The sequence below is a fragment of the Phalacrocorax aristotelis genome, chromosome 3, assembly GCF_949628215.1.
Source record: "Phalacrocorax aristotelis chromosome 3, bGulAri2.1, whole genome shotgun sequence".
Taxonomy (NCBI): Eukaryota; Metazoa; Chordata; class Aves; order Suliformes; family Phalacrocoracidae; genus Phalacrocorax; species Phalacrocorax aristotelis.
Genome location: NC_134278.1, coordinates 18,528,555 through 18,600,643, shown reverse-complemented (window position 1 = coordinate 18,600,643; position 72,089 = coordinate 18,528,555).

The following is a 72,089-nucleotide window of genomic DNA, read 5'->3' as shown; positions in this document are numbered from 1 at the left end:
GTGTCAGGAAGTTATCTTCCACACTCCAGGAACCTTCTACACTGTTTCCTCTCTGATATTTTGCATTTCCAGCTTACATCCAGTAGATTGAAGCCCCCATGAGAACAAGGGCTAGCGATTATGAGACTTCTCCCAGCTTCTCATAGAATATGTCATCTGCATCTTCATCCTGATTGGGTGCTCTATAACAGACTTCCACCATGATACCTGCCTTGCTGGCCTTTCCCCCTTATTCTTACCCATAAACACTCCACCCTATCATCACCTTCATTAAGCTCTAGACAGTCAAGACACTCCCTAACATACAGGCTACCCCACTGCTTTTCCTTCTTTGCGTATCACTTCTGAAGACTGTTATAGCCATCCATTGCAGCACTCCAGTTGCGCGAGCCATCCCACCATGTTTCCGTGATTGCAACTATATCACAGTTTTCCAGCTGCACAATGGCTTCCAGCTCCTCCTGTTTGTTGCCCATGCTGCGTGCATTGGTGTAGATCCTGCCACCTTTTTTGGGGGAGAAACCCTAATTCCTATGTGACCATTCTCAGGCACTTCCATGGTTTCTAACACATCCATAACTCTTGCATCTCTGCTGCCCCATGGATCTCCATCCCCTATCTCCACTGACACAGCAGACGGAAGGACCTTGCTAGCACACCATCCCTCAAACATTGGCATGTCACCCCCAGGCTTATCTCTAGTGAGCCTGGTTTTATTCTTTCCCCCTTCAAATCTAGTTTAAAGCTCTTTCAATGAGCCCTGCTAACTGTAAAGGTCCTCTTCCCCCTTTGAGACAGGTGTACCCCATCTATCGCCAGCAGACCTGCTGTAGTGTGGACTGACCCATGATCAAAACCTCCAAAATTCTGCCTGTGACACCAGGCTCAGAGCCAGGTACTGATCTGCTGGCTCTTTCTGTTTCTTCACTCATTATTCCCTGCAACTGGAAGGGTAAAGGAGAACACTACTTGTGCTCTTGATCCCTTAACCAGTTGTCCCAAGGCCCTGAAATCTCTGTTGATGCCCTTGGACTTCTTGTAGCTTCATCTCTGCCCACCTGAAAAATCTGAAATGACAGTAAGCTGAGGGCTTTACTAGGGTAAAAAGCTTTCTCTTCACATCTTTAACCTGGGCACCAGGGAAGCAGAAGACTTGCTTAAGAAGTGGTTCTGATCTGCGTATTGGGCCTTGTGTTCCTTCAGAAGGGAGTCTCCTATAACAATGACCCATCTTTTTTTCTTTATGGAAGGGGTTTCAACACAGGGCATAGGCCAACTTAACATTGGCAACATCTCCAACCTAGATGAACCATCATTCTCGTTATTGTTTGTTTCCACTTGCAGACCCTCATACCTATTTTGCAAGGGCACCTAGGAAGGTGGGGTCATCATGATAACAATCAAAAGGAGAAATGGTTTCTATGAACTTAAGCAATTCTATACACAGTTTATAATTTCCTCCTTTAGCATTTTTATAGAGCTTTTTTCCTCTCCACATTTGAAAGAACTGTTGCTCTAATCTTGTTCCTGTTTTTCACAGCAGGCCTACACAATCTCTCCTGCTGTCTGTGAAGAGTTACCAAATTGGACCTATTACATTGTTCCCATATGCAGAATGACATGCAATCAGTAAAAACTCCTTTTGTTTATACTGTTAATAACAGATGTTGCTCTGCTACATCACACATGCTGTTTAATATTATCAAAACAATTATTCATTTATTCATATTTGTGCAGCGTGTGCAAGCTGGCATTAGAGATCTCGCAGACATGGTCTTCATGAATGCATAAACAGAAATGCATGTCATATATAATAAATCACCCCCTGTTCCCATCACCATTTTTAATCTTATATGTAAAAATTTGATGATAACTTTTTTGCTTACACATTGACAAGGGGGTGACAGATAAATCTCTGGGCATGTGGAAAAGCTACTGAAATAGCAGAAGGCCCCTTCCTATGGGGAGCTGTTGTATATGCATGAAAGGCAGCAAGCTTTGCTTTGTCAGGGTCCAGGGACAAGCACTCTGGTGTTAGTTCATGTTTCTTTCCTTTATCCCCTTAGTTCTCCTCCAAAAGAAAAACACATGGAAGGAAAACAGTTCAAGAGTTGGTTTGATTCCTTTTGATTGAATTAACAAGGGTTCATTTTAATTGAATTAACTAGTGGGATAACAGCATGACTGAATTTTAAAGTATAATTAAAGGATTCATCTTGTACTTAATGACAATGGGATAGAGAATTACCTCAGAACAGACGCTACACAAGTTGTCTGTTTTCCCATTATAGATGTGCATTTTCAGGTAACATGGCCATTAAACCTTCTTCTATAAATGACACAGGGTTTGAAACAAGACTTATCAGTTTAAAAGAAAACAGGTTTTGTTTCTGTAACCTTAAAATGTTTACATTGTTTATGATGATGTGTCATTATTTACTCTGGTTAGGATATAGGATCTCTTGGTTTCTTAATTGAAACAACTAAGTTATTAAGATATTTTCTTCAAATAAAACCAGTCTTTTTTTGCACATACAAACGTAACCTTCCTGAAGCAGTGTGTTTATGCTCCTGATAGTATGTTAGTATTCTAACAAAGTATGATGTTTTCTTCATTGGTTTGGCAGAAATCAGATTATCATACTAAGGAGGAAAACCAGTATTTTCCATTCACTCCTGTTTCAGCATCACCTTCATTGGAAAAATGAGACAAACTTATCCTTACAGGCTTATAGTAGTTAAACAAATCTTAAGGAAGAAATTTATCCATGAAGAAAACGGTTTGAAGTGAACAGAATTTGCCCCCTCAGGCCTGAAGGTAATAGCTTTTCCTAGTATATTCAGAAAATAATTATCAGGTACCTGATACAATCTTGTAGACTTGCAAGACAGCAGTCAGTACATTTATCATTAACCTTCACAGCTAGATGACCTAGTGCAAGGAGGATAGAGGTGACTAAGGGGAGGACTGAATGATTTCTATCTTCCTGTTTCTTTTCAGTTTGGCTTGCAGAATCTGGGTTCTCTGTTGAGTATATTATTGAAAATAATGCTTTGGTTACAAGTTGGTTTTCAGTCATTTTCTTTTTGGTTTTCCTTATGAATGTTTTTTTCTTCACTGAGTCGTTGTTCAATCCTGTTGGGAATGCTCAGCAGAAACACGGGATCTTTCACATTAAATTAGACCTGTGGCTGCTGCAGATCAGGTTTGTTCCTCTGATGATGACAAGCTTTAAGGTCTGTATTTGTTTTATGAAACATAAGTGTCTAGGGTCATCTGAGACACCATACTGTACCCAAGACATATTCATGAGGCCAATATGACATAGTATATCCTGGGGTATCTCAAATTGCACTACAGTTGTATGTATGCTTAGACCTAGATGACGGAAAGAAAATCCAAATATCACAGAAAAAAAGGAAACCTGAAATGTGAGAGTGAATAGTTCCCAGGACTATTATGCAATTCATCACCTGTTCATCCAAACACTTCCAAGCCTTCTGAGTTTCAAGCGTCAAAGACATACTCTGGCAATAAATTCCACAATATAATCATAAGCTGGGTAGAAATGATGTTTATTGCTTTTGAAACATTTACTTTTAGTGTGTTGAAGGGCTATTTCCTATAAAGTCTACTTTCTCAATTAATTCTTATTATTCCATGCACTTTTATCATGTTCCCCTTTAATCATTTAACATAATAATCTTTTTGCCTTTTGTGAAGTAGAGATTTTTTCCCATACCAATATCTTGTTCTTATCTATCTTCACTGAACCTGTTTATTTTTGCAGTATGTTTTCTCTGATAAGAAACTAGTCTAAAGCAAGAAGTATTAGAGGCTACATCAGTGACAATATAAAGGACATTTTCTGTATTACTTCATCCCATTGTTCATGCACCTCAGGAATTTATTTGCTTTCTTTCAGCACAGCTGTACATGGAGCAGAAGTTCATCGCGAACAGTCAGTACATTTCCCTGCTCCTTTCCATGAGATCTGTATTTTAACATTATGTAGTGCTAGCATAGAATACCTATTATCCCATTGTTAAAGGTAAATTCATACATGTAACATTATTTGCATAGCTATATTTTCTTCAAGTGGATCTCCAGTTACCAACAGGGACATTGTCTGCCATTGTGTTGTCCATTTTTCCAACTTGATTCAGTCCTGCTGAAGTTCTGCACAGGCCTTTCTAGATTTAACCAAATGTAATGATGGTTTGGGTTCTTTACATATCTTTTTAATATCATTATTCACTTTGGGGTTTGTAGATCATTAAAAATATGTTAAACCTTTAGAAACCCATCTGTGAACTTTTTACTATGATGAATACCTACTGTGAATTCACTGTTGCTATCTTCTGGTTGTTTTTTGGTGCATGAATGAAGCACTAAATTCTTGTAAGTTTAGGTGATTTCACACAGGCATACATAAAGTTTGTATCATGTACCAAGTGATAGCAGGTAGTTCAGATATGAAGTAGTGGGCAGCCTTGTAAAAATGTTGCAAAACTTATTTGCACAAAATGAAGTGCTTAAACTACCTCTTATCAAGGCACTCAGGAAATGATCTGTGTACAGATGGTGTTTTGGGGAAAGAACCAGGTAGGTATCTACTGATGCGTACAATTACATTGTAGTGTATCATTGAAAATATAAAATATTTATAACTAACAGTGACTTCAAAACTGCTGTAAGCTTCTGGATGAATGTTCTGTCAACTAGCTTCCCAGAACCTTAGGCTGCTTCTTGCATATCTGCCATTATCTGAGGCAAAAAATTCAGTGGTAGCACTGACTGCAGAAGAGAGACATGACGTTGCATTGCAAAGCTACTGAGCTGCCCAGTAAGCTGCCAACAATTATCTTCATTCATGAACACTGCAAAATTACTGATGCTTAAAGTTTACTTGTGGCTTCACTGAATCTTTGGCAAATATCTTCATAAGGTATGCATAGGATATATATACATATATCAGCATATCTTAGAATCCAGCTGTGCTTCACCTGACACCTATAATTAAGACCATATTGACTGTGTTGGGTGCAGCTTATCGTATCATATCATAACTGAGAAAAAATATCTGCTTGATTACAGGCCAAGAAACTGAGCTTTTCCAAAGAGTATGAAAGACCTTCCACCTCATAGTGCTACTGCTGCATGTGAATTTGCTAACAGATGTATGAAAGAAAAGGTAGCTGCATTTTAGTTCTGTCATCTTCAGGACATTTAGCTAAGATTCTGATATTTTATTTATTTTCAATTAATATTGTGTGTGAAATTTGCAAAATTTGTAATACTGTTCCCAAACTCAGCATTCAGTCTACCTCTGACCTAAGCCTGATGGGCTTGGCTTTTGGGTGCTAAATACGTTCCTATTGATGCAGAACATCCTCAGTGCTCTCTTCCATAATGAGAGCAGAAAGAACTTGAAATCCCTTAAGGTTAATTCCTGTGCTTTTCCACTTTGTCAAATGTAGCTCTTTGACTACACTTACACTCTTTACAACTTTTATACGTAACGTATCTTTTTACAATACATTGAGATAGCATATGTCACACGTTTATTGACAATGATGTATTAGCAAAAAAAATCATTGTGATGTGTGAGATGAGAACAAAAATCAAGCTAGTATTTCAAGCACCAATAAGTTATAGAAGTCCACAGACATATAAATTTTAAATAAAGAAATATCTGGTTAGGCAAATATCTTCAAATGATGTGGCTGCTTCAGGAAACAGGTTAAATAAAACACATATGTCCACAAAAGATAGCACAGATGAGTGGGTTATCAGATTTCCACCTCTGAAAAATAGCTATAATAATAGTGGTAGTATTCCACATGCCCCAGAGATCTGTATGCACAATAGTCTTTAAAGGTGAGAAAGTATTATTGTAGCCATACTAAAGTGAGGGAAATTGAGTCATAAAAAGGTTAAATAAATGTTGCTCAAGATTAAGCATGAAGTCAGTACAGAGCTTCAAACAAAGAAGAAACTCCCTGGATCATTCACCGAGGTGAACACCAAGTTTAAGCACACCAACTGCTGAACCGTTGCCAGTCTGTTCATGTAGCTGGCTGCTACCTCTCCCTTCAGGTGTGAGGAGTTCACTCTGTGGTTGGGAAGAGTGGGGCTCAAGGTGTTTGCACAGAAGCAGCATGCTTGGCCCTTGCAATTCCCCAGCGTCTGTAAACATGCTCAGACCCTTCCAAGCACTGGAAGCTTTGGTGCTCATGGTAAGTCAAGGCACTATGTAGGCATCTACAGTGTGCTGCCTGCACTGACACCACCAGGCTCTTGAGAACCAACACAACACAACAGCTATCAGGTAGGCACACTGTTTGCATTCATCCTGTCCTAGGACAGGATAGAACAAGAAGCACTTGTTTTTCTGAGGGAATAACCTTTTTGCATTTAAATTTTCATCAAATAATGATGTGTTACAAACTTTCTGACCTGAAGGATTGTCCCACTTTTCCCTGACTTCTGCCAGAACTACCGCAAGCTAAAAATATTTGACTTGGCCCCACTAGGCTTGTGTTGCTGTATTCCCTATCTCTTCCAGAAAGTTTAATTCCATTAGTACCTCACTGCCAGCAAACTATAAAGCTTCTACTTTCAATAAAATGAACACTTCACAATAAACAATCTCTTAATGCCTACCTCCATCATAGTACTTCTGTTAAACACAGGTACATATTAAAAATGTACCCAACCTAAACTTCAGCTTAGAAAGAATTATGAGATGCAAAGTTTAGATCAAGGCATGTATATGAACTTAAAATCTGCCTCATTATGAAGTTTTAGTTTGAATTCTCTTCCAATTTAAATGTTAGTGACACCTTATTAAATGACACATTGTATCCCTGTTTGCATAAAAGTCTGTCCTGCTTAGAGGGAAGAAGTTATTAATTTAATTTTGGTATTACCAAGTTTTTTTATCCTGGGACCATGCAGATAGGAGCACAAGGTCAGACCAACTCTAAAACTCTAGCTGCTGTATTTAATTCTGCCTTGACTTGTTGACAGCAGCTGCTGATATGGATCTTTCACAAAGCTGACCCTTGTTTGCTGCCACTGCTGGGACGTTTCTATTGTAAGGGGACCCTTAGAGCCTAAACCAAAGGTCACAGTTGTTCAGTGCACTGCATCCAGTTCCCATAATTAAAAACATTTGTTAAACTCCTTGGTTAATATGCCTGTGTTTTTATTTGAGAACTCTTTAACTATTATACACATCAAAAGACAACTTTAGACCTGCAGGGGAACAGCCTCACTATGTAGACGTGTGGGAATCAGATGTAAAATGAAAGAAAATAATGAATAATTGTTCTCCAGGAATGAGATTTGTATAGTCAAGGCCCTGGCAATGACAGAAGAACTCACCAAAGCCAGAAAGTTAACAATTGCTTAGTCTGTTCTATCTTCGGGGCATAATTTCTTAGTTGAGTTTTCCATATCTGGACAATAGACAGCAACAATTTGTTCATCTGCACCCTTAAATTGCAAAACATGAGATCTTTCTGAACAATGAAAATATAGTGACACAGCCTGCTGGTGAAATGGTCTAAATCCTTACACACAGACATACAGGCCTGCAAAAGCAGATGTAGGTTGCAGTGTTTGTGAATGACCAAAGCATTTTCTCTAAAGAGAAACTGGAGCTGTCCCTTCGCTGTACCATTTCAAAGTAACCTGAGATCCACTAATATGGGGAAGTGAAAGACGAAACCACACATACAAGTTAAGCAGCTGAAGAAGGAGCTGAGCTGGGGATCCAACGTGTTACAGGAATGCTCATGGGCATGATGATACTGTTCTCTTTGGAGACCTGTTGAAATACCATGATCCAAGGATGGGTTGTTACTTCTGATAGCTGAGTAAGCAAATAAAGCACCTTTTTTCCTCTGTTCCTGTCAAATAACAGGTTTTAGTCCCACCTGTGTCCTCAACCCTTTCAATTAATTACTGTAAACAGCAGCTTCTCCATGTTGTGGCTTCCATAAATCCCATTACTGGTACTTAATTGTTTCCTCTCTATGGAAAAATTCAGAAGAAACTTTTCCTCCTTTTATTTTAAATTAACCATTAAACTCATGACGGATGCTGAATAATTGCTTTGCTGGAGTGTTCCAAGCATGGACTTGGGAATGTTTTGTTCTGATTATTAACATTTCAGTAAGATCAAAAACAGAAGATGCTACCTGTGATTAGTGGGCCTGTGGTACACAAAAATATTTTACATGGTAACATTTCCTATTTATTCAAAAACATACATGAAAGACTTCTGCCCATTGTGGCTAGAGAACTCCATATGCAATAGGAGCAGAGAGGTTCGTAATTAAAATTATTTCATGTTTCTATTTTTTTTTTTTTCAACGGCTTTGCCAATATAAACCACTGAGACAGCCAGACTGAGTACATGGAACATAGCAATGGAGAATCTAAAGGAGATGTAAATTCTCTTTAGTCAGTATCCTGTCTCTGGTAGTACATAACAAACACTTAATGTGGTCTTTAAAGATGTCTTGACCTTGAGATTGCATTATTCAGGAATTTCCTAAGATTCAGTGTTCACTTTTGAACTTTTCACCATTTTGATTTATCTGGGATATAATTTTTACCAGACTAAAAATGTGCAGAAAATGTAACCAGAAGCCAGATATGAAACATTCTGATATACTTCTGGTAAGTACCCTGCATGAACATTTGTACAAGCAGAGTTTTATTGAATGTGAAATTTCTTTGGAAAAGTTAATTTAGGGGCAGTAGCTGAAATTTATTTTCTGATTAACTGTAAATCCTTTTAGGCAGAAAGCAATATGTTTCCTGCTTATTCAGCTCAATCTGTCCATAAAAAGCTGACCTTTCTGTGAAGCAGATCCCAGAATTCACCAGTGAGAAAAAAATTCCAAGTTGAGATGTTGAAGTTATCTCTTGGTGACCATGTCAGGATTGTTTCTTGGCAGGTGCTCTTGGCTTGGACACATTCTGTGGGCAGGTCCTTTCTTCATTCTGTGGCTCCTCATTTGTGTATTGTCTACACTGCTGACAAGCAGGGAAAAAAATTCCTGCTGTGAATGCAACAAAAGTCAAGGCCCACTGAAATTTGTATGCTTTTTCTTTCTGCATGGAAATGAGCTACCAAGATGGTGAGGGGACTGGAGCATTCCCCTTATGAGGAAAGACTGTAAGACCTGGGTCTGTTCAACCTGGAGAAGAGAAGACTGAGGGGGGATCTTGTCAATACTTATAAATATCTGAAGGGTGGGTGTCAAGAGGATGGGACCAGACTCTTTTCAGTGGTGCCCAATGACAGGAGAAGGGGCAATGGGCACGAGTTGGAGCACAGGATGTTCCACCTAAACATGAGAAAAAAATTCTTTCCTGTGCTTTATAATAGTTACAAAAGCATGAGCTGGAGTAGTCAGGAAGATAAATGGGTATGAATCGTTTATTAATGAAAAAGGGCTACTGGCAGAACTGGAAGTAGAGTCATCAGAAAAGAAGGTCCTGCAGAGAAAGCTGAAGGAATAATTACTGGTAACAATAGCTGATGAGGAGTGAAAGTTACAGAGAATAAAAGTATTGGATAGGCATAATTTTGATCAGTAGTCCAAACAGATAAGAAACTTTTCAATATTACTTTTAGTTGAGCAAAGATTCATTTGTATTTTTTTTATTTCTGCATGGAAATGATCTCACATTCCATTTAAACATAGCCTACTTTTCTAGGCTATGTTTAAAGAAAATATCAAAAAGAACAGCTATTGTGAATTAGTGACAAAGAATACTCATCAGCTTCTCAGTTATAAGCTTATATAGATCAACTTTGATACTGATGGCACTTACCATTTACTAGTGGCAAAGGAGATATTAGTCCACTGTATTTTATATGTGACATTTGTAAAATGACATCACAGAAAAATGTAATCACAAAAGCTACCCTCTCTGGAGAAGTCAAAAATTAATTTCTCAGTAAGAATTGTGAATCATGCCTGGATAATAGGGTCATCAGCTCTTTTCAATACACAGCAGATATCATACTGAGGCTTGAGGAAACTCTGCAGTTAGACCAGGGAAAACCTACAGGAAAACGAAAATCAGAGCTAATCATTGTGCTGCGTAATATCCAGCACCAAAGACATTTCTGTACTCTCCCACTCTTTCTCTCCTCAGACCTCAACATTTATTGTCTCTCTTTCACATTTGTGCATTCTCTCTCTTCCCTTATTTCCTTCATCCCACAATTCTGCCCTGTGATATACACTGGTGATTGTGATTTATGTGAATTAATTTCTTAAATAACTTCCCTCATAACTGCTGTTTGGCCTCCCAATGGTTCCTCTTGACAGGTGGGTTTGTGTATCCAGGATAACAAATAATTCCACTTGGATTCTACTGGAGCTGAAACCTTACCTGTTCTAAACTTTTCTTCTGTGGAGGAATCTGGAAAGGCATTTGGCATTTACAAAACAAACAAACAAAGATCTCCAAAATCAGAAGAAAATTGGTCTAACTTTTCTTAGTAGGAAAACCATTTATGGTGATATTGTGGAAATGTGCTTGTAAATCAAGCTTGTTAAAAAATTGCGGAAGTAATTCCTGTTTATTAGTTCCTTTGAAGAAATCCAGTTGCATAGAAGTGACTATTCTAAAGGGTTATGAAAAGTCCAACTTCCATGTGAGGTTTTAAAGCCCCTTAGCTTGCCAGTGGAAGAAAAATTATTTTTCAGTCACATAAACTAGTCCAATTGAATAGACTCTACAAAGATAACAACATGTATGTGACATACACATGTATTTCCAGTATAATTTACTTTCTATCACATATTAAAGACAAAAAAAAAAGAGAGAGCATGATTTTGATTTTGTAACAAGAGATGCTAATTACCAGTATCTTCCGTCTTCTTTCCCTTGTCCTGTTTCCTTCACCAAAGCATAAATAAGCTACAATAAGTCAGGTATATGTTTGTGTGTATAAGTATATTTGTGTGCATGCCTGAACACACAGTCATCTGGTCACACAAAAATTGTAGCTGTGATTTCTGCTGCTGCTAACAGAAATTGGTACAGATGACTCCTAAAACGCTTCAAATGTATTTTAAGTACCTTTGAAAATAAACTAAAGGAGGAAGAGTACAGGGGAATAGGAGAAGCAGAGACAAAGAAAATAATCCTGTTGGCATGAAAAAAAAATCTTGAAAGAAGGCAGAGGTGCTTTAAAGACAAGAATTGTTGATACAGAAAATACAGCATAAAGAAGTGCCTATGTCCAATGTGCTACCTCTTGACTCTGTACTCATAGACCATCCATTAATGGTGATGCTCAGTTCCAGGCTCACTGCCATGGCTAGGATCCAATTTCAAGAACCATTAGCACTCCTTACCTCTTGAAGCTTCTTTAGATCAGCCACTGTTCATGATAAGGAAATTACACATTAATTTGCTCAATGGAATTTAAAATGAGACACACCAAGAATGCCCTTGGCAACAGTCATGAACTGATCGACATTAACTGTTCCCTAATTTCATTTATTGTTCCATGTTGTTCCACTTTGTCTTGCAATCCATGGTATTCATAACTAAAAATAACAGAAAATCACAGCCTCTCAAGCATTTCTAATATAAACAAACCTCTAGGGTGTAATGGATCTACAAGCTAATTTAGAAGTTAACTTGTTGCAAAGCAGCTTATAGGAGAAGATTCACAGCTGATGTTTAAGTAACTAGGGTGATGTGGGCAAATCACTGTCACTGTTTCACATCTGTTTAGCAGATATGACCGAATGGCTGACCCATGTACTCAAAGGAGTTTATATATTCAGTGTTGACACTGAATACTCTAACTTGTGGTGTGGGCAGTTTGGCTTTATTTAACGAACTACCACTGTGAGTAGCTTAGATAAAAATAAGTCTGTAATGTTATGTTCCAGGAAGACACAGAGGTAATGTGCTGGTATGTAAGAACAATGTTCTTCCTCAGACCTGGTAGCCTCCTGACATCTCCTTCTACTCAAGGTAAAAACATCAAGCAAATCCCTACAAGAAACCTGAAGCCTCACATACCTGTACTCCCTGTTGCCTTAAAACTCTCCTGAGTCATTTTCTGTGGCATCTGGTGGCCATCTCTCATGAAGAGAGATGACAAAGCCTTTCCACAAGTAGCTACTGGCATTTGAAAAGGCATTTTGTGCTCTACCTGCCAGCTACAAAGTACATCTGGGGCTAAGGACTTCAAATCTCATACCATTCTCCTCTTGACAATAGCAGTGTTACCACTAATTACAGATAATTTTAAAAATCTTTTCAGGCAGCCATGGCTAGTTGGCGAGGTTTAATGGCCTGTGCTCTTACCCTTTTTTTGCCCTGCTCCATTTAAATGTCTTGTGTTCCGCACCCCCCATGCTGGTGATGCCCAAGGTGCAATGCACAGAGGCACAGATCTAACATGCTGCCAGCAAGGCCCAGAAGAGGAGCTGTCAAGCTTGCTTCTAAAAATAAAGGGTGATGGGACATAGGTTCATGGATGATTTTTTGTAGAATAAGACAGTTCATTCTCTTTCTCAATGAATCGTGGACAGCTATTAAACTGCAGTATATTGGTCTTTAATTAGCAGGAAGAAGAACATGTTTAGAGTGTAGGAAGGAATGGAACAGAACAAAAAAGTCTAAGTATTTCTAAATAACTTTTTCCCCTTAAAAAGTCCCCGGAAGGATCATGGTTCTAATTTAAATATCTAGTACATTCTGGCTGGTGTCCCCTGTGAAAGAAAGTTGCTTTTAGAAAGCTTTGTTTTTATATTTTCCATTTTAAAAACTGTACTTCTGTGTTAGTAATAAAACCATCTTTTTTTTTTTTAATGCCTAAGATAATTTTGGAAAGCATCCCTGCTGAGTCCCTTGCAGGCTGCCTACTCCTCTCATGTATAAAGTTCATACCTTTTGTGAACACAGTTTTAAATTCTGACAGACTGGCCTCCAAGCTGGCGCTCTGAACACTGGTGACCAACAAGGGAACTAGCACTTTCCCAGCCTTCTGTGCAGAGCTGGTCTGAGCAGCTCCTGCTGGGACACACCAGCCGTGTTTCCAGACATCTTGTTGGAGTGCCACCTTTCCGGATGCCTAGGGACCATGTGGCTGCTCCACACCAGGAGGACTTTGTTCAGAATAAAAATTACAACAATGCACTCTTTCCCACCTGGAGCTGCACATAGCAGTGATCATGCCATTTCCTACTCAGGCAAGCTCCGTTAGGACTTTTTAATAAAATTAAACATTTAAAATGTTTGAACTGGATGTGATTTGTCTTTTGGCCATCTGGAACCACAACTTGTCCAGATTCAATGCATGTTTCCAGAGCATTCTTACTCCTGCCATTGGCTCTGTGCCGCCTTGCTGATCTCAGTGAGATTTACCATACACATGGGCTGTTGTTTTTGTGGTTTTTTTTATCCACACCCTTCCTTTCTGCACAACTGTCTATGACTGAACCTTATAGACTGTGCCATTTGTTCTTACTTTTGACATACTGTATAACTGCTCCCCAGTCTCCTGTTCCTGCCTTCAAAACATTGCTGTTTCAGCTGCATTGACCTATGTATTTGTGTGCTTGCCTTCAATATTTCTGCCACTATTATTTAAGTATCTTTACAGTCTATGCAATTCTGTGGCAGCTATGCTTTCTGATGGAACTAATGCCTTCAATGCAGTTTCTGAGCCTTAGCTATACGTGGAAGAGCTGGATTCCAAATGGACAAGCAAGTTTGCAAATAGTGAGGTGAACAATGCATGGCTTTTGATGTAGAAATCTATGTGGATTGTCCAATGCCTGTTAAAGAGTAACTTGTCTATTTGTGCCTTCTGTGTGGCATCAAAGTCTCCTAGGATTTACCTAAATTTTCATTTTCACAAAACCAGGATACATTGCTTTACACTCTGAAACCACCAGCATTTTGTCAAATTTGGTTGAAACTGTCCCCCAAAACATAAAATTGGTATGGGACTTATACTGGCCTTCTCAGGTTAAGGTCTTCCCTTGAGCTTAACAGTTTAGTAGTCAGATATATGTCAAAATCATTGCCAGTTCTGTATTATCCAACAAAAAACCCCACATTGTTTTGTTTTGCAGAATTTAATAAATCATTCATCTGCAGGCCAGAAGATGAGTAGAAGCAGGAATCCAACTTTTGAGATGATAAGGAGACAGTTCTCAGTGGTCAACCTCTTCAAAAAGGTAAATACTGACACTCAGGTCCCCTTTGCTTTACCCATTTTAAAGTTTAACGTGTTTGTTAATATTGCTCCTTCCATGAATCTTTCGTTCTTCTCTAATGTTCAAAAAAATAAACTTAATCCCACAAATGTTACATTCAGCATAGAGTAGCTATGAACAGTTTTTCCTTAGATTTCACAATATATCACTGAGGTTGTCTTTGAAACTTACCTCCAAATGAACTCTGTCATGGGGTTTTGTAGCAATAACAAAAAATTTACCTGAAACTATCCTTCAAATGCCCTTGAATTTTTATTTCTCCAGAAAACCTTGTACTGGTGAGTTAGTAGAAGCTACCACTTTTAACCAATAATATTCTGTGAGGGCTTGTTTGTCGTTGGTTTGTTTGGGGTTTTTGGTTTTGTTTTGGTTTTTTTTTTAACACAAAATGTAGCAGCATCAAGAGCTAAGTGCAGACCACCCTACACATTTAATCTGAAGCTTCTGTAGACCGTATTTCTAGATGGTGTGTGTTTCTTCTACAGAAATAGCAGTATGTACTATGCTGCCAATGTTCCCATTAAAGATCTGCTGGCATTTGGCAATAGCTACATTAAAAAACTGCTGGAAGGGTCTCCAGGAGACAGTCCATCCCTGAAGACAAGATTAACTATACATGTTATCATTGCTGACAGATGGATGTGTAGCATATTCCTGAAGACCTCAGTAACGGAGAGTTTCAAAACAAAGTATTCAATGCTCTGTTTTTCTTAACTTTTCATAGTTTAGATTTTTAACTGCATTCTTTCTTGCCACAATTTATTCTATGGACATAGAACATACTTTCTCACCTTTCTACAGTAACCTTTCATACTTGAAGATTTTTATCATGCCCTCCCTAACTCTTCTAAGGTGAAATTTCAGCACTCTGAATCATTCTTCATAGATCATATTTTCTAAACCTCTGGTCATTTGCATTGCTTTCCTTTAGGGTGCCCACTTCTCACCATGCTGTACTCACACCTGGGCACCAGGCTCCAGCTCAGGTCTTCTCTTCTGCGAGTCAGAGCAGGAGTCCGTTCACATGTCTCGCCAGGTATACTTCTGTGTGATGATTACCTTCTTCACAATGTCAATATAGCTGGCTTGTGGTTCAGTGCAGCTCTCTTTCACCCCTTGCCTGTAGATTCTTTTCTAAGGGACTGATGTTCCTCATATTTTTCTTCAACTGATGGTTTTCACTTAAGCACAGCTCCTTTCACTTGTCTGTAGTCAATTGCATCCTATTATTTTTTCCAGAATGCAATCATGACACTTTTCAATCCTAATCCTGTTCTCCAACCAACATGAAGTCCTTCCCACCTGGGTAGGACCTGTAAATTTCTAATAATCATGTTTTTTATTCCATTGACCAGATTGTTAGCGAAAATATTGAACAAAACTGAGCCAAGAACAACCGCCTTCATTCAAAGCAATCTTCCATTTTTGTGCTGAATCAGTTGCAAGTTCTTTCTGAGCATGGTTGTTCACCCCCTCTGTGACAGTCTGTCCCGGAGCAGCATGGACCAGTGAGTCCCTCAGGGGCCAGAGCTGAGGGTGACCCAGTGCTGACAGTGCCCTCACCCATGGAGCACAGTCCCACATGGCTGGTAACGGGGTCCACCAACAGACCCCCAACATAGCAAGTGATGAACCAGGGCCAGGGGGTCCAGCCAGGAGTAAAAGAAGGCAGGGGCAGAAACAGGGCTGGAGACTGGCACTGGTGCAGTATTGCTGGGGCAGTAACTGATGGCCCTGGGGGGACAGAAATGGGGCCCTGAGCCATCAGCAATGGAGGGAGGGATAATCCCAAGGAGCTGAAATGGGGTCCTGGACTGTAGGCAGGGTGGGGACTTCTTGGTGTATTGGTGCCCACAAGGCCCGCATGCTTATAACCGTCTCACGAGAATGTCAAAAGTTTTACCAGAGCTGTGGTGTTTGACACATACTGTGTTTTTCTTGCTTTCCCAAGACCTCTTATTGAAGGCAGTTTGTTTGGTTTTTTCCATATGACTATTGGCAGCATTTCTTTTCTTCTGCAAACAACACAGGAACTTAGCCCTGCTCTGAAGTTAAGTAGGGACCTCATGTGCCTTTTGGTGCCTCTTTCTTTTCAGACACCCACTCCTATTTCTTTTTCCTTTGTACAATGCCATTAATACTGACAATATTAAAAGCCTATGAGCAAAACGGATTATAGACTTAATAGTCTTTAGCTAGCTTTCACTAGAGGAAGTGACCACAGCTTATACTTCAGGTGAAAGGGAAACTGAAGAGTGGCCAACAAATTTTATATTATTTTCTAATGTACCCAACGCATTACTGGTTAGTTAGTTACTATGGCAATCCCACCCATGTGATATTTAGTTTTGACTCACAGCTGCTGGAGTCTCTGGCATTGTTCTGGAACATTTTTTTTTACTATAATAAAAATGCTCAGACTATAAGCATCCTGCTTGAGGCATAAGCAGCAGCTTGATAAGAAAAAGGTGCCTGCTGCTTAAGCAATATATTTTACTTTTAGGGTTGGTTTTTTTTAAGGGAAATGAACTAAGTGGCATCTGCCTCATCCTACAATTTTCAACTTAGATTGCACAAAGTACATTTAAAAAAATTCTAAGCTGCTGCAGTAAAAGTGTATTTGTTTTTTCTTAGATTACAGACTTTGAGGGTCTTCACGCAAATGCTTCTTCAATCAGAATAAATTGAGCAAGCCTATGTTTGAGCACAGAGAGCCATTCTGTTCTGTGTGTGGAGCTCCTAAGGCGATGGGAATTCTGTACCGAAATAGGCTCAAAACAATCCTATCACCTGCAGTCTGCAGAGTCCACAAAGCTCTTCTGTTATTTTTCAAAGCTCCCTCAGACTTCTGTTTAAGACCCTTGCTCAAAGAAACCTCCTCCTTTGATCCAGTTTGTATAGATACCTTGTCTACTCCTCTCAGCCTACCTTACCCCAGTCTCTACTTAAATATTAGAAGATGGTCTTCCCCACTGCCTATTTTTAATGGTCCATAATCCCACCTTTGTTTTATTTTAATCCCTTCCTTCTCCATCTCATTCTTTAGGGCATCCTGATCCTGGAGGAGTCTAATTTGAAACATAAGGTGTACTCTTTTGGGAAGAGCAGACCAAGAACTAATCCAGCTGGTGATACCATTGTATTCTTAGAACACAAGAACAATTGCTGTGACATTATGTGGAGAAAGAAATCTAACATGTCTGTAATATCCAGTTTAATCTTACTTGGAACCACTAATATAACTTGTGTATTGCCATATGGATACTGTGTGAAGTATCACAAGGAAGTCTTAACATTGTTTGTCAGTTTTGCCATGCACTGGTTATCAAAATATATTTTATTCTAAATTACTTCCACTCTCAATCTATCTACTAAAAATACTGTTATTTTGAGACATTATATTACTTTCGTTTAATAAAGCTAACTACTGTATTACTATGTGTTACAGAGTAGAAACTTAACTGGGTTCCTAACATAACTGTCTATTTTACTTGTTTGAGGACAATTGTCAGTTAATAGATCTTTTTTTAAATACACTTAACGTGCTTATAGCAAGTTTGATTATATAAACTGCAGCCTACTCATGTTCTGATGGTTTATTGATAGCTTAAAGCATTTTAAGGAATATGATAAATTTTTTTCTTGTTCTACTTCCACTAGGGAACTTCTAAAGATCACAGTGAAAAGAAGGGATTAACAAAAAGAAACTCACTTCCTTCTGCTGGTCCTATTAAAAATTCCACTTTGAAGTTTGGCAAGGTGAACTCACTGAGGAACTAACATACCTTGACAGTCTAACTCCTTTGATAAAACCACAATCATACGTTCCTTTTAATACACATTGCAAAATGTTATATGTTGGTATCTTCTGAAAGAAAACTACCAGCTGACTTGGTCAGGGTGCCAACACCTAGCCATCTTACTTGCTGTTTACTCGTTTTGCAAACTACTTGCTTTCCAGCTGCAAACCCACATCTGCTTAGCAAAAAAATCTACTACAGAAGTGACAACTACATGTACTGAAAGAACCTGTTTGTCCTACCTCTCTGTTAAATATTGCTTTTTTGTATTGTACTTTATGTCTCATTTCCATCACTTGTTTATAGTCAATCATTTTGCCTTTAATGTAATTCTGCTTCAGCTGTATGTGTAAGTGGATTTAAGAAGCCTAATAACATCAGAATTTTGTACACTGTTTACAATAATCTAAATCTAAAGTGAAATCCCACTCTTTCTAATTTGTGCGTAAGTTTCAAATGCGTCACAAAGCATTTTTTCTTAAATATTTGGCCCAGTTTCTTACCCAGTCAATAGAAAGAGGTTGGTAAATCTAAAGCTTCCAGAAGGAAAACTCAATGTCTAATTTAAATGCTTAAACTTGGTTCTCTTCTTGAAAGTCTTTAAAAGTGAGCACGTATTTCCCTTGATAAATAAAGCAAATGCTTTAGGAAGTGCTTAAGATACATAAGGCTTAGTCACAACTTAGGCACACTAATCAGGTGGATTTGATTCTGAAGGAACAAAAATTTTTTTCCCCACTTTTCAATGACTCTGCCATACCACCTTCTAGATACAGAGCAAAGCTGAACTTTAGGAGCAATATTCTCTACTAACTTCTATATAATTTGTAATCTAATGTTTCCTCCTTACATTTCAATATTGTTTTGCATTTACTATATGTCTTAAAAGATTCTTTTGAATTTTTTTTCAGTTTTCCCTTTAGATCACTTATCAGTTGAAGATATTCTCCAGTACATAACAAATCTGTTTCTTTTGTTTTCTGAGAGGCACTCCTCTGTGCCTCTCAGTAAGAACTTGACTCATTATCTCTTCCATATACTTTGCAGAAATAATAAGTTTTTTTAAAAAGGAGTAAATATTAGCATGCCCATGATCAGATTACAATTACAGGGTATTAAGATGGAATGTTACCTGGTGCATTTTGTTATTTTAGAAAATTTTTTTCGGAAGACCTTGACTTCTGATACCAACATGTCAGTGTTTGAAGTGTACTGCTGCGGTTTCACTGGTAAGGTATTACTTCAAGTATATTTCTCTTTTTACTACAGTTGTGTTCACACATTCCTTTACATACTTAACTCTTCCTCTCAAGCCTTTCTTTTTTTCTTTTAGTAGAAGCCAAGGAGTAATAGTCAGCAGCTTATAAATGACTACTCAAATTATGCAAATTGTAGTCTAAGTGGAAATTAGGTTTTTGCTTATAACTGGTGAGCTAGTACTAAGTACATGAATTATGCTATTGGTATAGATAGGCTCCCATAATCCTTCCTCCAAGGGTACTGTTTCCAAGATACGGAGACACCCCAGCATGTTTTTCAAAAAGCTGGTTTGGTTACAGAAGCAGCATAGCTGCATGTGGTTAGTCCAGACACTGTTTAGTACAAACAAGCCTGATTTCTTCAAGTAAGTCTACTCTAAGTCACTGTTATTTACTGTTAGATCTAGTTCTGAAATAACCTGTGGTTGAATTTTGTGCCTGTAAGACTCTCCCATCTCCTTAAAATATTGCAAAGGATTGGGCATTAGGGTAATGGAAATCATGTAACATAAATAGATATAAAAGATAGAGTATTTTATTTTTTATTAAAATTCTGGGACATAAATAAAAGTAACAACAACATCGTTTATTTTTCAAGGCAGCAGCCATTAAGCTTTATGTTTGTGGCTACAGGTCCTATAACATTTCCTTTACTGAGCTGGAAAAGTGAGCTATCTTGCTTTACAGTTGTTGGTGCTGTGTGAACAAAAAATAAACTGTGAGCTTCCCAATGCATAGCAGTAAAATAGCTAAATACGGACAAGAATAAGTCCCAGGTACAGAGGTTTGCCAAGACCCATTGTACATTGAAATTTCCCTTCCACTAGTGTGCCTACTCCATTTTAAAGAATATGCAGACTGAATGGCTGCAACACCCTTTCTGGTCTGCTCCTTACCTGTAGCCTCCTCATAATCAGTTCCATACTCTCGTGGATCCTTTTCTTCAATGAGGCGTAAAACAGCAGTCTTTAGACAGCGAAGACACAAAGATACACGCAAGAGCTTTGTTGGCACATTGCCTATGCTTGGAAGGCCAAAGACTATTTCACACATTGCATGCTGCAGACATACAATGCAACTGTGGAGCATAGCAGGAGTATTTCTTATCTCACCATAGCGTCTGCTTGCTCTAGTTTGAATTCCAGCAGCAAAACCGATTCCCAATTGAGTTTGTACTTCATTATATACCAACCCTGAGAGGAACAGTTATACTGCAAGTTCAGCTTATTTGGCAAGGAAATTATGTCTTCTTGACAGACACCAAGTTTGTGCAGATACACTGGCTGAATATTTTGCTTGCTCTTCTACTTTACTCAATCTATACAAGTGACTGGATACATGTGAGCAATTTTATGAAAAAAAACCTGCTTCCATATTAAGAATGCTCATCCTTTTTCTAAGATTTTTGAGGGCCTTAAGCATTGTTTAATTCTGTTTTTGGGAAGTATTTGGGTTTTCAGTAATATAAGGGACCACCTCTGAAACACCTGTTACCAAAAGTCTCTGAGGACTTTTTAATACATTTTTAATGAGAAATGACTCATTGATTTTCATTCAGTTTCTCGTTGACTTGAAAATGTTGTTAAAATAATGACATTTTGAGCAGTATAAGTGAGGTCTCTCATAGACGTACCTGCTTTTATAGATCTCGTCCCTCAGTCAAAAAGAGTCAAAAAACATTTGCCAAATTCCTACATGTCCAAGAGTTAAAAGACTTTTAATATTACAAAACCAATACAGGCCCCCAGAGATCTACTACTGTCCATGTCTAAGCATCTTTGACCTGGATGAAGGGATAGAGTGTAACCTCAGCAAGTTTGCTGATGATACCAAGCTGGAGAAGTGGCTGATACGCTGGTAAGCTGTGCTGCCATCCAGCAAGACCTGGACAGGCTGGAGAGCTGGGCAGAGGGGAACCTCATGAAATTCAACAAGAGCAAGTGCAAGTTCCTGCACCTGGGGAGGAACAACCCCCTGCACCAGTATAGGCTGGGGGCTGACCTGCTGCAAAGCAGCTTTGTTAAGAAGGACCTGGGAGTGCTGGTGGGCAGCAAGCTGACCATGAGCCAACAACATGCCCTTGTGGCCAAGAAGGCCAACAATATTCTGGGCTGCATTAAAAGGAGGGTGGCCAGCAGGTTGAGAGAGGCTATCCTCCCCCTCTACTCTGCCCTAGTGAGACCACATTTGGAGTACTGTGTCCAGTTTTGGGCCCCCCAGTTTAAGAAGGACAGGGAACTGCTTGAGCAGAGGACTGTCATTATGGGATATGGCCACATATGATCTTTTGGCCATAGTTATGTTGGCTTGTAAGGTCCTGTGGAGGTTATTGTGTGTGCTCCTGAACCCACTTCCATTCAAATACGGTGGTTTAGGAAATGCCTATTTCATACACTGTTTAAGTCATCTGTGTTAATTTGGTCTAGTATGAGTTTGGAGAGTGATTTTGATAATATACTGACACAACAGAATGGGTCAGTAACATAAACAGGGAGCAAAGGCTGTTGGAGGCATGGTAAGCCATAGCTATACCTCGACTTTGCCTTGATGTGACTATTAGTTGAGAATAATACATGATTAGAAACAATCCACACTTCCTTCAAAGCCTTATAGAAGCTCTGGAAAAAGCTTAAATGCAAGAAATTAGGCAATGACCCATTTCTTAGCTTCACAGCTTCCTCCTCTGCAAGCATATGCATGCCCCCAGCTTTGACACTTCACTAGAACTAGTACAGAACATTATAAGAGTTTTGATAAAGAACATGAGCCTTAGAGATCATTTTATTCCAGAGCTGTATAGTCCCTCACAAAATGAGAGCTTTGTAGTTTCTGAGCCTCTCTGTGCTGGCGGGAAAAAAAAGAAAAAGACGAAAAAGAAAGCGTGCAAAATTTTAGTTTAGTGCTGAGATTGTATTTTGGAATGCTGATTCTCAGGTGTTAGTTCAGGTTGCTATCAGTTTATAAATATAACACCAGCACTGAATAGGTACACCGATATATATTTGTAAAAGCACATCTTTTTTTTTTACTTGGCTGTAAAATCTTATATTAAAATATCAGATGTGATTGCTTGGGGATGGAGGAGCTGAGATTGTAATGCAGCAGTATTTTGCCTTATTACTAGTTCTGATTACTGCTCTGATCTAAGTCCTACTTCTGCCCTCCTATTCATCAGTAGACCCCCGCTTAGCTGTTAGGAAGAGACGGTCATCTTGATAGTCCGACAGTTCTCTCTTAGTGACAATATTTCCGTTTTGGAGTAGTGCTTCTCATCTGCCTCTCTGGCTTGCTCAATAATCATACATAATAGCATAATGTAAAACATTTTACTTTGGTTATCTTCTGTTCATATTGCAAAGTTCTGTGGAGAAGGTTACCCATCCTTTATTGACTAAGTAGCAGAGTCCTTATATACTAGAGATGATTATTTGAACCCTTCCTCCACCAGCTCTGAGGTATATTACTCTCACATGCAATCAGACATCCAGATTTCTGGGAGTTTTAAATTTTTTTTTTAATTCCTTTCTGGAAAGCTGTTTCATGGCTCTTTATTATAAACTGCCAGATTGTACTTTCAAACTGAAAATACATAGGAATAATGTTAGGAAACTAAAATGAATTCCAGCACAAAAAATCCCCCACCTCTGCAGTTTCTCAAGGTTGGTGGATTTTTGTATAATAATCTTTTTTTAAAGTCATGTATTTTTTATGAATCTGAGACACACCAATTCCAATAAGTCTTTGGGCTATAGAAATAGAAAAGAAACAAGATGTAATGTTGCATATCATAATATATGAAGCAATCATTCAAATGTAGCTTGCAGTAAGTCGATAAACCTCTACTGTATTGAGGCAACTGAAGTGTAGGATATTCATGCAAAAGATGTTTATTCAGTGTATGTGAAGATAATTTTTTTTTCTAGTTTTCAAAATGTGCCTGAATGTATTGCTAATTCCTCGCAACTAAACCAGTAACAATGTGGTAGGTGTGTTAATGGTAGTGAGAAAAATAGAGCATGGACAGCTTTTGTTTTTGCATTTCTTAGAACAGTAGGCAAAGTCCTGTGAATACAAAATTCTGCCTTTCTTTAGTCTGCCTTGTGATGGGCAAAATGATTCTATCTATGGGTGCGCAGTTTTGTGTGCTCTCGCTGGTTCTAAAGAACAAAGAAAGGGTTTGAGAATCTGTTCTTCACAGAATCTGAAGGTCTTTAGGAAGCTAGGTCTATGCTGCAGAGTCCCTAGAAAATCCTATGCGCTTGCTAATAAATGTTAATTGTTAAAATATATAAAACACAAATCTTGACAACCTTCCAAGGTACCATGGGTAGGCTGAAATATTTTTATTGTAGACATTAAAGGATACTATTTGGACAAAGTAGAATGAGATAGTCAGACCAAGGGTCTATTCAGTGCAGGATGGGAAACAGAGGATGCAGAATGACTGTGCTGATTGTACTTACCAGAAGCTACCCCCAAGGGAAAGAAGTGACAACTTCTTGTGACAAAGAACAATGCAGAGGAAGTTGATCCCAGTGATGGGATCTGGGTCTGGAAATGGAATTAGGAGGAAAAGCTTTTCTTAGCACAGGAGCAAGAACATGACCTTGCAAAGGCCACATTTTGTGCACAGTGAGGATTGTGCCAGTTCATGTACTCATTGGCATTTCTGTCATACAGATGACATGTACCACATCCTCCTGTGTGATGGGTACCCTCTTGTCACAACCAAAGTCAGAAAATCAGCAGAGTTTTTTGTGGGTCTGGCTTTGATCTAAATGTATCTGCCAGGCTGTAATGAGGAAACTATACTGATGCTGATGTTAGGGCCAGTCCCTTGCATAACCTGGGGCACAGAAGTCTGCTTGGCAGGAAAATGTCTCCATCTGCTGCTGCTGAAACTACTTCTCTTCAGGTTGTGGCAGTGATCCATAAAGGCAGTTAGTCTATTTTATAGAAGGTGATACTTGACCAAATCAGATGAATGAGTTTCTAAAACCACCTTATCAAAGCTGTGACACAGAAGCAATTAAGCAAGGTCTGATCTCACCGTTACAGCAAAGACTACAGACTCATTCAGCTACTCTGAGGGGATGTGAGAAGTGATGGGGATGAACACTTTTTTCCCCATCTCCTCTCCCCAGACCTACCTAATGATGCAGGAGTCCAGTGTGGCTCAGAAAAACAAGCATGTTGTGCTCACATTAAAATGGCTGTGATGCAAAAAGGAAAAGACATAGAATTCATCTAAAGTGTCTTAGCTGTTATATTTGTTTGTGTGAAAGAGAGAAAAATGCTTTCGTTATGCTGCCCTTTAGGTTATCAGACCAGCATTCTTTCAGGGAGAAGGAGAGAAACAATGCCTTATGATTTTCGTGATAAAGCCAGCATGAGTCAGATTTCAAACATTAAGTAAAAGTACTTATCTCATGCTGATCGCAACCAGTCTCCACAGTAAAAAAAACCAATGAGAAATCATATACATCTCTACTCATTTGTATGCTCTGAGCAGAGAAAGCGGGCCATGTAATTGAATAAATCATTTACTATGAATTCTTCATTCAGCTTTCATAACCAGGACTGAAGTCTCTCCATCAGTTATCATTATATAATCTACTTTACATTTCAGAGCCACACAAAATTATGTATTGATAATTCATGAAGAAGTTTCAGGTTTTCCTCAAGGCAGAAACTTATTTCCAACTATTTCCTGCTTTCAGAAGCGCAAGGCCCCTCCAGATCTCTGCAAGGAGTTTGTACAGAACTAAGGCTCAAAAGGGAGAATTATCAATAAGACTTTTAGAACCTGAATTAAAGGAATAACTGCAAATTAATTTTATGCCAGTGTAACATTTGCTTCTCGCAAACTTAAAAACAGGCTAGAATGCTGTTCATTGTGCTACTTCTTTAGCAAAATTGTAGAAAACAAACAAGCCAATTGTTTTTGTAAAATCCAACTTTATAACACACTCCATGGCTGTTTCAGAGAACATTCTGACAAACAGAATGCAAGGGACCAGGGGCAATTTAATTATAATTTTGTGCGTATGGAGGTTCACCAGATGGCAAATATCTTTGCTGCAAGAAGAAATCCTTGAAGACAGGAATGTACAAAGTTCAGATAGTACTTTTTATATGTCTGATGTTAAGCAGAACTGGAGCTAATGATAAATGACTTGGTAAGAAAGTCTCAAAGGTAGATAAGACTTAGTCATAGGTTGGGACTCTTAATTACCCTCATGTTTACACTTTTGAGTAATGCATTGTTAATTCTAGCAAGGGTGTTCACACTTCAAGGGTAGCATATGAGTACATTTAGATAATGCCAATAATAACTTTTTTGTACAAGGCTGAGAATCCTCTAAACATCTGTCAGAAGTTTAGTAGTTTTTCTTCTGCTAGAGAAAAGTACTTTCCTGGAATTACATGTTGTCTTGGATAATGCCACCCTATTTTCCATTGCATCATCATAATAATTCTGGAGTGTGAGTCAGGGTACAGATTGTTAGAATTGCACCTGTGTTAGATTTAGGTTCTCATTTAAGTTCCATGTAGCACTCCAGGACACCTACTTTTGGGGTTTATGCTGAATTTATTAGGTATCCTTATCTTTAGCTTTCGTGTTCCTGGTGTACTTAAGTTTAATTGCTTACATTTGTCCAAAGCAACTCTTCTAGGAAAGAAAGCACTAACATCCCAGCAGTGCTTCATGAGGTTGTAGATAAAGACAGAGAGGAATGTGAACTCCAATGTGAACTAGCAAATCCACAAAGGGAATAGGCGTGCACAACCGTGATCAGCTCCATGTGATATTGTTTTTTGGAGGCACTACCTATTTTTTGTGCAATAGGCTAGTAGCTAAACTATTTATCTAGGAAATAAAAGGCCATCATGTCTATGTTATTCTCATTCTGAATGTGATGGAGACTGCAATGCAGTTATACAGTGGGGTGTCCTAGTGACAGCCCTTGCCATCTCTCATAAGGCTCTTTACAGCAGCTGAGCAGATGAGGAATGCAGTTAGATGGCAAAACTATGTTACCCACTTTACCTTCTGGAAAATTTATTCTGAGCTAGGGATGATGTAATGTAAAATACAAATGTTGCTGGATAAAATATAAAAATATATAGGCGGACAGTTATAGAAGGACTTGCTGAAGAAATCTGGGTACCAGGCCCTTGGAGGAATGGTATGGTTAGGCATCCCCACTACCACTGAATGGTGGTGTTGTGTACCTTCCCCCTCCTGCATCACATGACATTCTTAATCTTCCCTCTCAATTTAGCCCCAAAGTTCTTGCACAGTTATAAGGGAGACAAGCAAATAAGCAAATGCATGAAGGGGAGGAAGAACTAGACAATAATATAAGCAGAGCTATTCCTACTGAATTTCTAGTGTCTTGATTCAAATACTAACTTTTATTGTATCTTCAGTTCTTAATTTGTTTTTATGCAGATCCAGCCACTAATGAATTGTCCCTCTTTTTATCCAGGTTTAGTCCTAATTGAATCTGTGTAGAGGTGCATGACAGCCATCTGTGCATGACCTTGCCCTTGTGTTGCTGGAGACTGCAGTGCAGAAAGTCCCACAATGGCTCTTCTCACATGAGTGTGGGTCCAGAGGCAGTGAAGATGTATTTAGTGGGGCATCAGTGAGCTCACTAGCTCTGGACAGCACCATGCTACCATAATGGGTTTGTTTACAGGCCTAAACTGGCACGGTAGTGTGTTATTGTAGGTTGGCACTAGTTTGCACTCCCTATGCTCCAACTGAAAGAGCCAGAAAAGGTGTAGAAACAGGGTTTCATATTCAGATCTATGAGCACATTTCAATATAGGAGAAAATAAGGAAAATATTCTGGCTACATATACACTGTAACTAGAAAAATATAAATAATGTGTGTTTCATTCAAACTGGCCCTGACACCAGTAACAGTGAAAGCATGACAGAATGGTCTTCAGCCCTGGAAGCGCAAGACTATCTGAAGCCAAGGATGTGGTCTCAGGGGCTGAACCTGTGCTGATTTTTAGGCTTTTAGTCTATGAGCTAGGTAGACTGAAGTAAGTACATACATATTTCTGTGGGCTGCAGCCATATGCCTGAATGCAGAGTAGACGTATCTTGAAAAGTAGGAGGTCCTGCTACACTTACCAGGACGTTGTATTGCACTAGGAAGACAGTAATGTCAACTTTATGGTGTTTGCTCTGAAAGCAATGCAGATCCAAACTATATTTAAAAAAAAAAAAAAATTGTTATAATTTCCTTGGTTGTCTGGAATGAATTAGTTAAATCAGTAAACAATTTAGAACTAGATCTCATAAAAATATATCGCTTGCTTAAACTTCTGGCTTGCTCCAGACAGAATACTTTCTGCTATACTCTAGACTTTTCTTTCCAAGGATATTAAGGCTGAGTGAAAAGAAATAAAATCTATCTCCACCCATCCACGATGGAATGGTCTTTATTAACCTCCCCAGTCTGGATTCTTACTAATGATCTGCCTGTAATTTTCCCCTATGGAAACCCAGAAAGACCTACTGCCTTAGATGATTCTTCTGTCCAGGTGAATGAAGGGTCAGTCCCTAAGGTTCTGTAATAACTTGCTCACACTACCATAGCAGAGTTAGGGGTATTGTTTAATCCATTTACGCTAGGAGACTTGTAGTGAGTAGAGCTGCAAAGTCTTTATTACTGAGCTGCAATCAACTAATTCTGGACTCACTGATCCCTTTGTAGTGGTACCACTGCATGTCAACGCACCAGCACCAGAATATAGGAGAAATAACTAGAATACCTTCTGAAAAAGAAAGCCTTGTTGGCATGTGGTGTAAATGTTGGCAAGCTAAATGACAGTGCTTGAAAAAAGACAACCTTCAAATAAAAGTCAACTTTCTTCTTCACTTTGAAATGCTTACAGGTACTCTTAAACAGCTCTCTTTACTGTGCACTGTCTCCCTCTCTTTTTTAACTACTAATCTTTATTGAAACACAGTAAAGTTTCTTTTTTATTTTTAGCAGAACTGCAGAGCACTGGATGCTGGGGACAGCTGGAGTGTGTGGGATGTGGCATGCTATTTATTCTCCTCACTCTGAGAAAGCAGCAGATGGGTGACTACTTTATTAAATCAGAGTCCATGTATGGTATCTTCCAGATGTTGACCACATGATCTGCCCTGCTATGGCATGATGAACCTATTCCTGTGTGCCCACTTTTTAAAATTCTGGTTCATAAGTGCTCATTCCACTAAATTGCTGAGCTGCTGATTCACATCTGTCTTCTTTTACTGATGAAATAGGGGAGATGGGCTTTAAAAAAAGAAGAAAACAACAACTGAGAGCTTTTCATATAATTTTAAGTGCTTTCTGTTGCATTTATAAACATACAACAGAGCTTGCAGTCACTTCATGTCAAGTACTATGGTGTATGCTTTAATGGCACAGCATGTTTATAAATACAGCAGAATTTAAAGGAACAGTAATATGGCACCTGTAAGAAAGAGAGGGGGAGAGGACATTTTCAAGCCTTTATTAAACCAAGGATATGGAAGAGTAAACAGCCATTGGGTAAGCAGCTGGTCAATAGGGGAGGAATAAACCTCAGTGTCAGCTGTGAAGCATTAGCGATTGGACCTCCATAACCATAAGGCCAATACTGAGTCATGACAAGCCCCAACCAGGCCAAAACTGAGTCTTGCCCAGCTGTTTTGGTTATCCATAATCAGCACATGGACACCATAGCTAATTGGTCACATCAAGATTGGAGGCAGCCTGGGCGGCAGTGATCATGCACTAGTGGAGTTCAAAGTCCTGAGGGGTATGGGTCAGGCAAAGAGTAAAGTCAGGACCCTGAATTGTAAGATAGCAAACTTCCAGCTCTTCAAGGAGTTAATCAATAGGACCCCCTGGAAAACTGCCCTCAGGGGCAAGGGAACAGAACAGAGCTGGCAGACCTTTAAGGACACTATCCATAAAGTGCAAGAGCTCTCAGTCCCCAGGCATAAGAAATCAGTCAAGGAAGGCAAGAGATGGGCATGGCTGAGTCAAGACCTGCTGCTTAAACTAAAGGGAAAGAAGAAAATGAACTGGCAGTGGAAGCAGGGGCAGGTATCCTGGGAAGAGTGTAGGGATGCTACCCGGTTGTGCAGGGATGGGGTGAGGAAGGCCAAGGCGAGGCTGGAGCTGAACTTGGCAGGGGATGCAGAGAATAGTAAGGGCCTCTACAGGTAAGTCAGCCAGAAAAGGAAGGTCAAAGAAAGCATACTCACCCTGAAGAGCAAGACTGGCAAAGTGGTAGCAATGGAAGAGGAGAAGGCTGAGGCACTCAACAACATTTTTATCTGAGTCTTCACTGGCAACCTCTCTTCCCACACCTCTTGAGTGGATGGACCACAAGGCAGGGACTGGGGGAGCAAAGTGCCTCCCACTGTAAGAGATGATCAGGTTTGTGACCACCTGAGGAACCTGAACATACATAAGTCTATGGACCTGACGAGATGCATCCCAGAGTCCAGAGGAAATTGGCTGATGTAGTTGCCAAGTCACTCTCCATGATATTTGAAAAGTCATGGCAGTCAGGTAAAGTCCCTGGGGACTGGAAAAAGGGAAACATTGCACCCATTTTTAAAAAGGGTCAGATCAGAGGGATGGAACACCTTTCCTATGAGGACAGGCTGAGAGAGTTTGGGTTGTTCAGCCTGGAGAAGAGAAGGCTGCCTTTTAGTACTTAAAGGGGCTCACAAGAAAGATGGAGATAAACTCTAAAGAGGAACTGTTGCAATAGGGCAAGGGGTAATTGTTTTAAACTAAAAGAGGGTAGAATCAGACTAGATATAAGGAAGACATTTTTTACAATGAGGGCGATGAACACAGGAGCAGGTTACTCGGGGAGGTGGTAGATGTCGCATCCTTGGAAACATTGGAGGTTGGGTTGGACAGGGGTCTTAGCAACCTGATCTAGTTGAAAATGTCCCTGTTCATGGCAGGGGGTTTGGACTAGATGACCTCTTTATATTTCAACATCTTTATAAGTGATCTGGATAATGGCATCAAGTGTAGCCTGATGAAGTTCGCTGATGATACCAAGTTGAGTGGGGAAGTAGACACTCCAGAAGGGAGAGCTGCTTTGCAGGGAGATCTGGATAGGCTGGAAGAGTAGGCCAGCAAGAACCTTATGAAGTTTGATAAGGACACGTGTAAGGTCTTGCACCTGGGAAAACATAACCCGGGAGTGCAGCACAGACTGGGATACACCTGGCTGGAGAGCAGCTCTGTCAAAAGGGACCTGGGGGTCCCGGTGGACAGGAAGCTCAACATGAGAGAACAGTGTGCTGCTGTGGCCAAGAAGGCCAACAGGATGCTGGGTTGCATCAAAAAGGACATCACCAGCAGAGATAAAGAAGTCATTATCCCACTCTACTCAGTGCTTGTCAGGCCACACCTGGAGTACTGTGTACAGTTCTGGTCCCCGCTATACAAGAAGGATGTGGACAGGCTGGAAGGGGTCCAGAGAAGGGCCACCAAGATGATCAAAGGATTGGGCAGCCTGCCATACGAGAATAGGCTGGGAGAACTAGGTTTGTTCAGCCTTGAGAAAAGGAGGCTCAGAGGGGATCTCATCACCATGTACCAGTACTTAAGGGGCAGCTACAAAGAAGATGGAGACTCCCTTTTTACACAGAGTCACATGGAGAGGACAAGGGGGAATGGACACAAGTTGCTCTTGGGGAGGTTCTGATTGGATACCAGAGGGAAATTTTTCACAGTGAGAACAATCAACCATTGGAGTAATGTCCCCAGGGAAGTGGTTGACTCGGCCACATTGGACACTTTCAAGAGTTGTCTGGACAGGGTGCTGGGCCATCTTGTTTAGACTGTGCTTATCCTAGAAAGGTTGGACTAGATGATCCCTGAGGTCCCTTCCAACCTGTGATTCTGTGATTCTGTGATCTTTCAAGGTCCCTTCCAACTCAAACTATTCTATGATTGTATAAACTGTTCCATCTGCTTAGATTCATGGGAGACACACTGTGGCATGAGGGCTGGAGTTATGTTGTACAAATAATTGATATCTTCTTTGCTGAGAAGAAAAATCAGGTGAACGTTTCACAGGTGAAGAAAAATTGCCTCATTTTCTCTAGGCTATGAAAAGCAAAAGTTTGAAAACATGGTATTTCCAGAGAGTCAGACCACCTGAATCTAAACAGCAGCACTTCTTGTACCCCAGAAGGCTCCATATGGGTCTGCACTGTGCAGTGCATTAGGAGATGTATTTCTACTCAACCAAAGAATACCTGAGACCTGAGGTAGTTTGAATCTGACCCAAGTTGTCCCTTTACATGAAGACTTCAGAGGAATGATTGAAAATAAAATTAATTCCCTTGCTATCTTGCTCAGCACCATGAGGAGCCAGCAGATATCCACAGAGGGGCTGTGAGAGCTCTGTACTCCACGATGGTCAGACAATAAAGCCAAGTGCTCAGCAGAGCAGAGATGAGCTATTTCCCGTTCCAGCTACACCATGGGACAGAGCCACCCAACAAAACTTGTAGAAGTTTCTACACAAAGAAACAGGTACTCGGGGTGGGTGCAGACTTGATTTTACAAGTACATCTGTTCTGTTTATTTTTGCTTCTTTGCAGTATTATCAACTTCTGCTCCATATGGATGATCCATATTGTGCCTTGGTGAAATGATACCACATTATGCTTTTATGCTTTTATCATCAAACACTACTCATGAAAAAATCACCAGGTTTGCCTAGGTTCATCTGTTCAATTTATTTTCCCAAAACTTTATTTTGAATAAAACACCTACGGTAAATGTGATTTATGTAAATGAATAAAACAAAACAGTTATATAAGCTTTTTGAATCATTCAGATCCTTTCTGTTGCTGTTAAACCATATGAAATACTCTACCAACATATTTTCTTTGGGCTATTTCATTTCTAAAGTCTTACGGCTAAATATATGAAATAATAGGATATGTACAAAGACTTTCATTTTGATTTTATTTCCATTCTCTATGCCAATCTTTTTAGACAAAGCAGCTCCAATATTTCAAAGAGTTTTACTTATGTGTTTTTTCCAGTCTCTTTCCAAAAGTCTGTTGCAATCGTTCCCTTCTCATCTTGGAAGTGGACTTTCTCTTCACCTTTTCCTTTTTCTTCTGTGTTTTCCCCCTCCAGATCTCAAGTCAGAGAAAACAGGCTAAAAAAATATTAAAAAAAAAAAATTCTTATAACTTTAAAGAAGAAGACTGATAACTTTTTAGTCCTATGTTGCTGTTTCCTCTGTGTCCTTTCCCCACCCCATGCTCAACTTTGCAATCCCCTAACAAGTCCTCCATTCCTAGCAACCCTAAGGATATTCAGGGGAGTGAGGAGATTCATATTGAGTCACTGGTATTTGTTCTTGTTGCAACTGGAATTAGAGTAAAATTTAAAAAAATATATTAAAAGAAAAAAGGAAGAAAGACAAATTGAGTGAGGTCAGCTGTGCAACCTGGACAGTTAGAATACCTTCTGCAGGTTCTGCTGAAACTTTGCTCCCTGTACAAGTTAGCACAGCCATGTTAGCCCCACTAAGCCTGATCCCTGAGCCTGCCTGAGGGCAAAGGATAATGCACTTGCTCCATCCAGTAAATCCTGTGTCATGATCCTGAGGCCTTGGTCCATCCTGGCCAAGGCCCCCTGAGCCTCTGCCTGTCCCTGTCCCAACACCCAGGGCTGAGGCTGCCCCCAATGCCCCTGGCTGCCTTGCCCTGCCACATCAGGGAGCCCCTGCCGCCCTGGCCCCTGGGAAGCTTCTGGCCCCATGCTATGCCCTGACATTCTCTATGGCATCCAGCTGGGTCCAAAGGCTCCCTGAAAAAGAAGCAAGGCAAGCTGATGTTTCCTTTCTCCATTTCTCACAGGACACAGTGCTGGTCAGGCAATCCCAATCACCCTTACGCTGCAGTTGGGCTCCCAGTCCCAGCAGGTCCATGAGCATGTCTTCTACTGCTGGTATGTCCCTGTAAGTACACACCTGAATATAACCCAAGAGTAATCCAGATCCAAACTGGCAAGAATCAGTGACTACAGGGACTTGGGATTTCAAAGGTGCTCACTGCCTTGGAGCATCCCACCTTGCCCAGATGGCACCCATCCTGATACATAAAGGTTCTTTCATTTTTGAGGGATGGTATCTTTTGCTAAATAAACAACTTCTCTGACTCATGTTTATCACACTCATGTCCCTCTTCTACAAAATAACTACCACTCACTTCTTAACTACTCCTTTACAAACACCAGACTACTGGTATAGCTGATATTACTAAAAACACTCTAAGTGAGGAACGGAGATAGTCAAACAGTTGCAGTTAAAGCCAGATTTACAGAAAACAGCAACAGGATAGTGTTCCTGTCCTAACATGTCTTTAGGCTGATTCTAATTTAGCAGTCAGGCAATCCTGATTTCAAATCCTTTTGACTGGTTAAAATTTAGGCCTATTTCCTCCCAGCAGAGTAGCCCTGCCCAGGGTGACCATACTTCAGTGTTATTTTTCTATACACAGAGATTGTATGGCTTTAGCTACATCACTTCACTATCATATGGTATGACATCAGCTATCATTAAGAGGGGATGAAGTTATTTTGTCCTAGCAGCTCTTCATATAATGGAATTATTCCCTGCAGAAAAGAAATAAACTACACTTCTGCAACCAGTTTTTTAAAACTATAAGTGTTTCTGCATTAGGAGGTATAGTGGTATAACTATTTCATTTTTTTTTAATCACAGAAATCAACCAAGCCTGTATGTTGACAGTTTATGTTTCCCTGGGGCCTTCAACTGCATTTGGATAAGGAAAATATTTTTCTCATCAGTTTCATGATGGTATGTAGAGGGACCAAAGCCAGTTCTATCCATAGAATAGTGTTGACAATATATTTCATTGTTTTGGGGTATATTTTTGGTCAGTGGAAATGTATTGGTGGTGTAAGGAGAAAGGAAAGTAATTTGAAAATGTTTAGTGACAGGGAATAAAAAAGAGAAAAGACAGTATTGCTATGTTTTTATCCATCCACATTATTTTTTGTATGATAATATTGACAGTGTTTATCTTTAAAAGGAATAATAGGTCTCATTTTAAAATAAAAAAAATAATTAAGGATATTGAAATGTTGTAATTAAGATCTTCTGTTCACCTTGTCTCATTGTGCAATAGCAAGGAAATATTGTGTGACTTCCAAAGGCAGCACAAGCAAGGAATGGAGTAAGAAATAGCCTTTTCTCATAGAATATGTAAAGCTTGTGAAACTCCCTGACAGATGGTATTGAAGAGGTTATCTCAATTTGGAAATGGAAGAAGCAGTTCAGTAACAAAAACATCTACCATCAAGAATATATATATAGTTACCATAACTGAATTTGGAAATAACTTCCTTTTAGCTTCATGATACTGGCCAGCCTGTAACTAATATGACCAGAGGAATTATTTGTTAGAAATATTAGTTTTCCTGTTTTCTGAGGCATCTGCTAACTGCTTAACCAAACTAAGCAAGATGGCAAGTCATAGATAGTGAAAATCTATTGAAACAAATGGATCAAGAAGAAAACAAAGTAGAAAGGAACAGAGTGATGGAGTGATAGAATGAATAGGTGAAGGAGAAAAGGAAGGGAAATAAAAGCAGTGATTTACTAGGATGATTTCACAGCTGCTGGGCACTATCCAAGTTGTACAGAGCTTTAAGTAGAAGTGAATTCATACCATGAGTGCACTTGTGTATTTTACTCTTCTGATACCAATGTTGAAGACTGTGTAGAAGTGCCAGGCAGACATAGGTGAAGGTACCCCTTAATCTTTACTCCAGTTTTTCAAGACTTCCTTCTGGGGGGTCTGTTTTTCATAATGAAAAAGGGGGACCAATTATTCTGTTAATTGACTTTTTTTAACACATCTGCTATCATAAAATAAGAAAGCTACTTTTAAACCTTACCTTCAGACTGCTTTGTTCTCTCCTTTGATCATGTCCTATAGGCTGGCTAGCTTGTATGGACAATGTGCTGCAAAGCAGTGTTTCTGCTGGTTTGGGGCTGGGAGGAATCCATTATAATGTGATATATTTTTCTGGGATCAGGCATAGATGAAAAATCAGTCTTGGGTGGCCTGTATATTACATGGAAAAGTTTGAGAGGCCTTAAAACAGGTGTTTGACAGATGCATGGACAAGGATGATCATGAACAGACACTGGAGCTTCTTTGCCATAAGAAATTACAGTATCCACTGCTGGTCAAGATTGGCAGAGCATTATTTTACTTGACTGTTCAGAGCTCTGCACAGCTTCCTCCACCCTGAAATGGCAAATCTCTTCCTTGTAGTTTGGGGTAATGTCTTTTTCTGCTATTAAGAAAGACAATTTTCTTGGAAAAAAGAATAAATACTGTCAGTACATAAAAGTATTTGAACTGGTAACTGTAGAAATGTGTATGTACATACATCTTTATGCCCCAAATAGCTAAAGATTTAGTATTTATTCACTTCTAATTTTGTTAAATTTCTAAATTTCTATTTTTGTGTATATATATAGAAGTGCATTCACTGATATTGAAAAATAAACATATTTTAGTCAACCAAACTATGTAGAGATTGAAGAAAACAGAAAAGCTGTGCTACTTTTTCTCTCCTCTCGTCTTGCTCTTTTTCTAGTTCCTCTTATTCCCGTCCCTTCTTGCCGTGGCCTATAGTGCCGTCACATTTAACACACACAACTGAACACAACTCATATAACTTACTGACTAATGTTAAGGCTATACCTTATACATTCATGCAGCTTTATATCATAGCTTTCCTTCAGCCCAGTATCCTATAAAACAGGTGTATTTCCTCTTGGTTAGTCCTTCTTGCATTTGGGGAACAGGGATTTTGATTGAGAGGGAGAATAAACCCATGTGGCAAATTTTGGGTAACCCACACACCAAAGCCCCACTCAAAAATGTCCTGTCAGGAGGCCTCCTGTCCAGCTGTAACCTACTGCGTACACCGTTCTGTCTTGAATCCCAGTAATGCAGAGGAGAAGGTATTTGAGTGGTCTGAATCTGCCAGTGCTCTCTTCATGAGATATTAGATTTCTTTTCCCACCGCTTCATATAATTTTTCTTTGTTCCTACTGATTTTTAAATTTAGCCTTTAATTTGTTTGTTTTTCCTTGTCTCTGCTGGCTCATTTTTTACTGTATTTTTACTGCAATTTTAATGGTCTTTTAGGCCTCCTGCTATAATCCCTATGGAAATGTCGTCTTCCCCTGTGCCTGAATACTGGAGGAAAGGAAATGTCACTCCTATCTTCAAGAAGGGCAAAAAGGAGGACCCAGGGAACCACAGCCCGGTCAGCTTTACTTCAGTCCCTGGGAACGTGATGGAGCTGTTAATCCTGGAAATTATTTCCAGACGTATTAAGGACTAAACATCAGTAAACACTTTGTTACTGTGAGGGTGGCTAAGCACTGGCACAGGGTGTCCGGAGAGGTTGGGCAGGATCCATCCTTGAACACTGTCCAGCCTTCTGGACATAGTCCTGGACAAACGGCTTTGGGTGGTCCCACTTGAACAGAAGGGTTGAACTAGGTGACTCCTGGTCCCTTCCAACCTCACAGAGGTCCCTTTTGACCTCAACCATTCTTTGATTCTGCAGTTCTGTGATTTCATGATTAGGTGGAAGAAAAATTCAGAGAATTGGTAATCTTTACCTCGATGATGCCTATGTATTAAGTAATTACAATTTTCTCCTTATGCCTACCTTTATTTATTAAAAATTAAAAAAAAAAGAAAATGTGTATTTGGAAAATGATCAAGACCAGTTTTAGGAAAGCAGTATTTCCTTTCTGGAACATTTCATAGGCTGTAGAGATTAAAACCTTAAAATAATCTAGACTGACCTGCCATAGGATCCCAGACTTCCTTGAATTATATCATGGGATGATAGCATCAAAGACTAAATCAGGTTGGAAGGCCCCTAATGAGGTTTCTAGTCTAACCACCTGCTTAAAGCAAGGTCAGCTATGAGATCAGACCAGGTTCCTCAGGTTTTGAAAACCTCCAAGTATGGAGAAAATCTGCCCCAATGGCTGGCAGTCCTTATGGTTTCTGTTGCTTTTGAAGGCAGTACATCTCTCAGAAAACATCCTATTTTGATTTAAAATGTTTCAGAAATTGAAACTCTACCACAGGTCTTCATCAGTTGTTTCAAGGGTTAATTATTTTTGTTAGCAAAAAAGTTCTGCTTCATTTCAACTTTAAATTTGTCTCCTTTTAATTGCCAGTCACTACATCTTTTTATATTTCTGTCTACCAGCTTAAAGAGCTCTTTGCTATTGTACTCTTTTTCTTCATATAGACATGCTCATAAACTGTGACTACTTCTGTCCCTTTGTTAAAGCAAACAGACTGATCTCTTTAGGTCTTTCACTATAAGATCTGTTTTCAGTCTTTTATCCTGATAGCAATTTTTCTCTAAACCTCCTCCAGTTTATCACCTTTTTTGAACTGCAGACAACAGAATTTAATACAATTTTTCAGAAACAATCATAAAACACTTCCAGTTCTACAGATAATAAAGCTTTTGTTCTACTCAGTAGTTCCCATTTAAGCACAGGAACTTGATAAACATCTCTGGTCACATCTTATCCAAGAACTAACATTCAGTTATAGCTAACTTTCACCTTTAGTTAGAAGGGAAAGTCCTTAGCTGGCTCTGTGCATTAATCCTTCTCAAAAAGAAAGCCACAAGAAGCTTAAACATTGTTTTTATAAAATGCCAAAGAGTTTTTCCGCGTTCTGAGACCTCAGCTGGGCCTACATTTTGCATAACTTCTGTACATAAGGGAAATGATATGGTGCTGCCGTCTAACCATAGGATGCGGTCATAGGTAAGACTTCTGCAAGCAGGTTATTTCAGTTTCCCAAAGGGACAGCCAGGCAGGGTCAGTTTCAATTGCCGCTAGATGTCAGTATTGTTCCATGAAAATCTAGTCCAGCCTGCATTTTGTGTGGCTGTCAATAAGGCAAACTGCAGAGGGAAGTTTGGAAACCTGTTTGACCTTCACGTCTAAAGCACCCCTTTCTCTTTGGTCTCCAGATTGCATTCACATGCAATCCCTTCACGCTTCACAGGTATGCAAGCCATCTTTCTCCACATCTTGCTACCTGAATTCATCATTGCTTTAGTCTGTGGCGTCTTCTAAATTAGTAATCTTTTATTATGCTGCAAATATGCAGCATCAGCTTCTTTTGGCTTAAATTGATTTACACTTAGAAGCCATTCACTAACTACATTTTATGTTTGCCAAATGTAAAAAGATGAGATTAGGGATGGATTGTTCTGCCACTTAGATTTTCCTTTCTCTGCATTATGAACCTTTCAGATCAATACAGCTGGACAATAATGTAAGCAGAGGTCAAGTGTCTTTTTTGGTACATGTATGTCAAAAAGGAGAATTTAAAACAGAAAAGACACTTGCAGGCCAGTCTTTCCTGGAGGATAAAAAGTGATTGATATCTCCATTCACCAAAAACCTTACTAATTTCTAAAAAGTGAACCCATTAGCCCACACTTTTTTTTTTATTTCAGAGGAGAATTAATTTTATCTGATGTGGCCTCTGTATTCCTCCCATTGCAAGCCAGGGCCGTGTGTGTGCGCGTGCGCACTTTCCCCCCAACATTTCAAACACTTGACAGCTGGGTGAAGTTTTCCTTCCGCCCAGAGAAGGACTTTTTACATTTCATAATGGATTGCCAGTGCTGCCAGGGCTATTTTCTCTCCAGCTGTGAGAGTGGCTTTTTAAAATGACTCACAAAAGCTGCTAGCCAGCTGCTTCACCTCAGCCTTCACAAGGGCCCTGCATTCTAAACAGGGGTAGTGCTGACTTACTTTAGAAGGGCTCGTTTATTTGGATGTTGCAGATGTATTCTGCACACAACAGTTGATCCTAAAGAGACCTCCATTCAGGCAGGTGAGTCATGGGTTTACATCACTGCAGGTGTTAACTTCGCATTAATGTTGTGAAGAGGAAACATCCCATGTGCTAGTCAGTCATCCCTGGACACCTTCCAGAAAGCGCACAAAGCAACGTATGCACAGTATGCTAATTTGTAGCTACTGTATGTACTATACATCTTAAGACATCTGTAAAAATCAGTGCTTACACCAGTATTAAAACAAGAATGTTTTTCGTGATGTCCCAAAATGGAAAAAAATACTAAGCTGGTTGGTATTTAACGTGGCAACTGGTCTTAAATCAAATCATAGAATTATAGTGATTAAGAATTGCAAAGACCTTGATGTCATTCAGTCTTCTTTTATACCAGCTCAGAAGTGTTCTCTGCAGCATTTTGCTAGCTTTTATGGGTTGAGGAAAATAAATATTCTCATCAATAGTCTGGGATCTGATCTGGTGTCAGGCAAGACATGCTTTCAGATTTAAACTTGAGGTCAATGAACATCTTTTTACTTCTTGAAAACACAAACATTTCTACCACAAATGTTGACTTCTTTTTTAAAGGCAGGGGTTGCTTAAACTCTGCTTTCAACTAGTTTAAAAAGTAGTATTTCATTTTTAGAAATAACTGTTCATTAGTTGTACTCTGCAAACCCCAGCCCACATTCCCACTTTTCCGTCTTTTATTGGGATTGTAGATACATGGGGTTTGAGATGGCTCAGACTCACATGATTTAAACATAAACAACAGAGGAAACCAGGAATGCCTACAAAATGGGAGTCAGAGAATTATGGTATTCCACCTAAGTTTCATAACCAGTTCGATGACACAGTGCAGCGTGGAGTACAAACCTTCCACAGTCTCGAGAGCACCAGCTGCTGCTCAGAAGCAATGCAACTATGGGAATGTTTGTCCAGATCAGTGCAGACAAGCCTGAGCTCCTTTGCTGCAAGCAGTCTGGACAGATCTGGAATCCATGTAGCTGTGCTATCCACCTGGCTAATGCACCCTCCCTTGCACTACTCTGCTGAATAATTTATCCTGGCTTTCTAGCTCTTTAAGTCACATAGGAAGACATACCAACTTATACATAGTACTGTTTTAGCATTGTTAAATGTCTTCTGGACTGGAGCTACCTCTTGCCTGGCCCATGTGGGACACAGGCAGTGTAGGGTGGACCTGTCTGTACCTGTTCACATAGATTCTGGTAGTTAAAAATCCTGTAGGAATGTCTTCCACCTAAATCCCTTCCACCCAAATTTGGTCTTGGCTTCTTTAAACACATTCCAAGTGTTTGATAAACCCATTCATATTCTTCCCAGGACTACAAAGCTCTGAAGGCACCTACATTTATATTCTGAAAGTGCAGAGGGCATTCAGCTGGGGGGAAAGTCTAGAAACCTGCCATCACTGCTACCATGAAAGTGAAGGTCAACCAGATTTCGCTCAGACTTGGGTAGTCCCAAATCCTTCGTCCATACCAATGCAAAAGAATTCCTTTGCCTTTTCAAAGTCCCTTTAAGTGTCATGAAGACGACTCAAAATGAAAAGGGCTTATTATAGATAACTGACTACAGGATTTCAGCTGCTAGCCTGGGGCTTCTTCACAATGCCAAAGTATCATTCAGCACTGAAACCCATTACAACACCAAAATTTCAGACAGGTTATTTTTAAGAAATTTCACCCAGAAACTGTGGGTGTGACCCAGCAATTAGGATGCAGTTCTGCAGGAGGTCAGGTTAGATAGGCAGAACAGTTCCTTCTCAACTGAAATCAAGCACTCCAAGGAATTCTTTTAGCAAAAGGAGGTCTCCATTCCTATGCCACATTGTTTAGGCCAGAAATCAAGAAAATTTGGGGTTTTTTAACTTCACAGAGAAAAGCAGGGTGAACTCAGGGGAAATAAATACGTTGAGAGAGAGAGATTTTCACAGTTTTATCCTGAGTCAATAACCTTAATTGTTGGCACTTCTAGCTTTCGTTATTTGTTATCCTGACAACTAAACCTATTCATCTCTACTGCTGGCAGTTCTCTGTGCAGTGTTTAGTACTGCTGTTAGCAAAGAATATAGAATATTTTTCAGTTGTAGTGAAATCTTTATTGCCTCACAATTCTAGCACTTATTAGGTGGGTTTTTTTGGAACCTGTTTTTCACTGTGTATTTGTACTGTTTCTGTTTCCATCAGCCTTTCCTTGTGGTGAATAGAAAAACAGCTCTGAAATCAATACCCTTTTCCTATGCCTCTAACATCTGTAAATACAGCATATGGACTTCTGACCCAAACTCCAGTATGTATCCACCATATTACTTGCTCTGAGTATAGCTGGTCTTAAACCTGACTATGTTTACCATTTGTTTTTTTCACCATACATTTTCATATCCTTTTTCATATCCTGTCTTTTCATATCCTGCTTGCTAGGATACACCAAATATGCAAAGAGCTTAGCGGCCTCCCTTTTGTGAAAGAGAGGGATGTTTTCTGGGTGCTAATGAATAAGAAGACAGCTGGCACTAAATTCCTGTTAAACTAGGAGAGTCTTTGCTTTGTTTGTATTCTTTGTCTTTGGTCAGGTCCTCCTCTCCCTGTCGTACTGTCATGGCCCACTTCCCTGTACTCATCACAGGTATCCTCAGATTCCAAGAATGAGTGCTGATGTCTAAAAGCCAGAACAATTACTCTGTGGAAGTTCAATATATCCAACAACTGGAGTTGTTGCTGGAGGAGTAAAGAAAACATTTAGGAGAAAATGTTTAAATTGTGTTTCTATTTGAGCATTTACAGATAGCCCCACTGACATTTTCAGGTAAAACACCATGAACGATAAGAATGGATCTATTTTCCCTTCGTTTAAAAGAACACACGAGCTAAAGTCTCTGCCAGAGTTTTACAATTTCAAGCCAAATAGACATTTTCATCATCTCTTCAACCAAGATGCAGTTTTGCATGTAAATATGAACATACTGATACACTGTGCTTCAGTTTCACCTAGTTCTTGCCACAGGCCTTTTGTTACATGCAGAGAGCCCCAACATGTTGGCATATGCAAACTGTTTTGGATAAGTAGGGCAATTCAACACCCCAGGTTTCTAATAGGGAGCACCTAGCCGAAATAGTATTTCTTGTTTAAAACGGGGGACTGAAGGAAATCGAAGTCTCCGACATTGAATGATTCCAGGCTGCTCACATCTACAGATAGAGCCCTCTTCAGAGGTTTTTGAGCCATCAGAGAAGGTGCCAATGGTGATCTTCAGGGTACACAGCTGAGGAGAGGCTAAACTCTTCACTTGGCCCCTAAAAACATCAGTGTGTCAGCCCTTGTTAAAACATTTAAGGAGCATATTCTGAACAATGTTACCTTGAATGTAACTGCAGCTGTACAATGAAAACCTCTTGAAGTGACTTCTTATCACATATTTCTGCAAAATAAGATAACTTAAAAGAAGATTTTTCTCCTCTTAGAGCAACTTATGACAAGTCTTTCTACCAGAAAAGGGTGTAGAGGGACAAGAGAGAGACAGACTTATGAGGAAAAAAATGATGATGTAAGGCATTTCATAGCTTCCATAAACCTCTTTGTTATAATTACTGTTTATTTGTTAACTAACAACATCTGTTTATTCATAGTTACACTGTATATCACACTCTTTCTGACCTTGTTTAAGTTCCCCAAAAAAACATTAGATGAAAGAATTTATGCTTCTTAAGCTTAAGTCATAGATACTATTACAGGGGAAGAGATTATTGTTTTATGTATTTCATTTCCCAATCTTGAATCGATTTTAGAGTTTCATTCCTGAATATATAGTTCCTTTTTTTCCAAAGGAAAACAAACAGTGGCCCACACTAATGTCTGGAAGATTGTTTTAAGACATCAAACTCCCACTGACATGTAAATGAACAATTTTCATTTGCCTGGTGCAATGTATACAAAAGTGATTGATCTACATAAAAGAATGTGATTTCTAAATGTTTTCTATGGCCCCAGCTGTTCAATGCTCCAAACATGTGGAGAATATCAAGGACAAAAACTACAAAGTATGTGAATTTTTTTTCCAATACAATGATTGCATTGTATACCACAAGAGACTTCCTACTGGCGTATCAGGAAAAACTCATCTAAAGCCAATAAAATGGAATGGATCAATGGATATTTCATCATAGGAAACCCAGCTGCAAGATAACAAAATGGACTGCATTTAGCCCTTCATCTCTCAAATGTCTGACACTGAAAGTGGGCAGCTGTGACTTTTTGGTTGTGCTGTTTGTTTATTTTGTGGCAGCCGATTGCTTTTGAGAATGTAGTAAATACTAGAGGTTTAATCACTTATTTGAGGAAAGGAGGGGGAGAGTTGTTTTCTCTTTTCTTTCTCTTTTTATTTCTGAAGATACTTGGCACATAGTATTTAATGTGACATAACTATAGAAGAAAAAATAAACACACCACGCTTTCAGTGTGGTTTGCTGAACACCCACACATTAAATGCGTTCTGTAGAATTTACAATAATAACTCATTCTGGTTACAGGAGCAATGATTTCTAAAAGCAAATTTGAAGAACTTTCAAAGCTTGTATATTGCATTCTTAAATCAAAAGAAGATTCATCTTTGTATAGTTTTTCTTTTCCTTTAAAAGAAAATACTTAACACTTTCCTAGCAAGTCCAGGAAGATTCTGTTTGTGGAAGCTTCAATGCACGTGAAATATTCTGGTGGACATCCACAAGGCTCTGCAATGTGTCTAATACCATTCAACAGTTTTGTCAGCTATCTGGAAAAAAATGTAAAAATCATTCGATAAAAATTTTCCCATACCAAAAAGCCTGGGAGAGGAATATGGTGGCAAGGCAGTAAGACACTATGTCCTTGGATCCTCCCATTCTGCCTGGGCCTGTTCAAATAATTGCTTTATGTAGTCACATGTGAAATGAGACATCTCAGAGTCAGGAACACGAGTAAGTCCTTCAGCATTGATCCTTGGCTGTGTTCATCCCGCATAGCTTTCGGTACTTGAGTTAGGCACCTACTACAAAGTTAGGTCTCTCTGTTATCAGTAGTGAGAGCTAGGTACCTGTGATCTGTGTGCAGAGGGACCGAAGTCTGCAATGACAATACAAGGAACTTACATTACTGTGTTCTTCACTGGAGAAAAAAAGAAAAACCAAAACAAAAAATCCCCACAACATTTTGTCCACTCTTACCAAAAATAATCCAAACTCTCTCCTTAAAAATCATGCCTCTGAAAAACAGGGCATACTGAACTAGCCATTAATTTTACATACAATAAAGTGGAAATCAGGATAAATGCCAGGCACCAGAGGGATAAGAAAACATAATGGAAAAACAACAGTTTTCTGTATTGCAGGTGAATTGACATTAAAATTAGGCTTACATTTTTATTAACTTTGGGAATATTTTCTGAGGATACCGATGGACTGTCCATTTCCCAATGTCCTCCTATCAAAACTGTTGGATACCTTGTTATGAGGAACACTTTCAGTGGATAGAAATAATTCTTCAGCTGAGGACTAGGTGTTAGGCTCCAAGAAACTGAGAAGACATTGACATTGTAAGAAGTATTGGAAGTCACACTACAGGATCTCATGGTTTCTTTTCCTTTAAGCTCTTTAAGTTCACTAGTCTCCAAAGTCCCATTCAAATATCAATCATTATAACATCCTTCTGATGCAGATATTATTTATCCCTTACAGATCAATAGTGAAACAAGCAGAGAGTAAGAATTTTTCCAGAAGTATGTGCCAAATGTCAAAGAGCTTACTTTGGTATCTGAAGCAAAAAAACCTATTTCAGCCTCCCTGTTAATCTAGCCACCAGCATAGAAACAAAAATGCTTATTTAAAAAGCAATCCAACTTTAAATTCAAATTTGAAACATTTCTGTTAAATTGACGGTATAAGTGTACAGATTGAATCAATGGTAGAATTTGGAGTCCTCACTCTTGGAATTCATCGTTCTATAAGTAGAATTATGTACAGGCTATAGAAATATGCGCAATGACTCTGATGCTTTCAAATGTTGCACTATACACTGGAAGTGCACTACAGGGCTGCACAAAAAGTATCCTAACCCCCCTGTTAGTATTTTTTAAAGTGTGACCCTGGTCAGATATGGAACAATGGATCATGCTGGAATCAGGTTCATAACCTTGGGAAAACCTGAACAGATACACAAGCTCCTCAAATTGCCTACAGATGAAACTGCCAAGGGTCCATTTTTTGTAACCCTTTCCTAATTCCTCCTCATTTTATTCAATATCTGTTTAAAAGTGAGGAATTTCATAACTGGATGCCTTATCCTCACTTTCATCTCACTAGTTCTGTAACTAAAAATAAAATTATCATTCTATATTTACTCTTTATACCTATATCCTTTCCTAGAATTGAATGCATTCTGTTCATTTGATGTTTATACTGAAGTCTGTATTTAAAATAAGAATATCTTCACAAAAATTTCTGGTACCCTTTCTTTATTCACAAAAGTCATGCTGTAAATACTGACCTTTTTTAAATGTATAGAAGGAGATTTGTTTGGTCTTACATTTACTCTACTGAATTTTAAATTGCTTGAACAATACATTATAATGAACAATACATTATAAAAGCAAGAAATATAAATTCACTCTGTTCACAGAATCTCCAAAGCATTTATGAAGGTAAATCTTACAGCATTCCTTGGTTACATATAATTTAAGTGCATTATTGTATAATTCACCTATGCGAGGGTGACACATTTTATTTAGTAAAGCAGATTAACTCCTTATCTGAAGACAGCAACATTTCACATGTAGCTTATAGTAACTGATGTTCTTGCAAGTGAAAGCGCTCCCTAATTATTTTTCTTTTCCTGTCCTAGAGGGAGCGAAACTCAAGTTGTTTAATTTATGAGGTCACTTTTGTGTTAGGTTGATGACAAACTGCATTACATTCAGTTAATTTGTTGCCAGGTTGAGCCCTTTATACTTTTTCACTACTGATAATACAGCCAAACTTGTTTTCAATCCAGACTGGAGTGTCTATTCTGTCAACATGTTGCTGAAACACACCCTGAAGGAAGTGTTTTGTAGTTCACAGGAGTCTCATGTCAAGCATTAACATTTTGCAACAGTGTATATTTGAAAGTTATGCCTGAAAACATGTTGATGAAGACTGTAATAGTCTTCAGAGTGAAGATCTATATTTTCCAGATATGGGCCCTATGCAGAGATGGAGCAGGGGAGGTTTATACAGATTGTAAATTACTCTAGTACAGTTCCACCATGACTATCTCCTGATAAGATGTTTGAAATCCCCTACTTCGCACTATATAAGTGTTCAAAATTCTGATTTGCATCTTAAATGCAACATGCATTTGAAAAGGGAGTAAATAAAATGGAAGAATAAGTGCACAATAACAGAGAATTTTTGCCCTGACAGAAATGTTTGTTCCAGGTATTTCCAAAAGTTAGTGTTTTAGTTTGGGACTTACTAGACCTACCAGGCTGAACAAGAAGAACGAGGTAAGTATCAACTATTCCTAAAAGATATTGCCTCTTTAGATTTTCAATTAAATAATATTTCTATGTTTTCAAAAATGTGTTATCTAAAAAGTTCATGTTCTCAAATGGATTCCTGGACATGGCTCTATGATTGCGATGAACAAGGGACTTCAGTAAGCAGCACCAGTAATTATACAGCCTGGCAGAGGGAAATGCAAGAATGACTCGATCAAATCTCTGCATAGCTCTGTAACAGTGTTAGAGCTCTGGCAAGTCAGCCCAGTCTCTCAGAAGACATTTGGCTGATGTGTGCCTTAATAACTCTGTGTGCATAAATATATTTTCTGAAGAGTAGAGTTCAAGAACTGTCTTGATTAAGAGGAAACCTGTGATCTGCCAGACTTCTGGCTTTGTAATTGTCTGTTAGCTCTTCTAGGGCTTGGAGCCAGTGTGCTCATGGTGTGCCTGGGTAGCAGTACTTTGAACACCTGGGCTGCAGTTCTGCCCTACCTGCCCTACTCTGTCCGGACAGCATGGGTAAGAACTAAGCCAACTCTAACCAGCAAAGACCATGCTGAAGTATTTGTCCTCTGGGGCTCAAGCATTTAAAAATAAGTGGTGGATGCAATCTTTCTCTCATGGTCTTCAGAAGCACCTTTCTCTGCTCATTAATAACGCAAGGAATTTTAGGTACTTGTTTTACAAAGTACTCGAAATATAAGCACAGAGAAGGTACCTAAATAAAGAAAACAAGATCAACCCGCAGTGATAGTCCCAGAACTATGGAATATGTCACAGGAATGTAAAACCCATAGCAGACAGCAGTGTTCATACCATTGTATTCTCATCTTCTGCAAAGAGTGAGACTATCTAGTTAAGCTGTCAAAATCTACTGCTTTCAATATTTGTTTTACTTTTTATGTGATGACTGGGGTTTTTTAAAATTTTCATTAAAGCAGGTGCAGTAATAATTTTATTTTAAATACAGATTTTATGGGACAAAACTCTTGTTTTCTTCAGTTGGTTTCTTCCAGGCTTTCTTCTTCCATTATTTTTCAATTCTGCCACACTGCAGACTTTTTTGATAGTGTTATTAGCCAGGTACTCAGATTACTTGTTCCCTCACCATATGCACATGTGTAGGTGTACGTTCTCTCCTCTTCTCTCCACACATGTATATGTTTCAGGAAAATCTACCTTTTAATTGCTTTTGTTTACCATAGTTTTTATACAGCATATGGCTTCCATTTCCAGGACTTCCACACTGAAAAATCCACACTGAAAACCTAAAACATTCAATTTTTTTTCATGTCAGCCTAATAAAACAAACAGAAAAAAAAGCTTCCAAAACCATTTGGATGTTAAGGGAGAGGATTCTCCTGTATATTAGGAGGCCCTTGTAATTTCTATATTAAACCAGATTCAGAAATTCAATCTATGTAGCAGACTGGAAAACATTGGATTTTTATATTTTGCCCATTTCTTTATCTTTCTTTATTTCAGGATTTTGTTGCTATTATTACACTTTCTGTGCTTTCTTTGGTTTGTTTATGGCCAAATCTGGAAAGAGGCTGCTGTCCTTTGCAACCAGCCACAGCAATATTCACAGTAAAGTGATCACTAGCTCTGGGACAGGCCCTGAGGACCTGCCTGCTTCAGGTTCATTTTTAATGGAGGAACAAAACTGTGTGGTTTTGGCTGAGTTTAGCGTTGAATGTATCCAGAAATCAGACACTGCTGTGGTAGGAGAGCTGTTCAATGGAATTTAAACTGGAATAAAATGAGAGCTTATTCTGAGGCCTGTAGGGTTGATCACCTTATGTTCATATTTGGTACACAGTTGTAAGATGATTCCCTTTCTGCTGTTGTTTTTCTCTAAGAATTTCCAGAGATGCAACTGTTAAAGTCATACCTGTGATTTAAAAAACCCAAACAAATTTAAGCTGGAAATTATGAAGAATCTTTTGTGCTTATGCTCATGGTCGTAGTAGGCTGCTCATGAGAGAGGGGAAACAGGCTGGGAGGACCATCCTCACTTGACTTCAGTGCGAGAGGGTCCACTGATGTTTTTGAAGATGGCAAAGCCCCAGCTTCACCATCAGCTTACATAAGGGATTTGGTCATTTCCAGGAGCAGGATTTCATCTGCAGTCATGGAAGTATACAGCTCTAGGGGGTTTAAAACAGATGTCATGTACATAGTAACATACTTCCAAGAATCTGTAAGGATACTTAACTTGCAATGATGACATATAGTGCATTTACCCAACTTCGGAGTTTCCGAAAACAATATTTTTTTATCTGTTGTGATAGAGTTATGTAAAGGTATAAATTAGATATTGAAGGTAGAAAGGACTATTACAGAATCTATGCTAGCCTTCTGCACAGCAGGGAAGGTGGTTATCTCATGTCATGGACAAAACCTTGTACATATCTCTCAGATGCATCTTTTCTGCCTTTCCTCTTTCTGAGTTAAAAACATCTACATTACTACATTAAAACTCATTCATCTCTGAGACTGGATGTAGCTCTATCCATAACCTCAGCTGAAGGATAACAAAAGACGAAGGCTATACCGTTTCTTCTGTTTACTATTTCCAAGGACTAATCACTTTCACTATTATAAGTGCCTGTTTTCTTCCCAATTTGTATTCATCTGCCTTTAAGCACAGACTTTGGTTCCTCTTACATCTTTTCAGATATATTAAGGAAGCCTGAAATTTGCAATATTTTCTCCACATGGAAGTAGACTACTCTACAGTCAGATCAACACTTGATGCATTTCATGAGCTAAACAGATCAAGCTCCTTAAGTCTCCCACTACAAAGAATTTGTTCCAGTCTTGACATTTTTCTGCGGCTTCTTTCTTCACTTTCTCCAGTTTTACAAGAGAATTTAAAAAATGCTTTCTTTTTTTTTTTTTTTTGAAAGGTTTTAGGATAGTAGAGAAAATATCTATTAGCATTAGTTTTGCCTGAAATACATATATCTATAAAATGCATACCCTAACAGTTTTGTCAAATCATTAACTTTTGGTTACTTTCACACATTTAACAAGGCTGCATATAGGTCACCTCCTTAAATTCAACAATAGCAGATCTGTACTAGTCTGTGTTTAGGGCTGCCACACTGTAGCACCTTGTACAGTTGAAGGAGAGAAGTAATCACAGCGCCAGTCAGCCTTAGAATCATAGAATGGTTTGAGCCGGAAAGGACCTCGAAAGGTCATCTAGTCCAAACCCCCTGCCATGAACAGGACATTTTCAACTAGATCAGGTTGCTCAGACCCCCGTCCAACCCAACCTCCAATGTTTCCAAGGATGGGGCATCTACCACCTCCTTGAGCCACCTGCTCCAGTGTTCACTGCCCTCATTGTAAAAAATGTCTTCCTTATATCTAGTCTGATTCTACCCTCTTTTAGTTTAAAACCATTCCCCCTTTTCCTATTGCAAAAGGCACTGCTAAAATGTTTGTCCTCATCTTTCTTATGAACCCCCTTTAGGTACTGGAAGGCCCCAATAAGGTCTCCCCGCAGCCTTCTCTTCTCCAGGCTGAACAACCCCAACTCTCTCAGCCTGTCCTCACAGCAGAGGGGCTCCAGCCCTCCGATAATTTTTGTGGCCTCCTCTGGACCTGCTCCAACAGGCCCATGTCCTTCTTGTGCTGAGGGCTCCAGAGCTGCATGCAGGACTCCAGGTGGGCTCTCACCAGAGCAGAGTAGGGGGCAGAATTCCCTCAACCTGCTGGCCACAAGTACCTGTTACTTAACATGCTCTTGAATCTAGATGCTACAGTAATCCCAACAGCTACTAGATGTAGTGCTATGCACAAGGCAAATGAATAGTCCATGCCAAACCCAGAATGTTCTAGGCAGAAATGCTGTGTAAAGATTGTTCCTGGTTGTGGATGCCTTTGGAACTATAAACACAGTCAAAGTAGCTGATTAAATGTACCTGTCTTAATGAACATTTTAAATTTTTAAGTTCATGATGGACCAATTCTCCATTCCTGGAGATGTTTAAGACTCTGCTGATGGGTTTTGATAATACTCACAGTGAATTTTAAGATTAGACCAATTAGCATTTTTGGTAAATCCTGAAGTCCTCTGATAGGAGGCACAGAACAAAGGGTGCAATTCTCACCTCCTGGAGTCTAATTAGTGTTGGTGTCACTGACTGCTGGCACGTATCCAAGACCACTTTGACTTAATACGGGGAACGGAATATGAATGGTGTTTAGTTTGAACAACATTAACAAACTTTCTTCTAAGAAGGAATGCCTCTGGTTTGTGTGCTACAGTTAAGTTGTAAGTTAGTTTGGGTTTTTTCATTCAAAGTAGAGAACACTGGCAGCTGCTGTAGGTCTCAAGAAAGTACAGAGTGCTCATTACCTCCAAAGAATCAAGCCAATCACATGTGCAATCTGTGTGAAAGGATGGGAGGATCTGATCCTATTTCCACTGAAGAGATTCAGAGTTTCCCCATGGTTTTAATAGCAAGATAGATAATAGAGTGATTGGACAAAACTAATCACAATGGAATTAAAATGCTGGAAGACAGTCAATATTGTTTTAACCTACATTTTTATTGACCTTATTCAGTTAAGTCTCAAGCTCAAGACAAACACAAACAACTTTCCTTCTCATCCTCTCACAACTCTGGGTTTAGTCAAAAAAGTGCTCAATGAAGTGGGTGCTGCAGTGTCCCAGTAACAATCACAATCATGCAGTCAAAGGCATATCATAGAATGATAGAATAATTAAGGTTGGAAAATTAGAAGGTCTCCACTTAGGATCAATTTTTCTGCCTATCCAGACATCTAAGGACATAAATATGTGCCACAACCTCCAGCCAACTTTTCTTGAATTTACAAACTATCTTTCACTCCATTTAACAATGTACTTGAGCCACATTTGAATTTTTATTCATTTCCTCCTGACTTCTAAAGCAGTGCAGGAATGGTGGAAAAAAAGAATGTTGTAAAAGCACCAACCTGATAGAATGTCACTAGGGAAAAATATAACGTGGAACAGAGACAATAATAGCCTGTCTGTCCTTCAGCAATGGGCTACAATAAAAGTTGAGAATCCTAAGTGCGAATAACCATTTAAGCCTAATCACCTTGACAAATAATGAGATTCAAAGGGGATGCGAGACAGAAAGAGAGGAATCAAAGTTCCTGCTTGTTGAAATGCTCCTTTTAACAACAGTATTTATTTCACCTAGGCTGGGTAAAGGCTGCGATTTACCATAGGCTGTCTCAGAAAAAACATCAATTTGTAATGAATGCTTTTTTCGACCCTGCTCACATTTTTAAGCGGATCTGCATAAAAATATGAAAACCCAGAAAACAATCCTCTACAAATTGAATTTCTTTAAAAGAAATAAAACATAAGTGAAAAAATAAATGAAACAGCACCATTATTTGGATTACATTTATCTTTAATCCACTTTGTCCTCTATATGAAATACAGTATGAAGACATCTGCCAATATTTTAAAGGCTTCTGCTTGTGTCTGAATTATGTTTTTAAATTAGACCCTAAAGCTGCGTTCTAATGCATTACTTTCATTTACTGGAGTATGCATATACTATCATACTACTCCCATGACATTCTTTATTTAATCAGTCTGAGAGCTGTACAGACCCATATCTATTCCCACATAAATCTCTGCCAAATACTGCTGACTTTTAGATTTAACCTCCCTGGCAATGAATAACCTCCTTGGGAAAAAAATGTATAAAATGGACAAATATTTTAGGGGAAGAAGCAATCTTTTTGGATAATCAGTGGAAGGTATGCAAATCTGACTGGTTCAGAATGGAGATGTTGTCCTTGTGGTGAACAGGAACTGCTGCAGTAAACAACTTTAGCCTTTCCTATTAAAGGTTAGGGGGAGTGATTGATATGTTTGACAAAGAAATGTAAGGTCAGGAGCAATAAAGGCAATCTGTTCTTTATGCAAAAAGTACATGAAAAGCAATACATATACTGGGTATTCTCTAGTTGGTTTTGGTGCACCTGCTAGTTCAGAATAATAAATGGAGCTGAGTCCTGTTGCAGTTTGTGCAGGTAGGAAACATCACTGTTAACTCACTGTATTCTCTGATCATCAGTGCATCTCCAAAAAAAAAAAAAAAAAAAAGATAGTCTTGATGAGCATCTCCTTGAACTTATTTTAATTTAGAACTCCACCCTTTCATTCACAGCAGTTAAGGCGCAACTAAATCCACAACTGTCACACTGATTTAAGTAGAAGTTCCTGAAAAAAAAAGCAACTTTAAGTTTCAGGTAAGAGTATCAGAATCTGCCCAAATAATTTTAGTCCTGTCTTGGGTTAAGGTTCCAGAAGTATAAATTATGGCTATATCATGACATCATGCTAGAAATGGCTGTTGTTACTGTTTAGGGTTTATGTATATACTTTGTATATGATCCCAAGTGTCATCATATTGCCTTAAACCAGGATGGATCCTCCTCCAGGCTATCACAACAGGTCTTTGTTTAAATTACCTGTTACTTTTAGTTCCTTATCTTCCAGTGAGCTCTGAAAGCACAGTCCCCTGCCACCAACCAGTCCCTCTATGGTGAAGGAACACAGATTTTATTGTGGGTCCATTAAATGTCACATTCACTACAGCAAGCAATATGTAGAATATGGGTTTCAGATTTTACCATTTCTTTTATGGGATAAATGACTTACAGTACACACAAGTGACTTAATAGCAACAAAGACAAAAGAAAATCCAAGCAACCACACAAGAATAACCCTTATTTTTTTCAGTCAAATAAAATGGGGTAATGTGTTTTTCCCCAATGCAGGTATTTTTCTTATACTGAAGGCAACAGCAGACAACACAGACATACTGCAATACTGATAGCAGCCCATAACTGGAATCACAGAAGACAGGCATAGAAAAGACCTTGAGATATTATCTAGCTTTTTCTCTATTTGAAGACAAGAGCAGATACCTGAACCATTCCTGACAGCTGTTTTTCTGCCTTGTCTCTCAAAACCTTCAAAGATAGACTTTGGTGGCTTTCTGAAACAATCTGTTCTGGTATATCATGACCTCCTGCACTTAGGTTCCTCCCAAATCTTCTGGTTTTACTGGACCATTTGAGAGCAGTTTATATCATTTAAACTAGACTAGTATGACTGTCTCCTCTTTTTTCACACAAAAGATTCCGTCTACAGAATATTCTTCACTTCTTGAACCCAATTCACATTTAGATTGTGGAATACAGGTGTATCCAAGGTAAGTCCAATACCACAATGGTATCTGAAACAGTACAGCAGGAGCTTAGGTAACCCACGTACATGCCCAGGACCACCAAAGAGCTTATACAGCTCATGCCCTTCAACTTCCACTGTTATTGTCCTCCTGCAGTGCAGTCATAAAATCACAACTGTATATCAGGATATACAGCTGACCCTTCCATTTCTACAGTGAATACACAATAACTGTGACCAAGGGCTAACTATGTGTCTTGGTTTAATGGACCCAAGCTGAAATTGGTACATCTTCAAAAGTTTAGCAGATTGACCTAGGTAGTGACCAACCTCATCTGCAGGACTGAGTCCTTCTAGCTAAGACCAGGGTCTGCCTGTGTGTTAAATGTTTTTCTCTGAAAGGACCTGACCTTGGGGGAGGTAGGTGATACAGAGGGGAACTCCTCACACAGCTAGGAAATTTTACAGCTAAAAGACAGATACTACTAATAAATTTCCCAGCTGGCTGTACTGCCTCTTAGAAACAGAGGACAGGAAGAGCTCTCTTGTAATTGGGCTCTGGTGTCAGCCAGAAAGCAACAACTGATTTTCTGGAAGAAGGCTGGAAGCACCTCCTCAGTCACAGCTCACTGTTTCATCCATACTCCATATCAGACAGGAGCGGGAGACCATCTTATTTCTGACTCACAGTCCTCTGACCACAGCAGTTTGGCTTAAGGGTTCAATAGTTTGGGTGTATTGTGAGCTGGGGCATAGGCTAGGACTCAAGGAAGGGATCACAGAGATTTCTAGCTTAATAGAAATCATCATAGCTTACAGCATCACCATGCTATTCCAGGAAGCCTGAACCTCTCCTTCTGCCTTCAGTTTCCCCTTTCACACTGTGCTCACATTCAGTCTCACCTCTTTAAATCTTTCATTTCATCATCTTTTTTCTTCTTCAGAGGGTGAATCTACCCAAAGGTCTTAACATAAATGCCTCTCCTCTGGGCTGAACCCCTCTTTACAGCTTTACACATCTCACAGAAATAGAATTATTTATTTCAGTAGGTTTATCCTCTGAAGCTAGGATTTTCCAGTTTAGATTCAGCTCTCAGGAGAAAAACTTGCAACACAAGCCATTACATATATCCAGGCAATGACTTTCAGCTGCCAGAAAATTGTAGGCCAATAAGACATTGCTGTAATCTCTGATTCCAACTGGTCCATGCATTTCCAGGGGCCATGCTTAGACTCAGAACTGTTCATTAAGTTTGTTGTGAAACCAAGTGTTTAATATCTGTAATTCCAAAGGATCAATGGGAAGTTAAATTGAGTGAAACTAGTTTTGAACTGGTGCAGTTTCAGAGAAACAGCAGCATCACATATCTCAAAAGAACTCACATTTTAATGTAGCACCATGAGTTTGAAACTATTTCTACTGTTTTGGGCTGATGAGGGTTTTTCATTGTTGTTGTTGATTTGCTTTTTAATGAAAGGCTTCACTGTGCATGTTAAGAAACTGCTGTAAAAAAGCTGCAATGTTCATGAGCAGAAGCATTTCTTTTACTGATAGGTTATCAACCACAACCACATTATTTAAAATGGCTTGTCAGCAAGAAGCTTGATTTTGTTCGCTTTTGTACACCTCACTTGCATTTTCATGTTATAATGAAAGTACAAAACCATGTTGGGAATGCATTTGTCTTTAGTAGTAGTTTTTTGGTTATTATGGTTTCTTCAGTCTATTTGGGTACAAATTATTTGGTTCACTGATTAAAATCAGGAAATAGTGACTTGGTTTTTCTGTACAGCTCCTAGTAGAGTGGTATGTCTCCCATCCTTGACAGGGTGCCAGGGCCTCGTGGGCACCACCAGGGCTGACTGCCCCTAACCAGCCCCCTCAGACCTGCCCCCAACTTGTCTATGTACCAGCACCCAAGGGCCATCAGCCCCTGCCCCAGAGATGCTGCAACAGCTCTGTTCTCTAGTTCTTTACAGCTCAGCCCTGCCTGGCCATGGGTCCCACCAAGCCAGGTGCACCCGTGGGCTTGTGTGTCCATCCTCAGGGAGGTGTGGATGCTGGAGCAGGAGCTGCCCTTGACTGCTGTCAGCTGTCCTGCTCCAGTCCGGGGTGGTGGATCAGGCCCTGGCTGTGTGAATAATTTGGTGTAAATGGCTACTGTCAACCTCTGATACATTTTCTTCTACCTTAGCGGAGGTAAAAGCATTCAGCCCAAGGCAGGCTCCTCAGCTCAGGAAGGTAGAAGTGCCTTAGTGGCAGAGGCAGGCTGTCAAGAGGCAGTCTGCATCAAACAGCTGTTGTCTGTATTCCCCAGAATTTCAGGTGAATAAAATTTGTGGGATTTTCAGGTATGCTGATGCTGCTGAGCTAAGACATAGATTATAAGAAATTATAAAGCATTTTGATGAGTCTTATAAAGGAAAATTACAGAGATGCTAATACAGATGAAATACATGTTTCTTTGGAAATTTCTTTGAAAATTTCCACTTGAAAATTATAATCTTTTTATAGCCGTTTAGGACAATGGTATAGTTCTCTATTATCTCAGTTGGATAGTTTAAAAAAGATCTATTGAAAACTTGAGACTCCTTAATGACCTGGTTTCTTAAAAGTACTCATGTAGTTGCCTTGAAGGCTGAAAGAAGAATCCTTGAGAATTCTGTTTGAAATAGACTGTAAGGAATATGTCATTTCTAGCATGAGAAAAGATACACTCCATTCCATTCTAGGTGGAATGAACACACGCCTGCTGTTAAGATAAAAGGGGTAGGGGCTGGGGTGAATGAGTTTCACACCATACCCTGCTTACATAATAGATTAGAACTTGTTAAGCTGTTACTTTATCAGCTGGTACCTTCATAAAATTACTTTCCTGAAGGAGGATTCTGAAACTTGGATTCTGAAACATGACAAGAATGGGTTGTGCCTCTTTTTTTTTTGCCATTTTAACAGTTTTTACATTGTGGGTAGCAAGATACTCTAGAAAAACTACTGTATCCCAGTCAAGTCTCTGAAGTTACACTTCATTGCATGGGACAGGTCTGCACTCTGTAACGTAGCACAGCAAAGCAGTTTCAGCAGCAAGGTAGCACCCATATTGCACAACAGAAAGAAGAGCAGAGTGAAAGCAGTAATGCTGTTGCCTCCAGTTAACACAAGGGTTAGGAAAAGAACAATTTTCCCTTCTATTCCTCTTCCTTTTTTTTTTTTTTTCTATTGATCTGTGAAATAAAAGGACTAATAAAAAACAAATCTACATTTACTATAAACCAGTGATGGACTCAGGATTTCTGCCTTCTGGGCTGTGGAGGTTTGCATGAGAAAAGGTCAGACAAAGGGTTTTCTAACGGAGTCTGTGATGAAGAGCAGAAAACAACAGCAGGAGCTCTGAAAGGAATACGGAGCTGAGCTGATGCATTACCCTATGTTTTAATAATCATAAAATGCAGCAAAAACATAAAAGACATTTCTAAGACTGTGCTCTGGGAGCCTGCAGAATACAATTTCTTTTCAACAGTCTCTGCCCTGCATTTTGCTGCCAACCTCGACATGATCCCGTCTAAGTTGCAAACCACAAGAACTGTGATTAGCTTATGATATACTCCTCTGAGACAGTTTTTCCCAAAATAGTAAAGATCATTCCACAGTATAATTTTTTCTCTAGAAGTCTCTTTGTTCTCCATTGCTACGCTGTATAACTGTATGATTGTACACTGGTGAAATAGAAGGGATTTCCCATGATCAGAATATCATCGTATAATGTGGTAGATGCTAATAAATATTATTTAAATAGAATAATAGTTTCTTAAGGTCAGAAGGATCTGGTCTTATCATTTAATCTGAAGTCCTGTGTAAGACATGTCACATAGTCCCCAATTTGCCACAGCGGAGCTCCAATTCCTGTACTGCCAACCCAAACTCGACAACTGAAAATATAACTAACTTTTTTGGTTTCTTTTTTTTGAGAAAAAGCAAGAGGTATGGAAAATTACTTTGATATTGGCTGTTTTTCTTATTCTGTAAACAGCACATGGTCACGCAGTGTCCAGTACAGTATGTACAGGAATATGGAAGTGTTTTCTTGGCAACAACAAGAAAGTAAAGCAAGAGATGTCCAAAGGAACATAAGCGGAAGGCTGGTTGCTGATGGGCAAGATAAGTCTCCCCACCGAACTAGCCTACTTTGTCATTCCAACTGTTCAAAACCTGACATTTTCCAAGATGTAATTAATATTCGCTTTGAAGATGCTTTTAATGAGCTATGGATGCTAAGTTAGTCTCTAACAGCTTTCCAGTTGTAAGTAATGATTCATTCAGAGAGTAACAGATTCAGCTTTGGAATGTCCCGTCTTACTGCCCAGTCTTGCTATGCTCCTGCCAGCAAAACTCAATGTCTGCAGTGGTCGACCAAGCCATGTGGCACTAGTACTGTGTAGTCTCTTGATATTCACCTGGCATCTAGCCCCCTTATTTCAATATTCCTCACTTCATATTGCTATTAAGGTAGACTCTCATTCCACTATTATACAGCACTGAAGAACTGTTCAGTCCAGCCATTAATACGCACGGCTAAATCTTCTGCTTCATGCATTTTCAAGTGTCAGGGAAAGAAAAAGCACTGAGGATTTGATTGCATTTGTATCCCATACGTACAAATGTGTTCAGTTTATGGCCCTGGAGAGAAACTTTCCAGTTTCCAGAAGTGCACAGATAGCCTGGAATGTGAAAATCTGGTTGTTTTCTTTCCCTTGTATTATCTTTGATAATAAAGATTGTACAGTCGCATAGCTGGCATTTTTACTAGTGACTCATAAGGAAGAATAGAATCCAATTTTCTTGTCCTTAACTATCTTGGATCTGATGCTCTAGTAAACAGAAAGCACTTATTGTCAGACAAGTATATAGATATGACTCAAGGATAGAGGGGGCCACAGATCACTTCAGGGGAAAAAAAATAGCTGTTCTGTGAGCAGAACAACTGATGAAGCCTGGTTTGTTACAGACTCCTTACAGGCCTCCCAACACATTTCTTCTTTCCCTGTCCTCTAAATCCTCTACTCACCTGTTGTCTGGATCCATGTCAATTCTGGTTGAAACTGATTAACAGGTTTCTTCACTTAGGGGAAGTGAAGAAATTAATAGCTCCAGAGAAAGACAGACAAGCAGATACAAAATTCCATTACAGAATCTTCATTTCCTTGGGAAAGCAAACTAGAATATGTTTCATATTCTGGCATGCTGGAAGTGTCTTAAGGTTCTAACCAATATCCAGTCCTGCTGCATTAGGTTGTGTTAGGGCACAGGGTGAGGGAAACAGCTCCTTCTGTCTGGTTATGTCCTGCATGTTGACAAGAGGCACGTTCAGCTAGAAAATTTATCATGTGTCATGGTCCCCTCACTACAAGGCTTTGTTTTGTGGTTTCCCCTTAGAATATAAGCTCCAATGCAGTTGCAGCTATTAGCCTTGAAGCAAGAATTAATTCAGGAGTTCCTAAAGTGTGTTTCATGTAGAAGGTCAGAATAGATGATCAAGTGATTCCTTCCAGTTTTAAAATCTCTCAGCTGAAAAATTGCATATAATCATGTGAATAGCTTTCCTATTCCAGCTAGCTCTTTGTGAAACAGCCATCATTCATTTGTTCTGAAATATGCATTATTAGTTATGAAGGCTACATTTATCAATTCAGTTTCCTCTTACTACTTTTAAAGAGAACATCAGTCTTTGTTATTTTCTGTTTGTGCAGAGTCATATTTGCAAAGGATATGACCACATATGGCAGATACTGTGGGCTGATAAATGCTCATTATCAGAGTTTGGTCAAGCTGTGGTAAGAAATGGGCCCATACACACACTGTTTCAGAACTAGTAGGTTCAAAATCCTTTTGACCTGCAGTTCACCTTAAGAACCTCAATTAAAAACACTGCATCCCTGCAGTTACTGTTAAATGGATCTCTGTACAGGATGATGATCCTTACATTTCTTGAAGGTATAGACATTCCCACTGTAATTTTTCTTCTTTGCTGTTTCTTCTACATTAATATCTCAGCAAATAAAACTTTTGTAAGCAAACACACCCATACTGATAAACAATATACAGAAAAGATGCACAACCACATCTAATTCACATATGCAGCTTGTGAGATATTCATAACTAACTTCTCCCCCTTGCAGAGGATTCAAACTTACATATATGCATCAAAGAGTTTTAATGGTTATCTGTTGTAAATTCTTAGGTATGTTAATGGACTGGAAAACTCGATTGTTAGAATGCCTCTATGATATTGCTTGTGCTTATATTCAGGTAGGACTACATCCCATGGCTCAGGTATGTGTGGCAGCCTTTCATCAGAAATGAAAGAGCCAAGCCCAAAACGTCCAACACACAGCCTAACTCCAGTGTTCTGCATCTGTGTTTTTCTTTGACTGACTCCCCTGTCCATTGCAATTCTACCTCTGCACATCCCAAGAAATCTCCAAGTATCTCAGCTCTGCCCCAGCCCTTTCAAGCACAGATGAACCAAAGGCTCAGCTGTCCTCATTGCCTGACTGACCTGTGATTTCACACATGTTCTTAAATGTATTTAACCTGTGTGGACAGGATTGACAGGATTGATTCAAACGGAAACTGTGGGCACTTTCTTTCAAGAAATTGTGACAGCAAAATAATGGATTTTGCATCCAAAAGGATATCAGCATGAAGCACTACACTTCCTGTATTTTTTTTTTCACTTGGAACTCAACCCTTTTCCACACTGTGCATCTACCTTAAGTTCCAGAAGAAAAGGTTGCACTCAATTTTTGCTACTGTCAGTTCTCGAGTTAGTTGTTGTGATCCAAGACTTCAGATCAGCACTGACCCTAAAGTCATCCTTAATTTCCACAGTGGATACTGTGATGATAACAACAAGCACTTTGTTACTTATATGCTGAATTATACTTTGGCACTTTCGTGTGAGTTCTGCATTTTCTGTGACTTTCTGGACAGTGTGCAATTCCTCCAGATCACAAATATTCAAACAGAAATCATTTCAGGCTTGGCAACCTAAAATATTGATTAAAAATATCTCCAGAAATATTAATAACTAGACAAGAACAGTTGATCCTCATTGTCCTAGACTGCAGTATCTGTTGACACATCTTACAACATACTTCTTGCCTTGTGATTCCTTGCCAGGAATTTCTCTCATGATAAAAACAACTTCCAAATATTTCAGCCCACTAAGCAAAGCATTAATTGTACTTCTGACATTATCTTCTATTTAATTTTCTTTGTTTACATTAGGTAGTCTTTAGGAAGGGTAAACTGACGTCTCCCTGCAATTCTTGATTTTAAATTCTACAATATTGTTTTAACCTTTATCCTTGCAGCTACAGCCTCTCTCCATGCCCACTCCGTCCATTTCATACTGTCCTATGGGCTTGGATAAGGTTGGGGCCAGGCAAATGACTTGCCTAGAAACAGGCTATTAACAAGAGATGTGTTCTACAAATGTTCCCTAATTCAAGCAGTAGAAGATCACATGCATGCTAGATAATTAATTTGGGGATTTAACAGATCAAAGGTCAGAATCACAACAAAATTAGCTGGTTTCTTTACATCACCGCTTATGAGGCAGAAGGTGGGGGATATGTATTGTGAACACTCTCTAGTTAAACTGTTGTGCTAGCACAAAACATTACTGCATTAGGCTGTAGCCTGTAATCAATCCCAGCTGGAAGCTCATATCAACATTACTGTTCTTCTTGCCAGTTCCCTGTTAATCCTTTAAAAGGGTAGGTAAAAACAGGACTAGTGTCTTATATTACATAGGTTGATTTATAGAACCCAGCTATTCAAACATTTTATTCTACACAGTTTAAAGGCCAAATAATTTTATTTCTGAAATGCTTAATTGGTTAATTTAGACCATACAAAATAAATGACAAAAGGCTCCAGCGGAAATTCCATCCCATAGTTTCATTTTGGAGTATTTTGTTCCCATTTGTAATGTCGGGTCTCCCTCTGTTCGCTATAGCAATGCTTTGTTGGGCTGAGGATTGAGCTTTTATATACATATGGAATTCTTAGAAATACTGTCATTGAGCCAGGTATTTCAAAGTGTATGTTTTTCCAGAAACCCCCATCTATCGGATAGCATGCATATCCGTGCTGCTTCCCTCCTTTTTGAGAGCTGTCACAGGATGGATAGATAGCTCAAATGCTGCAGCTTTAACTGCCCTGAGAATGGCAGTAACACCCTGATGTATCTCCCATTTTCCAAGCCAGTCAGTCCCATCATAATGAAGCCAAAAAGCCTGTAAGAGACTGTCCTCTGGATGAAAACAGATGAATTGAAGCTGGGAAAAAACCAATATAATCCTAGCCAGAAAACAACTTAAAAAGCTAGCTAAAGCTTTGTACTTTTTTTCTTTTTTTTTTTGGCTTAAAACCTCCTCTTTCTCCTCCCTCCTGTCCCATAATCTTCAAAGTAGTTTGGATCCTTGGAGTCCAGTTGACTCATCATGAATCCTAGATAAATTTGTAGCCTGTCTAATGAAAAAGCCCTTTTCTTCTGAGAGTTACTGACAAACTCCAGCCCCTTTTCACAGAAGAAGCTAGGACCATAGTGATTCCACATATTGCTTTGTCTCTGAATTCCCAAAACACACTGTTACTAACCCTGAACACACAGTTGTGGCTCTAGCTGACAGTAAATGCAGCTGCCTAGGCTCAGAGGAGCTGGGAACACATCACTTTGTACCCCCTCTTTCTGTCCATTTTTGTTCCCATATGTTGGTCCTGAGCTTCAATACCATGTATAGCCAGAAGCCAGCCTTCTGGCTTAAACCATAGGCTACTCAGACTCTGGATATCTCCTAGAGACACTAAAACTTACTAAAATATGTTGCTGATTTTACTAAGTTTTCAGAAAAAAAAATGCTGCCTTAAATGAGGTTAAAGCCAGAAAAATCTACAAAAATCACTGAACACAGAAAATACTTCTAGTCTTAAGATGGTTGTATTGGAAAAATGCTGCAACAAATGGGGTGCAGTTTCAGGCGACTAGTTGTACAGTTAGGAGATTACAGTCTGTGCCAAACTGCCTTTATGTACAAGTTGAGGGCAAAGTTTATTTTATGCCTGCTACTTATTTCCAATCTACAGTGAACTGTGATTCAAACAGTGATTCTGGCTGCTGTTTTTCTTTTTTATTTTGAAACTTTTTTCCGAGCAGAGATGAAAGATTAAAACAGATCAAAGTTTAAGGTGAAGTCTGAATTCCATGAAGCAGATATCAATCCTTTAGCCAGAAAAAGGAAACTCTCCCTTGATAGTCACAATAGATAGCCAGAATCTTGTGGAAAGGACTTTGAGAGTTTTTTGATTCAAATCTCTAGTGGATTTCCTAGTGGAAAGAAACTTAATTATATTAGAGTAAAATGTGATACACTATCTACTTCATTGATTTTTGTTGTTTTTTTTTTTAAACCACCACATCATATTAGAATCTAATACATTTTTGGAAAACAGCTTTCCTGCCATAGACAAATGGAATGAAAAGCTAATTGCTTTAAACTCGTAGTCAGTGCTACCCTGATTTTCAACTCTGTAACTTTTACACATCTCCTTGACATTTGAATCCCTATTATATCTCTGACCTTAATCTTGAAACTACTTTGTTCTTCTGAACTTGTAACAATAGGTCCAGGGAGGTGGAAACTTTTCTTCCATTTATAGCAAATCTTGTTATGGGGGTTTCTTTAACTGAATTTAAGTTATCATCTTGTATAGAGTGACATTTCCTTTTCTGCATTCGCATTGTTTGCCTTAAGAAAATCTTTGGTTTAGTTATTAATCTCTCAGTTGGTTTTTAGCTTTATCAAACAACACCTCAGAGCTCTGAGCCATTTTTTGTGAGTAAAATGAACATTTGTTATTGAAATTTCACACAAAACCAAAACCATGTAAGATATAGTGCCCTAGGTGTAGAAGAAAAAGAAAAAAAAAAGGAAAGAATATTAACTTTAGCAGAAGCCGGTAATATGCATCAATGTATGTCAAATTTACAGTGACCATGACTGCCATTTATTTTGTATAAACATGAAGCTCCTATATTTATGTGAGAATTTCTTGACAGAGGTAGGTGCACATGCACAAAGCATTGTATCTGATGTGTTTGGGGTTTATCCAACACACTGGGCATTGCTTTATGGGGAGCCTGTGTTTGTTCTGTGCATCCAAATATGTTCCATACGCATCAGACAGGTAAGCCACACAGTGATGTGCAACAATTCCAGGAATATGCAATTTTGTTACACCGGCACTGTGTATGTGAAGAGCAAATGAACCCTAGGCACCTACTTGTCCTGGATGTCTTCCAATCCCTGCACATCCAGCAGAGCTGACCTGAGCATGTGCTATGATCCACTGCCCAAGGATTTATAGCCACTGCCCTGACTGGGCTATGTTACACCAGGAATTTCCTAGAAAAATAGCAAAAGTTCTCTTTTCTGTCTGGATAAAATTTATAGGTGGGAAAAGAGATGTTTAGAGAAATGCCATAGGCCTAGTAACACTATATTCTGATGTACAACCACTCCTTGTCATAAGAAAAGCATAGAATTTCCTAAAATCTGCTCATAACTGATCAGGACTGGTTTAAATAATTGGTTGTCTCTGTAACTAATAGAGTAAAGGAGCCCTGCCAGGCTTCTAGATAGAATCTGAAGTCTGTGCTTAGATGTTTAATAATTTATGGTTTATGTGTTTTCTTTTTGGTAATCTACTTTTAAAAGCTTACATTGTTTAAGAAAACTCTGAATGACTAGCATGATAATGTATTTTGGGACAAGGTACTGTGTTTCCTAACCACATCTTCTGTCCTGAGGCAAGTAATACTTGTGAGGGTCACTCTGACCCATCATATTTTTGAAGAGGGTTGTAGCACCTGTTTTAAAGACCTGCCTCCAAGTACTATCATAGAAGAAGAAAAGTGAAATGTCCGAAAGATAAAAATGCCATCAGTGTCCATGACATCAGAATTCAAAATATTGTTTTAGGTGTCTTCATGTGCAGTAGATCTCTAATCTGTGAATGTGAATTACTGAAAGCTATATAAAGAAAATAAAATACTTATAGAACTGGTTTCTGGACTGTTTTCTCTTTATGTGGGCAGACAACAATGATGATATGTTCAAGCACCCTTATTCTTTGTTTAGTACACCCAGAGCCTTGAGGTATAAACTATGAAAATATAAAGTATAAGGACCTTATACAATAAAATTACCAAGCATAAGGAACCAGGCACTTCCCAGGCATACTTCTCTTCTGTCCTCAGTATGCACTGACCTTATCCACTCCCTGATATTTATTAAATTGAGATTCTGGAAAAGATCTTAGATAAATTAAGTGGTGACCCTATGAAGACAGACTGGCTTGTAGCCCATGAAGAAGTCCAAGTGGACCATTATGTTCATTTTAATGGACTCAGGGATGTTAATATGATTCTATCATGTTAAGGCATGGTTTCAGACAAGGTTTAAAACCTCCAAGCCATTTGCAAAACATACATCTTCGCAAAAATAGGTGCTTTTTGATTTTTGCAAGGGTAACACTACCTTACTTGTACCAGGCATTTTTGCCTCAGGTTATCTATTGCAATCAAATAAAGTTGTCTTTTTGTCAAATGTGTTCTGTCTTAATGTTTTTATACAGATCTGAACGTAGACCAGCTATGATTTGGGAACACTCATTTAGGAAATACAAGCTTCACAGGCTTCATAGGTCGTCTTCCCTCACTTTTAACTGCAGTCTTTAGCAAATCTTTCCTGTGAATTCAGTGTTCCTACTGACGTAAACATAAAGACCTTTCACCTTCCAAAACACCTTCATTTTTATTTTGTGAGGGTTGCACAGGTTTGTCTGATAATAAAATTTGGTCCTTGTATTTGGATGGGAAAATGGCTGAAAGGTCCATATAAGAAAAAAATCTTCTACAAAATGTTCTAAAAAGCTAAACACTTTCAAGATGTGATAGGCACTTGTATGTCAAAGTTTATTCATTTTATGGAATTGTTCTGAGAACTGGATATGTTGCTTATGCAGTCTCCCAGAAATCTTGGAAAGGTTCTTTTTAAAAGCTGAAAATTGTTACAGAAGTTTTTGCATACGAAGAATTCTAAGTCCTTAATATAAAAACATGAAAGTGTCCTTTGAACCATGAGCTCATAGGAGGGGTAGACTTAGGCTGTTTGCAATGCCTCAGCTAAGATTTCTTTTTGGTGAGGCAACCACATGCTTTATATTGCTCAAAAAGGACGTGCTTTACTTTAAGCAATATTTTTGCAAGACTGTTTATATACTACATTGTGGTCATCTGTGGCATCGTGTAGCAGCTTCACAGCAAATATATTTTCCTAAAGCCACAGTCATTATTAGTGCTGGACAAAAAAGAAACAACACTATCTCACAAATAATGTAAAAATTCTGAGGGTATCATTTTTCTGCAAGAGATAGAACTGAATCTTTTCAATGGGTTTAATGAATCAGCCTAAAGACAGTCAATAGGTAAGAGCAAGTGCTTGAATTTGCATTTACCATAAAACACTCTTTGCATTGGTACCTAGGCTAATAGTCCCACCAGTATGAACTCTCTATCTTGACCAATCTTCCTAGTGAAGTTTCATCAAAACTAGTAAATTTCCATTAAAAGTTTTAGTTTGAGTTGAAATGGTATTTTAACAGCAGGGAAATAAAAAAGGAGGAAAAATATTGTTTGACACTTTTTGTCGTTCTCTGATCCTTGCTTCTTTAGTGGCAAAAACTATCAAGTGGTGTATTGCAATAGCTAGATACAGAAATGCTTGCAACGGTTCCACCAGTGCTTATTTTATAGAGAGGAAGGAATGTCAGCAAACGGCATATTATCAACAGGCTTACAATGGCACATTATCATGAACAAAGGAAAGAGACTCAAGAAAATAAAAAAATAAACCTTTTTGTATTTTTCTACTGTCCTACAGAAGTTGAATTCATATCAAATTCATTTCTTCTACGTAATTTGGTTGTACAGTTCAACAAGTGTGGAGTTCTCTAGGTAATTGAACAAACACATTCCATTCTTTCACAGTTTTGCTTTTTGATTCTGCGGGCTCCAGCAATGATAGCTCTGATTAAAGCTTTCTGTGGTATTGGTCACTGAAACATGCAGGAACTTAATATCCTTGAAAAAACTATCCCTCTGTGCAATTTGGTTGCAATTAGTAACACATTCAGAAGTTATTAGTGGGGGGGGACTGACTAGCAGACAGGCAGATTCCCTTTCATGCCTTCTCCTCTCCCACACACAAAATATCCTCTTTACATTTGGAAACTGGACTGATATTGTTTAACTGCACCTTGTCAAAGAAATTTCTGGGTTTTGGCTTTAATTTTTTTAAATTCCCTGTAAATTTACTTTTTTTTCTTTTAAGCTGTCTCTTAGGCAGCTTTTAAACATTTTTATATTTTCAAAGCAACGTCTAGATATCTTTTGTCTTATACAGTTCTCAGAAAATATGCAAGTCTTGTGCAATATACATAAATGTTAAATGTTGTTATTCCATGTTTGCATATTTAAGAGAGAGAGATTGAGAGGACAACATTTAGAACTGGTTGCATAAAGCAAGAGACTACATATATGCTAAGACTTCATTGCACATACCTATTGGCATCCGTCTGTCTTGTGTTCCTCAGCGTTCTGTGGAAACAGACCACTTAAACATATACAGGTGTATCCAGGCAGGTGCTGGAGATGTGCAAATATAATCCTACATGGTCATAGGCCACAACATATCACCAAACTAATTTTTTCAAGGGATAAACTCTATATTGGTTGCAGCTCTCATCTCCTGCCCGTTCATATTCAAAGCAACTCTGAGCACCAGCAAGAAACAGTGTCCATGGCATGCTCTTGGCAGAACTTCTGCCTCTTCTTTAAGTATTCCACAAGAACATAAAATATTATGCAGAAAACTCTCACTGTTTGTGTTATTGTGTTGTGTTTCACATACTGTAAAGAATCTGAACCACCATTTTTAATGGTATAAGAGCCATTCACTTGCGAATTATGCATGTTATTTTGCACAGCTGGAAGAAATTTGCTTTTTTGGCATCATGAATTGAGCGGCTATGGATGTGTGACATGGTAACAAACAGTGTTCTCTGGGGGACATCATTTGCTGATGCAATTTGAAATTTCCTGATTCCATATTGGAATTTCCAGCTTGAAAGTATTTATCTCTCACATGCTGTTTTCCGAATAGCAAAATACCTGTTTAAAACAAATTTTCTGCTTCGATAAACACAGCACAGACTTAAAATTCTGTCTGCTGCATGCATGGACTTTGTTAATTTTATCTCTACCCATGTCACTATAAAAATTGGATAGCGTCCTTAACTGTTCAATCCAAGCTGGCTGGTGTGGGGTTCTTACTATTGTCAGAACATGAGAACAATTAAGCTTTGTGGAGGCACAAAGGAAGAAAGCAAGCCACTGCTGCTGCCACTTACAGGAAAACAGACTTGTCATTTACTGTAGAAAACCAATGATTAGACTATAATAGCAGCAGTAGCTTAGTGATTTGCTTAATTTTTTAGCAAGCAGAACTCAGCACCTGGACAATGAATTTTCCACCTAATCATCATCAGAGAAAGAATGTTCAGTTTGACAGGGCAAAGATACCTCTACAAGGAATTACAGGTTTTCATCTTAGGAATGTGCAATGAGTGCTAATTTACTGTTTAGGACATTCAGTGGTTGAGTTTCAAAGCACAAAGCTAAGTCTTAGGTATTTATTGCTTTGTAAATTAATCGGAAAATTGTTTTGCACTTAAAATAGACAATGTGCAATCACTTTTAAGACTTATGTGATGTAACTGTGTGTCGCAGCCTTTTGAAGACTCTACAGCTTCATTTCCTCCTTGTAAAATGATACATGTGTTTTATGAAGTTTTGTATTTCTTGGCCAAACATTTTAATTGTGCAAGAGGCAGGCTACTTCTGTGACTGAAATACTCATCAGCCTACAAAAATCTTTTCTATAAGTGATCTTTTTTAAGTGGAAATTATTCATCTCCACATTTGATTTCATGAACGTGTTGCTATGTACCTGTATCATTACCATTTAATGATGTAATCCTGGGAAACATCCTTCTAATTGGTTCTTTTGTTACCAATTAGACAAAAGGGTGTCTTTTGTCTTAGGGCTTCTTACACCAATGATCTGATGAAAATGGGCTGTTCATATGAACAATACTTGCCACCAGTTGCAGTAACTAGTCTCAGCTAGAATCACATGCAGACAGTCAAGTATCTGATGCTGCAAATTACAATTGCTGAGAAAAACAAGAAGAGATTCTTTTTTTCTGATCTGACAGCTGAAGAGACTGGATATACTAAATAGAATAGATCATATTTATGACTTTTCAATTTATGATGAGCAAATAGCATGACATCTTAGAGAGAGTAGCTGGAACAATATCAAGAATATATTTCGTTGGATCTTATAAAGTATGCCAAGATGCACATCCAGATTTCTGAAAATGCATGACTGTTCATTTCAATCTTTTTCATATAAACATTTTATAGTGTTCATTATCACAAGCACAACACACACATAAGTTAATTGAACTCACGTCACCGTGGGGAAGCAGAAAAATATTATTCTCTAATTTTAGTGATTTGGACTTCTCCAAGATCATATAGCTAAAATGCTAGAGAAATATCAGGAGCTTGTTCCTTGACTGCATCTATTTTTCTACTAGGCATTTCAGGACATTGCACAGGACCTGGCTTTGGAACCTGAATGCAGAGATGAGTGTTACACCAGCTAAGCTCCAACATATTGCTGAAGAACTCAGGGTTGTCCCTGAGTTTGCAGGCTTAATGTGAATTTCCTGGAGTTATTGGCTTATCAAACATCCAAATGCTCTGGTAAAGGCTCTCTCCTATCTGCAGTATGTCTCATCTAGGGATTGTTACAAGAAGATAGATTTGGGAGTAGCAACATCAACTTTATATCAGCAGAAAACTTCCACCAACTGATGCAGTCCTCCTGCTGCCTGCAAAGCAGGCTGCTGTTCATGTGTCATGGCTTTCCAGCCTCCCTGTAACACCAGGGCAATGATGGGACTTCGACACCTATTATAAAGTAATACATCCATGAGGAATGGGAAGGCACAGAGCCAGCTCTGGGCTATTTATGTGGGGAAAAGTTGCTTGATGCCATTTTTGCCCTAGAAGCTGCCCTGAACTACATCACATATACTATCTGTATGATTTGGTTTTAATCTCAAATCCTCTGAAGTCCACCTTTCAGCTTTATCATTGAAAACTAAGAGTAAAAGGCCAACACATATTTAGGTAACAGTTAAATTAAATTAAGTCTTTCAGTTAAGGAAGTTTTTATCCATACATCTGATTGATTTGAAACACTAAATTTTTGTTAATATTGTGATACAGAAATGATTGCTGGAAAATAGTCTTTACCATTCCAATCTATCCTTTAATGTATTAGATTGCAGTACTGTTCCCAGTGCATGTTTTCAGGCACTTTGCCCTCTTTAAGCAGCTTATTCATTTTGGTGGAGTCATTTTCAGGTTATTTTATTCCTGGACTACCATACTAGTAATTTCAGAAAGGATCTTTGTAAATCACCTGGATATTAAACTCATTCCCTCAAAGGAGGTTATTGCATAGTCCACTAGAATATACTCTTCAGAATTGCATACGGACATTCAAACTACACATCCCTTTGCTTACTTTTAATCCAATTACTGCTGCAAACGAAGCCTAAAATACTCTTGTTCCTCCTTGTTTTCCTGTATTTCACTTTCATGCATATGCTTGTCATGTCTTTCTCTGTCACTGTTAGCTATTCGATACAGAATTTTTGTTCTTTCCCACTCTCCCCTTATTTTTTAGTATATTTGATGTTTCTTCACTTTGTTGTCACATTTTTCCATTCCTGAGATTACTGAAATGCTGTATTTTAGCTTTATTTTCATAAGAACCTGAAAGGAAAAGTTTGGGTTTTTTCTGTCTTGAGGTAGTGGGGTGAAGCTGTTTGTTTTGTGCATGTTTTTGTACAGTGCCTTAAACTATGTTGGTACATCATTGCCATTTTATATGGGAATTTTGCTATGGCTTGTCATGCCTAGCCTTCTATAAGAATTAGTGCTTTCTTCTTGTTTGTCCCCTAGAGTTTCTGTGCATTACACTGTGGTTGGTTGGTCTTGTTGGTTTAGTTTTGGTTTTGTATTTTTTTTTTCCATAAACAATTATTATTGTAGATTTAAGATCCTAATAATTCTTAGAGTTAATTAATTTGGTTGTCTATGTGCATAAGTCTATACGTCTACTTGACTACATGTCCTTGCTAATAATTTTAGAAGTCATTGTTCAGTTTGAACAAAAGATGACGGGAAGTTGAAAGCTCAAAAATATTAAGTTCTTACAAGTTTCATGAAAAATGTCTAGGTAAAGGAAAAAGATTCTGTTATTGTTCCTAACTGAGACAAAAAAGTTGCTATGTTAAGCCAGAAAACACAGACAGAAGACCTCATCAAAGAAAGATCTTTTCCACATTACTTACCTCCCTGGACAACAAAAAATCCAGCCATGAGACACAAAGCTATGGGAGTCCAACTTCATTGGTTCTCTGCTCATAAAATCATGTGCTTTAGGATAAACTAATATAATTGTTTCCAGTTCCTGTTTTCTTTTTTTTTTCCTGCTTATCTTCCTGTATTTTGGCTCTCTGTGAGCAGTGTTACTTCCTCTAAATTGCCTGACTGATACCTTGTATGAATGACATAAAGACAAGAAATTGTAAGGTGTAAGCACCCTTATTTCCAGTGAAGACAGTAAATACTCAACAGACTCAGCATATCTAGAAATCTACATGAAGAATAAATGCAACAAAAAACCCCCATGAATTTTAAAATACAGTAGTGTCAGGGTGTGAAGGACACACCTTCTGTGGGTTATACTGCCTGAAGAGTTAGTTCTACACATT